Here is a 72,089-nt window from a genome sequence, read left to right as displayed (position 1 = left end):
GATATCAGAGATATAAATTATTGACATCAGGGGCAGCTAAGACACAATTTGGTGTTGCTTTCGAGACCCCATGTTGTGCTGATATCAATGATGGCACTGGGGGTCAGACACCATCTCAAACAGTAAACCGCCAGGGGCCCTGACGCATCCCACTGTATTGGGCACCAAAATTTCTGATGGCGGCCCTGGTGGTATAATTGGTGCTTATATAGTGGTAGCGTACTGTTATCCCTGACTCAAAAATCGACGCCTGTCCCTGAACAAGTGATTAGGTGTTTCTGTGTTCCACTTTTATTTTCCTCCCTGTGTTGATGGTGTAGTTTACATATTTAACCCTTTAACGACTGCCCACCGTCTGTTGACAGTCCTTAGTCTACAGCAACGTATTTTAGAGTCACTGTACAAAAGGCTTTTGAGCACTCCAGTGAGCGCTCATGTTCTAAGCAGGAACTGTTACTAACAGCTCCAGAACTAAGGAACAGAGCCACTCATCTAATAAATGAACAGCGTTATATACAAGTGAGGCTACACTATATTACTGTGTGCTACAAGCTAAATGTGACAGAAAATGTCAGCCAAACTGGAATTTTTATTTATTTTTTGTGAGATATATACTAGTCCTTCTCAATTAATTAGAATATCATAAAAAAGTTAATTTATTTTAGTAATTCAATTCAATAAGTGAAACTCATATATTATATAGATTCATTACACACAGAGTGATCTATTTCCAGCATTTTTTTTTCTTTTAATTTTGAAGATAATGGCTAACAGTTAATGAAAACCCAACATTTAGACTCTCAGAAAATTAGAATATTGGGTAAAAGTTGAAGATTGTCATTTAAATGGTTCAACAGTCTGGTACAGTAGGCTACACAATTATGGGGAAGACTGCTGACTTCACAGTTGTCCAGAAGACAGTCATTGACACCGTCCACAAGGAGGATAAGCCACAAAAGGACATTGCTACAGAAGCTAGCTGTTCACAGAGTGCTGTATTCATGCATATTAATGGAAAGTTTAGAGGAAGGAAAAAGTGTGGTAGAAAAAGGTGCACAACCAACAGGGATAACCGCAGCCTTGAAAGGATTGTTAAGAAAAGGCTATTCAAGAATCAGGGGTAGATTCACAAGGAGTGGACTGTGGCTGGAGTCAGTGCTTCAAGAGCCACCACACACACACACACACACATGTATCCAGGACATGGGCTACAACTGTCGAATTCCTTGAGATAACGTCAGAAGTGTCTTAACAGCGCTAAGGAGAAAAAGGACTGGTCTGTTGCTCAGTGGTCCAAAGTCCTGTTTTCAGATGAAAGTAAATTTTGCATTTCATTTGGAAATCAAGGTCCCAGAGTCTGGAGGAAGAGTGGAGAGGCACTCAATCCAAGTTGCCTGCGGTCCAGTGTGAAGTTTCCACAGTCAGTGATGGTTTGGGGAGCCATGTCATCTGTTGGTGTTGGTCACTGTGTTATATCAAGTCCAGAGTCAACGCAGCCGTATACCAGGAAATTTTAGAGCACTTCATGCTTCCCTCTGCTGACAAACTTTATGAAGATGCCGATTTAATTTTCCAGCAGGAATTGGCACCTGCCCACACTGCCAAATGTACCAATACCTGGTTTAATAACTACAGTATCACTGTGCTTGATTGGCCAGCAAACTCACCTGACCTAAACCCTATTGGATATTGTCAAGAGGAAGATGAGAGACACCAGATGATCGCCTCCATGCCATGCCACATTGATGCAGTAATTCATGCAAAAGGAGCCCCAAACAAGTATTGAGTTCATTAACTGTACATACTTTTCAGTAGGCCAACATTTCGGTTTTAAATATCATTTTTGAAATTGGGCTTATATAATATTCTAATTTTCTGAGACACTAAATTTTGGGTTTACATTAACTGTTAGCCATAATCATCAACATTAAAAGAAAAAATGCTGGAAATAGATCACTCTGTGTGTAATGAATCTATATAATATATGAGTTTCAGTCTTTGAATTAAATTACTGAAATAAATTAACTTTTTGATGATATTCTAATTAATTGAGAAGGACTAGTATGTATGTATATATATATATATATATATATATATATATATATATATATATATATATATACACTACCGTTCAAAAGTTTGGGGTCACCCAGCCAATTTTGTGTTTTCCATGAAAACTCACACTTATATTTATCAAATGAGTTGCAAAATGACTAGAAAATGTAGTCAAGATTAGAAATAATGATTTTTATTTCAAATAATAATTTTCTCCTTCAAACTTTGCTTTCGTCAAAGAATGCTCCATTTGCAGCAATTACAGCATTGCAGACCTTTGGCATTCTAGCTGTTAATTTGCTGAGGTAATCGGGAGAAATTTCACCCCATGCTTCCAGAAGGCCCTCCCACAAGTTGTTTTGGCTTGATGGGCACTTCTTGCGTACCATACGGTCAAGCTGCTCCCACAACAGCTCTATGGGGTTGAGATCTGGTGACTGCGCTGGCCAGTCCATTACAGATAGAATACCAGCTGCCTGCTTCTCCCCTAAATAGTTCCTGCATAATTTGGAGGTGTGCTTTGGGTCATTGTCCTGTTGTAGGATGAAATTGGCTCCAGTCAAGCACTGTCCACAGGGTATGGCATGGCATTGCAAAATGGAGTGATAGCCTTCCTTATTCAAAATCCCTTTTACCTTGTACAAATCTCCCACTTTACCAGCACCAAAGCAACCCCAGACCATCACATTACCTCCACCATGCTTGACAGATGGCGTCTTCCAGCATCTTTTCAGTTGTTCTGCGTCTCACAAAGGTTCTTCTGTGTGATCCAAACACCTCAAACTTCGATTCGTCTGTCCATAACACTTTTTTCCAATCTTCCTCTGTCCAATGTCTGGCCCATATTAATCTTTTCCTTTTATTAGCCAGTCTCAGATATGGCTTTTTCTTTGCCACTCTGCCCTGAAGGCCAGCATCCCGAAGTCGCCTCTTCACTGTAGACGTTGACACTGGCGTTTTGCGGGTACTATTTAATGAAGCTGCCAGTTGAGGACCTGTGAGGCGTCTATTTCTCAAACTAGAGACTCTAATGTACTTGTCTTGTTACTCAGTTGTGCAGCGGGGCCTCCCACTTCTCTTTCTACTCTGGTTAGAGCCTGTTTGTGCTGTCCTCTGAAGGGAGTAGTACACACCGTTGTAGGAAATCTTCAGTTTCTTGTCAATTTCTTGCATGGAATAGCCTTCATTTCTAAGAACAAGAATAGACTGTCGAGTTTCACATGAAAGCTCTCTTTTTCTAGCCATTTTGAGAGTTTAATCGAACCCACAAATGTAATGCTCCAGATTCTCAACTAGCTCAAAGGAAGGTCAGTTTTATAGCTCCTCTAAACAGCAAAACTGTTTACAGCGGTGCTAACATAAATGCACAAGGGTTTTCAAGTGTTTTCTAATCATCCATTATCCTTCTAACACAGTTAGCAAACACAATGTACCATTAGAACACTGGAGTGATGGTTGCTGGAAATGGGCCTCTATACACCTATGTAGATATTGCATTAAAAAACAGACGTTTGCAGCTAGAATAGTCATTTAGCACATTAACAATGTATAGAGTGTATTTCTGATTAATTTAATGTTATCTTCATTGAAAAAAACTGTGCTTTTATTTCAAAAATAAGGACATTTCTAAGTGACCCTAAACTTTTGAACGGTAGTGTATATATATATATATATATATATATATATATATAGATAGATAGATAGATAGATAGATAGATAGATCCATATATGTGGGGTTAGTTTTTGTTCTTGCACTCCTCCCATTCTGCCCTGGGTGATTTTAATTAGTTCAATGCTGGATCCTACCATCCCCAGCAGTGGCGGATTAAGTAGACCATGGGCCCTGGGCTGTTACCCAAACTTGGGCCCCCCTTCCTCACCGCCGCCCTGCCGCGCCGTAACTATTTTTAACACTACCTTTCTGGGCAAGCATTAACAGTGTTACGATTTCCCTTGTCACAGGGCTGTGTCCATACATACTGAGAGTATCACACTGTGCAGGGACACATCCTCCTGACAAGGGGAATTGTCTATCAGTCCTGGACTACAGAAATACTTTTTGTGAAATACAAGGATTTCCTATAATAAACATGTCAGGAGAGGTGACAGATTCTCTATAAATCTAGTGACTCACAGGTGACGACGTCTCAGATTCTAGTAGTTTTCTTCCTCTTTTCTTCTCCATCCGATCCAGCGCTCATGACGACTTCTCCCGGCCATGACTCATTTCTGCAGAATTTGCCACTCAGACGTCTCCTCACTTTTCCAACATTTCCACACCTATAAACGAAAATAAAGTTATTATGGTGCCACATACTGTGCCCCTAAATATAATAGCTAAACACTGCGTGCCTGAATATAATACCACACACTGTAAAACGCCACATACACACACAGCCCCCTGTACATAGTGCCACACACAGCCCCCTGTACATAGTGCCACACACAGCCCCTGTAGATATTACACACCCCCATAGATATCGCCATACACAGCCCCCTCTATATATCACACATTCCCCCCGTAGAGAGCGTTACACACAGCCCCATATAGATAGTGCCATACAGCCCCCTGTAGAGAGCGCCACACAGCCCTCCCCCTCTTGTAAATAGCACCAAAAAGCCCCCCCCCTATAAAGAGCGCCACACACATACCACTGTGGATAGCACTACACAGCCCCCCCTTGTATATAGTGCTACACAGCGCTCCCCCTTGTATATAGTGCCACACAGCGCCCCCCCTTGTATATAGTGCCACACAGCACTCCCCTTGTATATAGTGGCACACAGCGCTCCCCCTTGTATATAGTGGCACACAGCGCTCCCCCTTGTATATAGTGCCTCACAGCGCTCCCCCTTGTATATAGTGCCTCACAGCGCTCCCCCTTGTATATAGTGCCACAATGTTATGTACACATTTAAAAACTTTATATCATAATTTTATATATATATATGTATATATATATATATATATATATATATATATATATTAGTATGTGTGTGATTGATTGATTTTATTAAAAAATATTTTTACTTTTTGAGATACAGCTGCTTTGTATCCTGTATCCGTCAGGTCAGCAGGACTGACAGGATCAGTGACACGCAGGATCCACCTCAAATCTATCACATCTAAGATTATAATTTAGCGCAGGGCCCGTGTCACTGATCCCGTCAGTCCTGCTGACCTGACGGATACAGGATACAAAGCAGCTGTATCTCAAAAAGTGAAAATATTTTTTAATAAAACGTAATTACAAAGTTGCACCAAACACACATTTTTATAAAAAATAAATTAAAACGACGTGATTTTTGCGACGTTTTTTCCGTAGACAATGCAGGTTTCGTTTTTTATCGTTTTTATACACACCTTTTTTGCTATTTTAGAATTTTTGTTCATAAAGTTTGAAAATAATAGTAAAAAAAATAAGCTTTTTTACGTTTCAGCTATTTTTTTTGGTAATAACATAGTTTTACCCTAAAATAGACCTTTTATTTGTGATCGCCATTGTCTACCGTAAATTTTAATATATTACATGTCTATATTAGGGTAATTGGGTCAGCGCTAGCGTTACAACAATGATTGGCGGGGGGAATGTTTTTTTTGGGGGTGGGTATTTTATGTGTATTTATTATTTAATTTTTTTTTGCACTTTACTTTATTATTTTTTTATTACTGTGGTCTGATCCTCAAAGGTCAAAAAAGACCTTTGGGGAACTTTATATATACTTTTTCTTTCTTTTACACCATGTTTTTCCACTGTAACTGGAGCTGCACAGCAGCCCCAGTTACAGGGAAAATCAGCCCTCTCATAGTGACGATTGTCACTAATAGGGCTGTGCTGGGTCTAGTTAGACCCAGCAACAGTCTGCCACTAACGGCACCCGGCGATCATGTGACCAGTCACATGATCACCGGGAGGAATAGAGACAGCGCCGCTGCTGCTGTCTCTATTCCTATACACAGCGTTCATTGAACGCTGTGTAAGACATCGGAGAAGACAGAAGCAGAATAGCTGCTTCTGTCTTCTCCTCAGGGTCCCCGGCAGTCACTGACAGCCGGAGACCCGACATTCAGCTGCCCGATCGCGCGGGCAGCATGTTAAAACCCGAGCCGTAGAAAGTCTATGGCTCGGGTTTTAAGGACCCGTCCCTGACCGCTGGCCGTAAAAATACAGCCAGCGGTCGGGAACCAGTTGGGCAGGAGGATAAGCCTGTACTGACCTCAGCGCCGGTGACCGCCCGCCCGGCTCTTCTTGCAGCTTTGGAGTAACAGAACAGCCGTCCGTCGCTGTTCTGTTACTCAATGGCGGCGCCCGCACTTGTCAGGGAGGCGTGTCCTACCCCTGGATCCCGGCCAATTCTCTGCTCCTCCCCTCCTCATCTTCGGCTTGTAGCAGCGCTAGCGCGCTGAATAGGTTTGCAAAATGATGTGCGGTTCGGGCTGCCATGGGCCCCCTGGGAGCCTCGGGCCCCGGGCGGCCACCCGAATCGCCCATATGATAATCCGCCACTGATCCCCAGGTATATATGTAGGCTTAGTCCGAGTTCTGGGAGTATGTGCAGCGTAGTTTCCCACCTTACAGAGGTCGCCTTGTCGTGGCAGGTGGGCAAACACTTTTTGATCAAAATGTGCACTAAGAACCTCCCTATTATAAGTAGATTTAGCTTTAGTGCATATTTATTCATATTTAGTGGTTTAGGTGGCATTAGTGTCGCAGTGTGCTGTCGCCATTCTTTTTCTGCTAGATAGATAGATAGATAGATAGATAGATAGATAGATAGATAGATAGATAGATAGATAGATAGATAGATAGATAGATAGATAAAAATAGAGTCAGTACTCCAATCCAGCTCAATGGGATCTTTCTGAAGCTTGAGAAAGATCCCATTGAGTTGGATTGAAACGTTGCTGGGGTGAATAAAACACACTACACTTTTTTCCTTTACTACTTAGAGTGCTGCCTCTATTTTTTTTTATCTGTATCGTTCGACTCGTAGCCTTAGTCTGGCAGGATCAACTTGCACGGTCATGTTGTACATTTTCACGGGCCCTTCACATGGTCCGTTAAAACAATGGCCGTGTGAACAGCCTCATTGAATTGCATGGGTTCGTGTGCTGTCTGCTTTTTAAGAGACAGCACACGGACGTATAATACGTTCGTCTAAATAAGCCCTAAGACTAAGTTCATACAGCATGTGGCATAGGGTTATATTTACATAGTGGTGTCAAATTGCAGTTACGGATGTAGCCATCTTTATCTTGATTCTGATAACTTGCTGCAGCGTCATATCACACAACAAAAGCCATTGAAAGTCAAGATTTAAGATCTTGCCACTGTGTATTTAATGCGTTAAAAGCCAAGACAAAGACGGCCAGAGTCGCTATTAGGACAGTACTAGTGGTACTGCCATCAGGGACCCAGCCACAAAAAAGGCTGAAAAAAGGGGCCCGCCGGACTTGCAGCACCCCTTGCGGGCCACCCCCCAGACCATAGATAGATAGATAGATAGATAGATAGATAGATAGATAGATAGATAGATAGATAGATAGATAGATAGATAGATAGATAGATAGATAGATAGATAGATAGATGATAGATAGATAGATAGATAGATAGATAGATAGATAGATAGATAGATAGATAGATATATAGATAGATAGATAGATAGATAGATAGATAGATAGATAGATAGATAGATAGATAGATAGATAGATAGATAGATAGATAGATAGATAGATAGATAGATAGATAGATAGATAGATAGATAGCAGGAAAACATTCCAAAACAGAAAAATAAAACAAGACCTACATGTAGGTTAGAAGAATAATAGAAGAACAAGTTGCTTTTAAATTGGCACATGGCTAAAACGCTTCGATTTTCGGTACGGATTGCACACTGAAAATTCACTACAAGTTACAATATAACTCATGTGAATGTTAACTTTTTTTGAAGGATGGAATAGCATAGTAGACTTTGCTATTGTATCCTGAGACAGTGGCGTAACTATAGGGGTCGCAGCGGTCGCAATTGCGACCGGGCCCAGAAGCCAGGGGGGCCCGCAGCCCCCCGCACCACATCAATGAAAAGTTACTATAGTAACTGGGGCCTATGTAATAAACGACACGGGCCCCTGTTACTATAGTAACTGACAGTACTTACCCTCCTTTTCCTGGAGCGCATCAGAGGTTCTGACGTCACAGCGCTATACGTAGCGCATAACATCACGATGCTATGCGCTGCGCACAGCGTCTCGACACTTGATGGAGTGAGGATCTGCAGCCGAAGAGGTGGTAAGTTTAATTTTAGTGTCTTTCTGATGGGTTGGGGTCAGACACCCGGGACCCCCGCCAATCAGCTGTTTTGATGGGGTTGCAGCCACTCGTACGAGTGCTACTTCACCTTCATTCCGGTCACTTTCTCACACTGAATCGTCGACACGTACGTGTCAGCGATTCACAATGGGAGCAAGTGAGGGAAATGAAGGGGAAGCAGCACTTGTACAAGCGGCTGCAACCCCTTCAAAACAGCTGATTGGCGGGGGTCCGGGGTGTCTGACCCCAACCCATCAGCTATTGATGGCCTATACTGAAGATAGGCCATCAATGTTTAGGGACTGGACAACCTTTTAAAGCCTACCGTGTGTTAGGCCTAGATGCAGGGTCCCAGCTTATACTGCATAAGAATACTGTCTGCTGCACCCTGTATCTAAGCCTACATTAGGCTTAGATACAGGGTCCAACAAACAGTATCACACATGCACATGGGCCCTGTTCACATCACCGCTGCCCTTCCGTTAAGGGGTTTCGTCTGGTTAACATCTCAACGTAAAGGCAAACGGGTTGTGAGATCAATGGTGAGGGAAACTGAAGCTTAGGTTTCAGTTTGCCTTTCTGTTGAGGGGTTAACCCGACGGAACCCATCAACGGAAGGGCAGCGGTGATGTGTACAGGCCCTTACTAATGTTTTTTTGTGTGTTTTTTTACAGGTTCGGTTGTTGGACTACGTCGGATTCGAGGACTACTTCGATGACAGCTTTTTTATTCTCAATAAAATGGTCAATGAGGGTTGTGTGGGGGTGTTTTATTTCAATAAATCTATTTTTTCTATGTCTTTGTATTTTTTTTTAACTATATCGCTGCCAACTTACTAATGGCCGCTGACAGATTGACAGCGTCAATTACTAAGTCGGGGCTTAGTGTTAGCCGGTGAAAAGGCTAACACTAACCCCATTATTACCCCGGTACCCACCGCCACCAGGGGTGCCAGGAAGAGCTGGGTACGATCCAGTACCCGACCATCTGTAGTGATGGTCGGGCACTGGGGTGACCGCAGACTGGTATTATTAGGCTGGGAAAGGCCAAAAACAGTGGCTCTTCCCACCCTGGTAATGCTAGCCTGCTGCTGATGTGTTCTATCTGGCTGGTTATGAAAAATGGGGGGGACCCCACGTCATTTTTTTTTATAAATAATTGGACAGCACGATGTGGGGTTCCCCCATTTTTATAACCAGCCATATACAACATAGCAGCAGCAGCCTAGCATTACCAGGGTGGGAAGGGTCACACTTTTTGGCCTTTCCCAGCCTTATAATACCAGACTGCGGCCGCACCAGTGCCCCTCTGTCACTACAGATGGTCGGGTACTAGATCATACCCGGCTCTTCCAGGTGGCGCTGGGTACCAGGGTAATAATGGGAATTAGTGTTAACCTCTTCATGTCTAACATTAAGTCTCCCCCTTAGTAATGGGCGTTGTGAATTTGCCAGCCACAATTACTAGGGCGGTAGTTATAAAGTTTAACCCCTTCCCGCAAAATCACGTACAGTTACGTCATGGGAGATGGACTGTTCCCGCATCTCCACGTAACTGTACGTCATGGAGATGAAGCTGGCTCAGGAGCTGAGCCAGCGACATCACCACCGGGTGACAGCTGTATGTTACAGCTGGCACCCTGAGGTATCGGCCAGGACCGGAGCTAGCCTCCGATTCGACCGATTAACCCCTCACATGCTGCGTTGAATAGCGATCGCAGCATGTGAGGAGTTTATAGCCACCGGCGCCCCAGCAACGTGATCGCTGGGTTGCCGGTGGCTGCAAAGGCGATCGGAGGGCTAATGCTTACCTCCCGGTCTGCCAGCAACAGAATCCTCCTATGCCCCGTCGTCGGCGGGGCCCAGGAGGCTTCCGGTACCATCGGCAAGATGGCGCCGGCTCAGCTTCCGGCTCAGAAGCTGAGCCGGAGTCATCAGCAGTGGGTGTCCGCTGTATGTTACAGCGGACACCCCGATCTATCGCCAGGAACCGGAGCTAGCTCCGATTCCTGGCATTAACCCCTTCGATGCAGCGATCAATTGTGATCGCTGCATCCTAGAGGTTTGTAGCAAATCGGCAGCCTTGCCACGCGATGGCAAGGCTGGCGACTGCTACCATGGCAACAGGAGCCCTAACAATGGACTCCTGTCTGCCATTACGTAAGCTGATTAGGCCCCGCCCAGAGGCGGAGCCTGATCGGCTTGCTGTCAGTGAACAACTGACAGTTCTAATACATTGCACTACATAGGTAGTGCAATGTATTAGAACATCAAACAAACTGTTGGACCTTCAAGTCCTCTAGTGGGACTAAAGAAAAGTGTAAAGAAAAGTGTCAAAAAAAGTGTCAAAAAAAGTGTCAAAAAAGTAAAAATAAAAGTTGTAAAAAATACAATAAAAGTTTCAAATAATAACACAAAACACAATCGCCCTTTTTCCCTTATCAAGTCATTTATTATTGAAAAAAATAATAAAGCCATACATATTTGGTATCGCTGCGACCGTAACGACCTGAACTATAAAAATATTATGTTATTTATTCCGCACAGTGAACGCCGTAAAAAAAATAACTAAAAAATACTGACATAATTGCTATTTTTTGGTCACTTTGTCTTCCAAAAATTGAAATAAAAAGTGATCAAAATGTCGCATGTACCTAAAAATGGTACCTATAAAAACTATAACTCATCTCGCTAAAAACAAGCCCTCATACAGCTCCGTCGACGAAAAATGTAAAACCGTTATGGCTCTCACAACTTGGCGACAGAAAAAATCCATTCTCTTTACAAAAGTTATTTTATTGTGCAAAAAGTTGTAAAACATAAAAAGTGCTATAAATTAGGTATCGCCAGAATCAGACTGACCCGCAGAATAAAGGTAACATGTAATTTATAACACATGGCGAACGCTGTATAAAAAGAACTAAAAAAATATGCCATAATTGCTGTTTTTTGGTCACCTTACCTCCCAAAAAAAAAGGATAACAAGTGATCAAAAAGTCACGTGTACCCCAAAATGGTACCAATAAAAACTACAGCTCGTCATACAAAAAAAAAACAGCCCTCATACCACTACGTCTATGAAAAAATAAAATTAGTCAAGGCACCAATAAGCCAGGAAATAAAAATATGCAGTTGTGCCGGCCCGAGGGGAACGTTTCTTCTGTTTCAAGTGGCGAATTATCAAGGCCCCTAAAATTAGGGATCCAGGAAGGGGAGGGCCCAAACATATCTGCTGGAAGTGAGCAAAATTCCCCAAACTTCAAAGGTGCGGAGTGCGGACCAAAAGGGGGATAAGTAAAGACCATTTATTAGTGAGACACCGGCCTGTGCAGAAAGGATTGTGTCACAGCATAACACACATCTATGGATTATTTTATTGTTTTTTTTACCCCACTATACCACCTGACTATGCCCCTTATATACTCCGCCCGCCTTACATGTGCCCCCACATTATAAACGGAAACACCAGTAAGACTCCAAACAAAACTACTACAAGCAAAATCCACGCTCCAAAAGCCAAATGGCGCTACCTCCCTCCCTTCTGAACCCTACAGTGTGCCCAAACAGCAGTTTACTTCCACATATATTGCATCGGCATACCCGGAAGAACCCTTTTAACAATTTTTGGGGTGTTTGTCTCCAGTGGCACAAGCTGGGCGCCACATATTGGCATATCTATTGAAAAAACATTTTCACTCTGCATCATCGCGTGCACACCAATTTCTGCCAATCACCTGTGGGGTTAATATGCTCACTACACCCCTAGGTGAATACCTTGAGGGGTGTAGTTTCCAAAATGGGGTCACTTCTGGGGGGGATCCACTGTTTTGGTCCCACAGGGACTTTGCAAATGCGACATAGCGACCAGAAACCAATCCAGCAAAATCTGTACTCCAAAAGCCAAATGGCACTCCTTCCCTTCTGAGCCCTACTCTGTGCCTAAACAGCAGTTTATGACCACATATGTGGTATTGCCGTACACAGGATAAGTTGCTTTACAAGTGTTGGGGTGCTTTTTTTCATTTATTTGTTGAGAATATGAAACATTTTCAGCTAAAACTACGTCTTATTGAAGAAAAAGGATTTTTTTTATTTTCACTGCCCAATTCTAATGAAATCTATGAAACACCTGTGGGGTCAAAATGCTCACTACACCCCTAGATGAATTCCTCAAGGGGTGTGGTTTCATGAATCGAGTCACTTTTGGGGAGTTTCCACTGTACTGGTACCTTAGGAGCTTTGCAAAGTGACATGGTGTCAAGAAACCAATCCAGCAAAATCTGTGCTCCAAAAGCCAAACGGGACTCCTTCTCTTCTGATCCTTGCCGTATGCCCAAACAGCAGTTTATGACCACAAATGGGGTATTGCCGTACTCCAGAGAAGTTGCTTTACAAATGTTGGGGTTCTTTTATTCCTTTATTTGTTGAGAAAATGAAAAATGTTGAGCTAAAGCTACGTCTTATTGGGAAAAAAGGATTTTTTTTATCTTCACTGCCCAATTCTAATAAAATCTATGAAACCCCTGTGGGTTCAAAATGCTCACTACACCCCTAGATGGATTCTTCAAGGGGTGTAGTTTCCTAAATGGAGTCACTTTTTTGGTGTTTTCACTGTTTTGTCCCCTCAGGGGCTTTGCAAATGCGACGTGGTCTCTGCAAACCATTCCTGCTAAATTTGAGCTCCAAAAGACAAATGGCGCTCTTTCCCTTCTAAGCTCCGCCGTGTGTCCAAACAGCCGTTTATGACCACATGCGGGGTATTGTTTTACTCGGGAAAAATTGCTTTACAAAAATAGTGGTGCATTTTCTCCTTTTAGTCCCTGTGGAAATTAGAAAAAATTAGCTAAACCTACATTTCTTTGAAAGAATGTAGATTTTAATTTTCACGGCCTACTTCCAATAATTTCTGCAAAAAACCTGCGGGGTCAAAATGCTCACTATACCCCTAGATAATTTCCTCAAGGGATATAGTTTCCAAAATGGGGTCACTTTTGGGGGATTTCCACTGTTTTGGTGCCGCAAGAGCCTTTCAAACCCGACAAGGAGCCTAAAATATTTTCTAATAAAAAGGAGGCCCCAAAATCCTCTAGGTGTTCCTTTGTTTCTGAGGCCGGTGCTTCAGTCAATAAGTGCACTAGGGCCACATGTGGGGTATTTCTAAAAACTGCAGAATCTGGGCAATAGATATTGAGTTGCGTTTCTTTGGTAAAACTTTCTGTGTTACAAAAACAAATAGATGAAAAATGAATTTCTGCAAAAAAAAAAGAAATTTGAACATTTCACATCTACTTTTCCTTAATTCCTGTGAAACATCTAAAGGGTTAAGAAACTTTCTAAATGCTGTTTTGAATACTTTGAGGGGTGACGTTTTTAAAATGGGGTGACTTTTTGGAGGTTTCTAATATATAAGGCCCTAAAATCCACTTCACAACTGAACTGGTCCCTGTAAAAATAGCCTTTTGAAATTTTCTTGAAAATGTGAGAAATTGCTGCTAAAGTTCTAAGCCTTGTGATGTCATAGAAAAATAAAAGGAAGTTCAAAAAACGATGCCAATCTAAAGTAGACATATGGGTGATGTTAATTAGCAACAATTTTGTGTGGTATTACTATCTGTCTTACAAGCAGATACATTTAAATTTAGAAAAATGCAAATTTTTGCAATTTTTCGCTACATTTTGGGGTTTTTCACAATTAAATACTTAAAGAGGCTCTGTCACCAGATTTTGCAGCCCCTATCTGCTATTGCAGCAGATCGGCGCTGCAATGTAGATTACAGTAACGTTTTTATTTTTAAAAAACGAGCATTTTTGGCCAAGTTATGACCATTTTCGTATTTATGCAAATGAGGCTTGCAAAAGTACAACTGGGCGTGTTGAAAAGTAAAAGTACAACTGGGCGTGTATTATGTGCGTACATCGGGGCGTGTTTACTACTTTTACTAGCTGGGCGTTGTGTATAGAAGTGTCATCCACTTCTCTTCACAACGCCCAGCTTCTGGCAGTGCAGACACAGCCGTGTTCTCCAGAGATCACGCTGTGACGTCACTCACAGGTCCTGCATCGTGTCGGCACCAGAGGCTACAGATGATTCTGCAGCAGCATCGGCGTTTGCAGGTAAGTCGATGTAGCTACTTACCTGCAAATGCTGATGCTGCTGCAGAATCAACTGTAGCCTCTGGTGCCGACACGATGCAGGACCTGTGAGTGACGTCACAGATCTGCACTGCCAGAAGCTGGGCGTTCTGAAGAGAAGTGGATGATACTTCTCATCAGAAAGCCCAGCTAGTAAAAGTAGTAAACACACCCCGATGTACGCACATAATACACGCCCAGTTGTACTTTTACTTTTCAACACGCCCAGTTGTACTTTTGCAAGCCTCATTTGCATAAATACGAAAATGGTCATAACTTGGCCAAAAATGCTCGTTTTTTAAAAATAAAAACGTTACTGTAATCTACATTGGAGCGCCTATCTGCTGCAATAGCAGATAGGGGCTGCAAAATCTGGTGACAGAGCCTCTTTAATGTATCGAGCAAATTTTGCCAGTAACATAAAGTCCAATGTGTCACGAGAAAACAATCTCAGAATCGCTTGGATAGGTAAAAGCATTCCGACGTTATTACCACATAAATTGAAACATGTCAGATTTGAAAAAATTGGCTGTGTCCTGAAGGCCAAAACAGGCTGTGTCTTGAAGGGGTTAAACAAATACAAAGACATAGATAAAATATTTTATTGAAATAAAAATTCCACAAAACCCTCGTTATCCATTTTATTGAGAATAAAAAAACGCAGTTATCGAAGTCGTCCTCGAATCTGAAGTAGTCCAACAACCGAACTTGTAAAAAAACAGACACACAAAAATAATTAGTATCACATCAAAAAGGAAAATAATTATTATTCTTACCTTTCCTGGGTCCAGCACTGGAGCTGCAATGTCAGCGAGAAGGGCCCTACATCTAATCCAATCATGTGTGATACTGTCTGTTGGGCCCTATATCTAATCCAATCATGTGTGATACTGTCTGCTGAGCCACTGTATCTAATCCTATCATGTGTGATACTGTCTGTTGAGTAACTGTATCTAATCCTATTATGTGTGATACTGTCTGCTGAGCCCTATATCTAATCCTATCATGTGTGATACTGTTTGTTGAGCCACTGTATCTAATCCTATAATGTGTGCTACTGTCTGCTAAGCCAATGTATCTAATCTTATCTATAGCTTTAGGGTCGTAGTGCTATAGATATGCTGTCTCATATATATATATGCACATATTCATACACACACACTTTTTTTTTTGGGGGGGGGCACATATGTATTGGGGCTATTCCCCCTGATGTTTTAAAGAGGCTCTGTCACCAGATTTTGCAACCCCTATCTGCTATTGCAGCAGATAGGCGCTGCAATGTAGATTACAGTAACGTTTTTATTTTTTAAAAACGAGCATTTTTGGCCAAGTTATGACCATTTTTGTATTTATGCAAATGAGGCTTGCAAAAGTACAACTGGGCGTGTTGAAAAGTAAAAGTACAACTGGGCGTGTATTATGTGCGTACATCTGGGCGTGTTTACTACTTTTACTAGCTGGGCGTTCTGATGAGAAGTATCATCCACTTCTCTTCAGAACGCCCAGCTTCTGGCAGTGCAGACACAGCGTGTTCTCGAGAGATCACGCTGTGACGTCACTCACAGGTCCTGCATCGTGTCAGACACATCGGCACCAGAGGCTTCAGTTGATTCTGCAGCAGCATCAGCGTTTGCAGGTAAATCGATGTAGCTACTTACCTGCAAACGCTGATGCTGCTGCAGAATCAACTGTATCCTCTGGTGCCGATGTGGCCGACACGATGCAGGACCTGTGAGTGACGTCACAGATCTGCACTGCCAGAAGCTGGGCGTTCTGAAGAGAAGTGGATGATACTTCTCATCAGAACGCCCAGCTAGTAAAAGTAGTAAACACGCCCCGATGTACGCACATAATACACGCCCACTTGGACTTTTACTTTTAAACACACCCAGTTGTACTTTTGCAAGCCTCATTTGCATAAATACAAAAATAGCCATAACTTGGCCAAAAATGCTCGTTTTTTAAAAATAAAAACGTTACTGTAATCTACATTGCAGCGCCTATCTGCTGCAATAGCAGATAGGGGTTGCAAAATCTGGTGACAGAGCCTCTTTAAGTCCTTAGTGACGCCCAAGGTTGCTAGTGCTGCATTGTTGGATCACTTAGGAGACCCAGCGATGCAGCTGAAAGCTGCAGCCTATCGGCCCTGAGAAGTTTGGGGGGGGGCCCAAGAAGAACCTTTTTGCATCGGGGCCTATGAGCCTTTAGCTACGCCCCTGTCCTGAGAGATCCCGCAAAAAAAACGTATACCGCTCCTGACAACACTATATGGACAGTAATGTCAGGAGCTTCCCAGTGCCGGAGTCCCCAGGCATAGCATCACAATTCCTCTGCCTTTGGACTTTGGCCCTGGGGAAGCTCCTGACATTACTGTCTATACAGGGACATCAGGAACAGCGCCAGAGTCCCTGGGCAGAGCACTAGTAGAAGCTCTGCCTGTGGACTCCAGCCCTGGGATAGCTACTAACGTCACTGGCCATTTATGGAAGGTAACTTCAGAAGTTTCCCCAGGGCCATTCCCTGGGCAACGTATCCCACTGTATGCCATACAGAGGAATACTTTTTGGCTGAATTTAACAAAATCCTGGGCATTAACCGGTCATGTGCCTGATCTATGGTTTTGTTCACTGTAATTGACATCAGTACGAAAATCAGTTAACATGCATAGCGTACAAATGTGAGCGCACCACTTTCCATTGCCCAACCCTCGGTAACGGATGGAGACCCACAGTCCGTGGCTGTATGGGGCCCAGAAATTCCTGATGGCGGCCCTGAAGACGGCAACATCTGCAATTACCACAAAATCGGGATTGAACTTCATCCTATTCACCTATCCTTTTTGTTGCAGATTTTTGGCGGTGACTTTTGCATCAAATATCTGCAGCAAAGTACAGTATAATGCAGGTGAATGTGCTTTTAAAAAATCCTATTCACGTGTTGTGCATTTTTTGCATTTAATAAAGTAAAAGTGTTATGCCGGGTCCACACGTAACACAATTGATGAGGATTTTACCTGCAGATTGTGCAGATAAAATCCACAGCGAATTACAAAAATGGGCAAGTGGATGGCATATTACAAATCTCATTCACATTCTGAAGAATTTTTCCACACGGAAATCGAATTGTGGTGTGGATTTTAAAATCTGCAACATGTCAATTTCTCTTTTAGATTTTTACAGCTTATTTTAAGATTGCAGGGGTGAAATCCGTATTGAATCTGTGAAACTGGCCTTAAAAACTAGTATCTACTCCATAATTTTTATGAAACAATTGTACTAAATAGGGAACAGTCTTTCCGATACAAGACAGTGTGGTTTTTATATGACCTTGAAGTTGTTTAACCAGTTAAAAGTGTTTATAGGTCTGAAGGATTCCATTTCAATATTTAATTTCCCAATAATTTACACCAAGGATCACATTATCACAGTTTTAACATTGACTATTTATGACAGCCGTTGTGGAAAGACAAGTAGCTATGTATTGCCATGCAGACAGTTTATGAAGCACGTCAGTAACATGCTTATTTCCTAGTTAAGCCGTTTTATTCTTGTGGAACTTCATTCAGTAGCTGACAGGGCAATGTTGTATTTTACCAGCTTGTTGATCAGCATTGGACAAGGATGTATTTTACCATTTGCAGTCCTGTCAATCATCTTGAATTAATTTCAGTCCAATTTAACCAAATTAGTAGGCAGATACATACCAGTATATAAATCATTGTGTATATAGATCATTACGTACCAGTACATATTCTACACACAGACACCACAAAAAGGGCGCCATATAATATATTACCAGTGTAGAAAGAAATCCTGCCTATAAATAGTGTTCATTCCGTTAAGGCTAGGCTACCAGAAGGGCTTTGTTGCAGCAACAAGTCTCCATGTCGTCACAACAAGCAAGGGGACACTTTGTCTGTCATAGCTGTAATACAAGGCCATTGCTTTATAATATGAGTCTTCTGGAGCAGCAGCACGGTTGTTGTCCTTGTTGTCCAGAGCAACTAATTAGAACTCTGCTTCCATGCCATAAACTGCTCTGGAAAAAAGAAAGCTGAGCTGTGATTGGTTGCTATGGGCAACAATGACGTTTTACTGTTAGGCAGTTTTGATAAATGAGGCCCAGTTTGTATGTAAGATTTTTTTTTATGCAGTATGTTTGTGAGCCTTTTTTTTAACCCCATTCACTTGCATTGTACTGTACATTGTTGCAGAATATTTGTGTGGGTTTTGTAACGGAAATGCCGCAACACATACACAATGGGATAGATTTAGACAATTTAAACTTAGACAAGACAGTCAGAAAATGTGGCCGTAATTAGCACAGTGGCGCACATACATTAGATACTTTTCTCTTCACTATACCACTTCTTGATTGGCTAAGTTTACACTAGTTTTATGCGCCAAAGTTCAAGCATATAAATGCAAAAAAGCCAAGGTCTGAACATGTAGGACCCCTAGATAATGGTAATGAGGAGTTGATCACAGGGGATCAAGAGAAGGCAGAGTTACTAAATGGGTTCTTTAGCTCTGTATATACAACAGAAGAAAGAGCAGCTGATGTAGCCGGTGCCAGTGCTGTTAATATATCAGTTGATATACTGAATTGGATGAATGTAGAGATGGTCCAAGCTAAATTAAATAAAATAAATGTGCACAAGGCTCCGGGACCAGATGGGTTACACCCTAGAATTCTTAAAGAGCTTAGTTCAGTTATTTCTGTCCCCCTTTTTATAATATTCAGAGAATCTCTAGTGACTGGTATAGTGCCAAGGGACTGGCGCAGGGCAAATGTGGTGCCTATTTTCAAAAAGGGCTCTAGGTTTTCCCCCGGGTAATTATAGACCAGTAAGCTTAACATCCATCGTGGGGAAAATGTTTGAGGGGCTATTGAGGGACTATATACAGGATTATGTGACAATAAATAGCATTATAAGTGACAGCCAGCACGGTTTTACTAAGGACAGAAGTTGTCAAACTAACCTAATCTGTTTTTATGAAGAGGTGAGCAGAAGTCTAGACAGAGGGGCCGCTGTGGATTTAGTGTTTTTGGACTTTGCAAAGGCATTTGACACTGTCCCCCATAGACGCCTAATGGGTAAATTAAGGACTATAGGTTTAGAAAATATAGTTTGTAATTGGATTGAGAATTGGCTCAAGGACCGTATCCAGAGAGTTGTGGTCAATGATTCCTTCTCTGAATGGTCACCGGTTATAAGTGGTGTACCCCAGGGTTCAGTGCTGGGACCACTATTATTCAACTTATTTATTAATGATATAGAGGAAGGGATTAATAGCACTATTTCTATTTTTGCAGATGACACCAAGCTATGTAATATAGTTCAGACTATGGAAGATGTTCATGAATTACAGGCAGATTTAAACAAACTAAGTGTTTGGGCGTCCACTTGGCAAATGAAGTTTAATGTAGATAAATGTAAAGTTATGCATCTTGGTACCAACAACCTGCATGCATCATATGTCCTAGGGGGCGCTACACTGGCGGATTCACTTGTTGAGAAGGATCTGGGTGTACTTGTAAATCATAAACTCAATAACAGCATGCAGTGTCAATCAGCTGCTTCAAAGGCCAGCAGGATATTGTCGTGTATTAAAAGAGGCATGGACTCGCGGGACAGGGATGTAATAATGCCACTTTACAAAGCATTAGTGAGGCCTCATCTAGAATATGCAGTTCAGTTCTGGGCTCCAGTTCATAGAAAGGATGCCCTGGAGTTGGAAAAAATACAAAGAAGAGCAACGAAGCTAATAAGGGGCATGGAGAATTTAAGTTATGAGGAAAGATTGAAAGAATTAAACCTATTTAGCCTTGAAAAAAGACGACTAAGGGGGGACATGATTAACTTATATAAATATATTAATGGCACATACAAAAAATATGGTGAAATCCTGTTCCTTGTAAAACCCCCTCAAAAAACAAGGGGGCACTCCCTCCGTCTGGAGAAAAAAAGGTTCAAGCTGCAGAGGCGACAAGGCTTCTTTACAGTGAGAACTGTGAATTTATGGAATAGCCTACCGCAGGAGCTGGTCACAGCAGGGACAGTAGATGGCTTTAAAAAAGGGTTAGATAATTTCCTAGAACAAAAAAATATTAGCTCCTATGTGTAGAAATTTTTCCTTCCCTTTTCCCTTCCCTTGGTTGAACTTGATGGACATGTGTCTTTTTTCAGCCGTACTAACTATGTAACTATGTAACTATGTAACAGTCACACATTTAGAAGCCTTGCCACTTTCCTGCTAAGCCACGCCCCTTTGTTGAGCATGGCACAAAAAGTGTCTAAAACAGTTAATAAATGTGCACACCAGAATTCTGGCTCAATCTGAGCCCGAATTCTGTGCATTTTGAATAGTAATATTTGCAAATCTGTGTGAACCAAGCCAATCCCAAAAACTTCTCCACACACAAAGGCACACAAATATATTTAGGCCTTAGGTGTCTTTTACACGGCAGTATTTTGGTCCGTATTTTGTATCAGTATTTGGAAGTCAATACCAGGAGTGAGTCTAAAACTTGGAAGAGGTGCAAATCTATCCAGTATACATTTTCTTTGTGAGGTTTCGAAAATACTGCCGTGTGAAAGGGACCTTAGGGTTCATGTACACTAGCATGGAGCCTGTAGGGCAGTGCTTGGAGCCTTTTTGGCTCCTTTGTACAGATCCGACTAGCCTCTGTGTACGCCTCTTTGCATTGCCGTAAAGGCTATGTCGGACTCTATGTGTATGAAGAGATTCAATCCTGGAAGCGATGCTGTTCCAGGGCCGGGCTTAGAGGTGTGCAACCTGTGCCTTTGCACAGGGCGCATCACTCCAGCTGGTGGAAGGGGCGTTGCGCTGGCTCCCTTCCCCTGCTTGTTTCAGAAGTGCTCGGGCCCGGCGACTCAACAGTTGCCTTTCCGCCCGGTCTGATGGTCATTTTAATGTGAGTGGCGGGCTGATGGTTATTTTACTGTGAGTGGCGGGCTGATGGTCATTTTACTGTGAGTGGAGGGCTGATGGCCATTTTACTGTGAATGGGGACTGATGGTCATTTTACTGTGAGTGGGGGGCTGACGGTCATTTTACTGTTAGTGGCGGGCTGATGGTCATTTTACTGTGAATGGGGGCTGATGGTCATTTTACTGTGAATGGGGCTGATGGTCATTTTACTGTGAGTGGGGGGCTGATTGTCATTTTTGTTTTTGTTTGGGGGTACTGTCTACAAGGGGGAGGTGGGGGGGCTGTATGGCACAATCTACAAGGAGGAGGTGGGGGATTATGGCACTGTCTACAGGGAGGCTGTATGGCAAAATCTACAGGGGGCTCTATACTGTGTGGGGGCCACTAAGCGGACTTTATACTGGGTAGGGGTACTACAGGGGGCATAATATTGTGGGCACAATTAGAGGTCAAAATACTTGAAGGGGTTGTAATATATTATATTATTAAATATTATTATTATACTGTATGGGGGCACTAAAGGGGCATTATATTTTTGTAATTTTGTAATTTTTTTTTAATGATTGAGGTTGGGTGCCGAAAGATCATTTCGCACGGGGCGCCATCTATTCTAAGTCCAGCCCTGTGCTGATCAATATGTCACAATGTCTTTATGTAAGATTCGTACTGAATCTGACATAAAAATCCTCTGTATTCTTCCATATGAAATCTGTAGAGGCCTCCAAGGCAACTAAATTATGGCTCCGTTGAAAACTGAGCTGTAGTACAGCCATGTGCATGAGCGTTTAAACATATTCATGATGAGTGGTGCAGTAACCTTTGAATTTCTGATGAAACAGAGCTTTAGGTCCCATTCATATTACTGATCACAAAAGCATTCATGCTATTTCAGAGTGAGGGCTTCTTCACACTTGCGTATGAAAAGTATCGATGAAATAAGTATGTACAATATGAATAATTTTTATACAATTTGTTCTGGTCTTGTTTTTATATTATATCCATTTTTGTTCCATATATTGGGACCCGCACCTATCTCTCGAACGGGGCCCCCTAAACCCCGTTCTAGGTTTTTGTGCTCACACTGCCTCCCGGCCACTTACTGATTACATGGCCAGGAGTTACGGAAACAGCGTAACTCACTGAGCTACGCTATTTCCGTAACTCCCAAAGAACTGAATAGTAGTTGCGGAAACAACGTAGCTCAGCAAGTTACGCTCTTTCCTTAACTCCCAACCATGACATCAGGAGGTGGCCGGGAGTCAGCGTAAGCACAAAAAGCTAGAAAGGGGTTTAGGGGGCCCCCATTCTAGAGATAGGTGCGGGTCCCAGAGGTGGGACACACATCTATCTGACATTTATGACATATTCTGTGGATATGTCATAATTGTGCCTCATGGGAAAGCCCCTTTAAAATCAGTTTCAATTGTCTGAATGGATCTTGTAGAAATCCATACACCTGCTAAAGAAATAACCCCATTCAGATGAATAGAACCGATTTTCAGTTGCAGAAAATTTCCGCAAGGAAATCTGTCGTGTGTGACGGCACCCTAACAGAAATATAGCACTGCACCCATTATACATGGAAAAGTACTGTACCGGGCAATGGGTAACAGAGATGACAAAATGCACGCTGCAGTGGGTGCCTTATTGTAATATAAAGGGGCACATGCAGGGGGGGGGGGTTTAGTTGCCCTAAAACTCCCTGTGATCAAAGAGGGATTATCTTTAGAGCTCTAGCTCCAGGCCCCACTATCCCCTGGCTATGGGGAACTCAGATACGATACAGTGCTGGTGAGGCAAGCGAACAATCAGTTGCCTTCTCTGCCATTTGACGTTTTACTTGTGATGCTGGCGGCACAATGCCATCATCGCGCCACCTGCGTCATTCCACTGGAGCAGGCCTTGGTAGAAGAGACCAGGCCTGCATCACTGGAGGACAGCATGGGAATGGGGACAGGAGAATTCCTGTTGTGGCATGCGGTCATATCTTCAGGGGGACTGTGTGGCAATATCCACAGAGGCAGTGATGGCACCCTCTACATGGGCACTATGGCTCTATCTACATCTCTGGCACAATATACATGAGCACTGCGGCACTATCTACAGGGGCACTATCTACAGGTTCACTGTGCATTATCTACAGGGTGCACTATATGTTCACTGTGGCATTATCTATAGGGGCACTGTGGCATTATCTATAGTGGGCACATTGGCATTATATGCAAGGGCACTGTGTCACTAACTACAAGGGTTAGTGTGGAACTATCTACATCTGTGGCACTATCTACATGGGCACTGTGGCATTATCTACATGGGGCACTATCTTCAGGTTCAATGTGGCATTATCAATAGGGCATTGTGGCATCATCTATAGTGGGCACAGTGGCATTATCTACATGGACACTGTGTCACTATCTACAGGGGCTAGTGTGGCACTATCTATATCTGTGGCACTATCTACATCTATGGCAATATCTACATGGGCATTGTTGTATTGTCTACAGGGGTACTGTGGTACTATCTACAGGAGCACTGTAGCATTATCTGCAGGAGCACTGTGGCATTATCTACAAGGGGCACTGTGGAATTATCTACAGGGGACACTATCTACATGGGTACTGTGGCATTATCTATATGAGCACTGTAACACTATCTACATGGGCAATTTGGCACTATCTTCGGGGGAGTGTGTGACTTTTTTACATGGCCACTGTGGCACAATCTACAGGTGCACTGTGGCACTAATCTACAGGGGCACTGTGGCACTAATCTACATGGAAACTGTGGCACTTTCTAATGGGGGCACTATCTACATAGGGCACTGTGGTACTCTACATGGGTGTTGTGGTAATAGCTACATGGGCAATGGGGTTACATCTACATGGGCACTGTAACACTATCTAGATGGGCACTGTGGCACTATCCACAGGGGGATGTGTATATGACCTTTTTCTACATGGGCACAGTGGCACTATCTACAGGGGCATTGTGGGACTCTCTACAGGGGTTAGTGACATTATCTACTGGGGTTAGTGTGTAGCTATCTACAGGAGGCACTATCTACATCTGTGGCACTATCTACATTGGCACTGTGGCATTATCTACATGGGCACTGAGGCACTATATAAAGGGGTCACTGTGGCACTAGATACAGTGGTCACATCTACATATATGGCACTATCGTCATGGGTACTGTGGCATTATCTTCATAGGCAATGTGGTAATATCTAAAGGGGCACTATTCACAGGTGCAGTGTGGCATTATCTATGAGGGCACCATGGCATTAACTTTCGGGTGCACTGTGTCACTATCAACAGGGGTTAGTGTGGCACTATATACAGGAGGCACTATCTACATTTGTGGCATTATCTACATGGGCACTGTGGCATTAATTACATCTTTGACACTATCCACAGGGGGCACTCTGGCACTATCCACAGGATGCACTGTGTCATCGTCCACAGGGGGCAGTGTGTCACCGTCCACAGGGGGCACTGTGTTACCATCCACAGGGTGCACTGTGTCACTATCTACATCTCTGGCACTATATACCTGAGCACTGTGGCACTATTTACCTGGGTACTATCTACAGGTTCACTGTGGCATTATCTATGGGGACACTGTGGCATAATCTATAGTGGGCACTGTCACTATCTACAGGAGGCACTGTGGGCCTATCTACATCTGTGGCACTATCTACATGGGCACTGGGGCACTATCTACCGGGGCACTGTGGCACTATATATATATATATATATATATATATATATTTGTCACTATCTACATGGGTACTGTGGCATTATCTTCATGGGCAGTGTAGCACTATTTACATCTGGGGCACTGACTTTATGGCCAATATGGCAATATGTGGAACTGAGGCACTATCTACATGGGCACTGTGGCATTATCTACAGGGATTATTGTGGCACTATCTACAGGAGGCATTGTGGCATTATCCACAGGGGGCACTGTGTCACTATCCACAGGCAGCACTGTGTCACTATCCACAGGCGGCACGGTGTCATTATCCACAGGTGGCACTGTGTCACTATCTACAGGGGTCACTGTGGCACTATCTACATGGGCAGTGTTGAGCTGAGCTACACTGTTTCCATAAGTCCCATAGAAATGAATGGTAGTTACGGAAACAGTGTAGCTCGCATGCTGCTTCCGTATATATGTGAACATTCACATATAAATGGGAAGTGGCTGGGAGGCAGCGATAGAGGGCCCCATTCTAGAGATAGGTGCGGGTCCCAGAAGTGGGACACTCATCTATCTGACATTTATGACATATCCTGATAATATCCTCATAAAAAGCATGGTTGAACAGCAGCACACGTCTCCCAAATTTCAATCAATATGTTCTTTTATTGGTCAAATATCCAGCAAAAAATGGCAACGTTTCGACTCGTGACAAATGGAGGGTCTTACTCAAGCCTGAGCCACTTGTCACGGGTCAAAACGTTGCCATTTTTTAATGGATGTTTGACCAATAAAAGAGCATATTGATTGAAATTTGGGAGACGTGTGCTGTAGTTCAACCATGCTTTTTCTGAGGATTACATTACGTCAGACTGGGTTTGTCTGATTTTACAGCGTGACACTGCTCCTGATATCGGGATTTGTGCTGCTTCAAATACTTTATTTTTTTGATTATATCCTGAGGATATGTCATAAATGTCTCTCATGGGAAAACCCCTTTAATATTCTAATGTACTTTATATAAACTGGGTTTTTTCTTTAATTTACAAGAGCATCTTAAATTATTACTTGATATAAAAATGAATACAATTAAACCATATTAAGCATGTATTTAGAAACATTAACTTTTTTTTCTTTGATCATTCTTGTGTCTTTGGGTAAAGAGGGCTAACAAGTGTTACAAGCTAAAGACACATGTCCCACGTGTGCAGAAATAACAAGTGAATGGCTTTGTTATTTCAGCCAGTACAGCTACAGAAAAAAGTTGCTGCTTTCATCTGTTTCATTCTGGTCATTACTTGGAGTCTGCTGGCAGCAAAGGGATATGTGTCATGGAGTGGGGGATGTCCATTCCAGAGAGGTCACCCTGTCACTGTCACTCCCAGGTGCCATATTTAGAACCTAGATAAATCGGCTCTCCCCCCAACTGCTCTGTCAGCCCTCCCCCGGTCTCTGACCCTTTACAGCAAGCCTCTCCATTTCTCTCTTCTCCTGTTTCATCTCCTATGAAACTGCCTATTTTTTATCTTTTTTCCTCCTAATTTTAAAATCCATTCATCTCATCATGGCCCACAGAAATAACAACTCCCAGACAAATAACAATAATGACGTAGCAAAGGACCCTCCAGAAAATTCAGAGGCCACTGAAGAAGAGAACTCCAAGAAGAAAGAACAGGAAGAGTTACCTCCTTTTGAAGTAGTGGAAGGGTAAGTGTACAAGAAATGTCTTGGAAAATAAAACTACTTAATGTCCTACTTCACACACTATTTTTTAGTATCGCTTGTCAAAATCGCCATGAATTTCAGCATTTTTTCATGCTGTTTTTTGTCAAACTTTTCATGACGTTTTTTACTTTGTAACATTTTGAAAATTTTGAGCAATGATGTTTGTATGGTCTTCTCTGTTTTACAAAAAAAAAAAAAGACGTTTTATTCATGATGAGCGGAGAATATTTCACTTTACAAATGAGCCAGAAGTCTATTCCTACTCTGAATATAATGGCTATTCTAAGATTTAGCGACTGGCATATATTTTCAGGCTGCCCAGATGCTTAAAAAAACTGTGCTTCTCAGATAGCAATATGAAATCTATATGTCCACCATGCTGCTTAGTCATCAGTTATAGATGGCATTCTTTTGAAAAAATATCCTGAGTGACAAAGTATTATTTATAGATTTTATGTATCATTTTACTATATAAGTTACATAACAAGGATGACGAGGAAGAGGATTACCACAATGCAACGTATTAGGAAAATAAAATAGAATAAAGTTTATCTGAATTATGTGAAAATAGACACATTTTAAATCAGTTGTTTTATATGTCATGTATAGTAAGTGATAAATAGGGGTGTTACATTCTGTACTGAGTTACTAGGCATATGCGACACACTTTAAAATAAGCCCTCCATCTGATCTCTTTCCTTGTCCTCTGCGAAAGCCCAACAATACAAGAATATACTTACCAAGATAACCTTGTTTCAGGTCTGGAGAGTGATGGCCAACTTACCCCATCTCTACTAGGACTTGGGTGACACGTGCAAATCTCTACAAGTTTCTGCAATTGCTGTCTGCTGGACGTGCCTGTTCTTAATATGCAGTGGCATAAATGTATTCATAACACAGCAAAGGCAGGGTCAAATAATTGCTCATTGAATAATTGTATTTGATCATTGAATAAATGCAATGGGAAACTACAGTTGTTGCTGGAGTTCGTCTTGAAAGCGCAAGTTCATCTGAAGACAAGTTAAGGCCTATAGCTATACTATATAAAATATACCACCTGGTTATATATCTTGCAGGTACTATAAAGCACACACAGCATGCTGTACTGTCTGTACAAACAATGCAGGAAGGAAATGTGTGCCTCCAATAGGGCAGCCCACAGAAAAGGGTTTATAAACTCTTGTTAAAGGGTTATTCCCAGTTTGGAAATGTATGGAATATCCACAGGATATGCTATAAATGTCCAATAGATGCAAGGCCCCTGCCCTTGTTCTACCTTCTGCCGCTGTCATTTGCCTCTGGCCACTGATTTACTAGATGGCCAGGAGTGCAGAAACAGTCAAGCGCGTTTGGCTGCGCTGTTTCCGGAGCCCCCATACAAGTGAATGGGAGTTACAGAAACAGCATAGTACAGCAAGCTATGATGTTTCCCCAGCTCCAGAGTTCCGGAAACTGCGTAGCTCGTTGTGCTATGCTGTCTCCTTAAAGGGGTTGTCCCAAGATGAAATTTTATCCCCTAACCACAGGATAGGTGATAACATGCTGATCGGTTGGACACCCACGGATCACAATACTGGGGGTCTCTTTCCTCTAAATGATTGGAGTGGCAGGTCGCGCATGCGCCCTGCTACACCATTCATTCCCTATGGCACTGCCGAAGATAGCAGAGCAGTGCACTTGATCTATCTCTGGCACTCCCATAGACAGTGAATGGAGTGGCAGGGCACATGCGCGACCTGCCTTGCCATTTATTCAGAAGTTCTTGTGATCGGTGGGGGTTCCAGCTGTCGGACCCCCACTGATCAGCATGTCATCACCTGTCCTGTGGTTAGGGGATAACATTTAATCTTGGGACAACCCCTTTAACTCCCATTCTTTTCTATGTGAATTCCGGAAACAGCATGCTCATCTGTTTCTTTACTTTCGGCGATATGGTAACTGGGCCACCCAGCGACAGAGAGAATGTAGGACAGGGGTCAGGGTGCCCCATTCTAGCGATAGGTGCAGTCCCAGAGGGACCCCATCTATCGGACATTTATAGCATATTCTGGGGATATGCCATAAAGGTCAGAGATGGGAATACTCCTTATATGTTTGTTTGATTTTTGCATATGAAAGTGCCCTTTACCTGCAAAAACAGTACAGACATTAACAATGATTGGAAAACCGCACAGATTTGTGGTAAAGCCACATGTCAGCATTGTTTTTGGCCCCATTTTTTCCACACCTCGGATTTACGTGTGTCTGTACCCTCTCTCAGCTGGGTGCATTTGCCACAGATGTAAAGAATCTTGTGGTTAACCAGTGATGACTACAAACAGTCTCCTCTGTAATAAAGGTTCTATTAGTAGCAGGGCCGCCATCAGGGTTTTCTGGGCCCCATACAGTCAAGGTGTCTGGGGTCCCACCCCCATTACCGGGAGAAGGGATGGAAACAGAAAGTGTCAGGTGGGTGAGCAGGGCTGAGATGCATACTGGCAGTGGCTCTGTGGAGCAGAAGGGTGGAGACAGTAGGTGGGCAGGTGGCTCTGTCAGGGGACAAGGGGGAGAGACTATGTGGCAGGGTTCTGTGGGGGGGGGGTGGAAAAGAGGACTAAGAGTGGAAAGTTGCTTGTGGGGCCAAGGGTGGCTATGCATTCTGACAGGGGCTCTGTGGAGGGCTAAGGTGGAGACAATAGGTGTGCAGAGGGCAACATAAAAAAAATGTATTGCACTGATGCTACTGCTTTCACACATCACAGTCCCTCACCAAGATGCAGTGCTGATTCCTGCAGGCTCTAAGATCTTCCACAGCTGCGGCATGCCTAGATGAAGTCTCTGCCTCCTCACACACGGCATCCATGTCACCTGCGCAGACACCAGACCAGAAATTAAACCCCAACCAGATGCTTACATTTATTTAGATCCTTGACCAGATCCTTAAATAAATTTAGACCCTAGACCAGACCCATAAATTATTTCAAACCACCAATAAGACCCCCAAATTAATTCAGAATCCAAAACAGACACCTAAATTATTTTACACCCCAATCAGACCTCCAAATGAATTCAGACCCCAGACCAGACCCTAAATTAATTTACACCACAGAAAAGATCCCCTAAATAAATTCAGACCCAAGACCAGACCCCTATGGTCTTACCGCTCCTGAATTCTCTTGCCTCTTACCTTCCGGCCGGGCGCCTTTTCACTTCTTGGCGCCTCACACACCTGATGCTGGGAACCCTGCTTCACAAGGTTCTAACGCTGACAAGCATGGGGACATGTGGCGAATACAAGGTTCTGAAGCCCGTTCCCTGTATATGGCACCATACAGCCCCCCCTGTATATAGCACCATACAGCCCCCCCCTGTATATGGCAACATACAGGCCTCCTTGCATATAGCACCATACAGTCCCCCTGTGTATAGCATCATACAGCCCTCCTGTATATAGCACCATACAGCCTCCCCTGTAAATAACGCCATACAGCCCCAACACCCCCCCCCCCCCCCAAAAATGACATGTAGCCTATGGTTTGTCCCACAAAAGACATATATCCCCTATCCACAGGATAGGGGATACATGTGTGATCGCTGGGACGGCCAGCGATACGGAGAACGGGGGACCGAAAGTCCCCCGAAGTTCTCCATGAGAAACCTCGGACTACAGGGGGCTGCGTCCGGCAGGTCAATAAAAATGAAAGGAGGGCTGGTCAGGCATGCGCACAAGTGTGACTGGTGCTCCATTCATTTCTACGGAGCTGCCGACACAGACCCCGTCAGTCTGAGGTTTCTCATGGAGAACTTTAGGGGACTTTCGGTACCCCATTCTCCTTAATGCTGGGGGTCCCAGCGATCACACATTTATCCCTGATCCTGTGGATAGGGGATACATGTGTTTTGTAGGAACAACCACTTAAATGGCAGAACGGGGAGATATCTCCTTGCTCTGTCGTAGTGTTCAGTGGTGTTGCGCTGTAGCAACCAGAGTGGCTGCTAGCAGAGCCTCCAGCCATGGGGGGGCCCATGAGCCGGTGCTGGCAGGTGGCACGGGCCCCCTGATACCGCGGGCCTCGTAGCAGCCGCTATGGCTGCTGCTGCGGTAGTTACGACACTGTGTAAAGAATCATCTCAGCAGCAAGAAGAAAAAGGAGTGTAGTAGAGAAGACCACATACAGCAGTGGGAGGTAAAAATTGTGTAGTATATCCACAGTACAGTTTGCATTGATTAGATAGTGATCATACAGCAGGAGAGAGGGAAGTGTTTGCTGCACAGATCACTAAAAAGGAACATCCAAAGGGTTCTTATTGTCTGTCTATGGCCACTTTCAAATTTTTTTTCTCTGTATTTTACATCAGCAAAGACATAGTTGCCAACATTTGAAATTTTTTTCCAGGGACATTTAGGGTGTGGCGTATCTGGTGGGTGTGTTTTATGGGGCGTGACTTACCTGACGGGCGTGGCTTACCTGATGGGACATGGCTTTCCAGAATTTCCGCATACAAATATATGAACAAGAATTTCTGCACTAGTTTGACTGACAACTATTTTGGTAGCGAGTATCTTTCTCTGGTTTTCCGGTTGTATACAGGCAGGTGATGTCTCACTTTATCACTAAGGCTAGGCAATACATGCTGACCACTACTGGCAGTAAAAAAAACAGCATAGATAGTGCCACACTCAGTGCCCCTTATAGATGGTGCTCCATACTGCCCCCAGTAGATAATGCCACATGGCCCCACTGTAGATATTGCCACACAATGCTCCCTGTAGATATTGCCACACATTGCTCCTTGTAGTTATTGCCATGCACTGCTTCCTGTAGATAATTTCACAGTGCCCCCTGTAGATAGTGCCACAGTGCCGTCTGTAGTTAGGGCACTGTTTTTTAGATAGTGCCACAGTGCCCACTGTAGATAATAGCACAGTACCCTCTGTAGATAGTGCCACACAGCCCCCTGTAGATAGTGCCACACAGTTCCCTGTAGATAGTGCCACACAGCCCCCTTGTAGATAGTGCCACATAGCCCCCTTGTAGATAGTGCCACACAGCCCCCTTGTAGATAGTGCCATAAGGCCCCCTTGTAGATTAGTGCCACACAGCCCCCTGTAGATAGAGCCACACATCCCCTGTAGATAGAGCCACACAGCCCCCTGTAGATAGAGCCACACAGTCCTCCCTGTAGATGATGCCACACAGCACCCCGTAGATGATGCCACACAGCCTCCCTGTAGATGATGCCACACAGTCCCCTGTACTTGATGCCACACAGCCCCCCTGTAGATGACGCCACACAGGCCCCCCCCCCTGTAGATGCCACACTTTGGCCAGGGATTCCTTTGCTGGAGGAGCCCCTGATGCTACTGTCCATAGACAGTGACGTCAGTGGATCCTCCTGGACTGGAATGTGATGTCAGGGGCTTCCCCAGCTGGAGTCTCGGAGCAGAGCGCTACTAGTACTCTAACTGGGACTCCTGCTCTGCTCCTGACATCACTGTCCATATATGGACAGTGATGTCAGGGGCTTCCCCAGCCGTAGTAACAGAGCAGATCCGCTTCTAGCACTCTGTCTAGACTCCTGCTCTGCTGCTGACATCACTGCCCATATATGGACAGTGATGTCAGGGGCTTCCCCAGCCGGAGTCTCGGAGCAGAGCTCTAGTATAGTCTCTGCTCTGGGACTACTTCTCTGGGGAAGACCCCAACGTCACTGCCCATATATGGACAGTGATGTCCGGGGCTTCGCCAGACGGAGTCCTGGAGCAGAGCCGCCTCTAGCACTCTGCCTGGGACTCCTGCTCTGCTCCTGACATACTGTCCATATATGGACAGTGATATCAGGGCTTCCCCAGCCGGAGTCCGAAAGCATATATGGACAGTGAAGTCAGGGGCTCCGTCTATTAGCGGAATACAAGGCAGAGCATCGGCAATGCTCTGGCCGGGGATTCCACTGCAGGAAATTCCCTGCCCTGACGTCACTGCCCTTATATGGACAGTGAAGTCAGGGGCTCCGTCTATGAGCGGAATCCGAGGCAGCGCATCAGCAATGCTCTAGCCGGGGATTCCACTGCAGGAGGTGCCCTGCCCTGACGTCACTGTCCTTATATGGACAGTGAAGTCAGGGGCTCCAACTATGAGAAGAATCTGAGGTCAGAGAATCGGCAATATTTTGGCCGTGCATTCCGCTGCAGGAGGTGTCATGCCCTGACGTCACTACCCTTATATGGTAAGTGAAGTCAGGGGCTCCATCTATGAGCGGAATCCCCGGCCAGGGCATCAGCAACATTTTGGCTGTGAATTCTGGCGCTCGAGGAGGAGTGAATGGCAGAGCACGAAGCTCTGCCTTAATATTCAATTGTATCTGTGTCCTGATGACGCAGATACAATTGAATGTAGCAGTTGCTGGGAGAAGTCCCGGGACTGTTGGCAAGTATGACAAACAAAGTATAATGGAAAGATTTGTACCTCTTCTGTGTTTAGGACCCATTCCTGGTTTTTACTTCCAAATACTGATTCAAAATACTGACCAAAGTACTGCCAAATAAAAATGGCCCAAATATGACAAGCCCTTAATGTGTGACAGCTCCTCCAATGATTAGCTGACCGTGGGGGATCCTGCTACAGGAAGGAGCAGGGGAAATTCAGCATTCCATTGAGCCCATTGAAATCAAGTAGTTTTTATCAGTGGGAAAGCTGCTGTGGCTAATAGGAAGGGCATACGCAGGGGGCTCCTTACTATTAAATCCATATGCCATTATAGGCCACATTGTAAGCAGACAACCCCTATTAAGTAAGGCTCTGGTTTGCTGATACTCTGATTACAATAGGTGATTGCACTTACAGGTGTAAGCGATTTCAATAATACTTCTGCAGGGCAATAAAATCCTGGCGTCTGCCTTGAAGGCACTGCCGGCAGAATACAAGCGCAGTTTGTATTCTGTTAATGGACAGCTTCACAGAGGCTTTTGCAATGTGATGACAGCGATCATGAGCAGTCAATTCACAGAATGCAAACTTTGCAAGTAGTCTATTGATGGTGCAGAATAAGGCATCGTTGTTTTCTGGCGCCAAATATGAGGCGCTGGGCAGTGGGAGGCAATGTTTTGTCACATGATCTTACTGATTTCCCATATATGGTAACAAAAACGTATACGTTTTGCGTATGCAAACATAGGATTTAACCCCTAGCTACACCATTCAGGGTTTCTAGCACATCGGCAGACCCCACTCTGAAATTGCGGCTGGTCCTGATAGGCTTCCTGTCAGAGTGACAGGAAGTCACTATGTCGTTCCCGATGAACACTGACGGTGACAGTGTGCGTTGAGAACCGGGAGGTCAGCTGTCCCCGACAGCTGACACTCCAGTGTTGCCGATCAGCAGCTCATCACTGCTGATTTAGGCAATTAGCCCCTTAATGCAGCGATCGATTGCGATCGCCACATTTAGGGGGGTTTGGAGCACATCGACAGCCCCATGCAGCCTGACAACGGCCTCCGGGTCTGCCATGTATGAAAACCTCTGGCTGGTCCTCATAGGCTTACCATCATAGTGACTGTGACGTCACACTGACAGTTGGAATACATTACACTACCTAGGTAGTATAATGTATTATGTCAGCGATAAGAGCTGCAGGTAAAAAAAGAAAGTGTAAAAAGTAAAAAACAAAAAGTTAATAAAAATGTTTTATAAAAGTGTAAAAATAAAAGATAATTTTTTCCCCTATAATAAGTATTTTATTATAGGAAAAAAATTAAAACTTTAAAAAAAAAAAGTACACATATTTGGTATCACCGTGTTCATAACTATAAAACTATAATGTTGTTTTTCTTGCACAGTGAACACCGCAAAGAAAAATAAACAAAAAACTATGCCAGAATCACTATTTTTTGGTCACCACCCCTCCCAAGATATAGAATTAAAAGTGACCAAAATAGTGCCAATAAAAACTACAATCCATCCCGCAAAAAACAAGCCCTTACACAGCTTTTTTGACTGAAAAATAAAAAAGTTATGGCTCCCAGAATAGGGCAACACAAAAAATAAATAATTTTATAAAAATGTGATTTTATTGTGCAAACGCTGCAAAACATAAAAAAAACTATATACATACGATATACATAATTTATTGCACACAGTAAAGAAATAAAGAATTTAAAACCAAAAAAATCACAAAAATTTTTTTAATAAAGGTAATCAAGAAGTTGTATGCCAAATTGTACCAATAAAAGCTACAGCTCATCCCACCAAAAATAAGCCCTCACACCGCTGAATCGATCAAAAAATAAAAAAAGTTATGGCTTGCAGAATGTGGTGATACAAAACAATTTTTTTTTAACAAATAGTTTTTCTTTGTAAAAGTTTTAAAATAAAAAAAAACGTATATAAATTTGGTATCACCTAAATTGTATTGAGACGCAAAATAAAGTTAAGTTGTAGTTTTTGCAGCACGGTGAAAGACGTAAAAACAAAACAAAAAAACAATGGAGGAATCACAGTTTTTCCCAATTTCAGCCCGCAAACAATTTTTTTTCAGTTTCTCAGTACATTACATGGCAACTTAAATGGTGTCAAAAGAAACTACAACTCTTCCCGCAAAAAATAAACCCTCACACCACTTGAAAGGCAGGGAATGAAAAACGAAAATTAAAAATCGAAAAAGGATCAGTCCTGAAAGGATTAATTAATTTCTAATAAAAAAATATTTATGACCACTTGTGGGGTATTGCCGTACTGGGGAGAAATTGCTTTACATATGTTGGGTGTTTATTTTTTTCTTTTATACTTTGTGAAAATTAAAAAATGCACCATTTTAGTGGACAAAAATGTTGATATTAATTTTCACGGTCTAATTCCACTAAATTCTACAAAAAACCTGTGGGGTCAAAATGCTAACTATACCCCTAGAAAAATTGGTTAGGGGTGTAGATTCCAAAATGTGGGTTTTCCACTGTTTTGGTCACTCCAGGGCGTCGCAAACGAGACATGGCACCGAAAACCATTCCAGCAAAATCTGCGCTCCAAAATCCAAAAGGCGCTCCTTCTCTTCTGAGCACTGCTGTGGCTCCATCAGTTTCTGACCACATATGGGGTACTGCCGTAATCAGGAGAAATTGCTTTACAAATGTTGGGGTGCTTTTTCTCCTTTATTCCTTGTTAAAATGAAAACATTCTATGTTTCAGCTTCAGCAGAAAAATAGTATATTTTCATCATCACATACTAATTCCCTAAATTCTGCAAAAAAACCCCTGTGCGGTCAAAATGCTACTATACCCCTACAAAAACTCCTTGAGGGGTGTAGTTTCCAAAACACGGACACTTTGGGGAAATTTAGACTCTTTAGGCACCACAAGACCTATTCAAACCTGACATAATTCCTAAAAAAAGGAGCCCCCAAAATTCACAAGGTGCTCCTTTGCTTCTGAAGCCTGTGTTTCAGTCCATTAGCACAATAGGGCCACATGTGGGATATTTCGAAAAACTGCAGAATCTGGTCAATAAATATTGAGTTGTGTATTTTTTATACATTGCTTTAATTCATGTGAAACACCTAAAGGGTTAAAATACTTTCTGAATGCTGTTTTGAATACTTTGAGGGGTGCAGTTATCAAAATGGGGTGATTTATAGAGACTTTCTATTATATGAGGCCATCAAAGCCACTTCACAACTGAACTGGTCCCTGAAAAAATAGCCTGTTGAAATTTTCTTGAAAATATGAGAAATCACTTGTAAAGGATCTGCCAGGCACAGCTTCGGGGTTAACTCCCAGAACTAATCAGTCAGCACCTGAGAATACATCCCTGAGACTGACTCCTGCTTCCACCATTCAGTCTGGCAGGCTTAGCAGTGGGAGAGCCTATCGTAACCTGGCCAGACTCAGCTAGCTCCCGCCCTCGGTCTATTTAAGCCTGCACTTCCTGTCCCTCGGTGCTTGTGATTCTTTCCTTGTGGTTTCCTGGCCCAGCTACAGCTCCTGCTATTTTTGATCCTGCTCCATACAGACCCTGGCTTACCGACTACTCTTCTGCTTTTCGTTTTGTACCTCGCACACTCCTGGCTTGACTCGGCTCGTTCACCACTCTGGTTGCTCACGGTGTTGCCGTGGGCAACGGCCCCTTTTCCTTGCTTGTGTTCCTTTGTATGTTTGTCGTGTTTGTCGTGCACTTACTGAGCGCAGGGACCGCCGTCCAGTTGTACCCCATCGCCTAGGGCGGGTCGTTGCAAGTAGGCAGGGACAGAGTGGCGGGTAGATTAGGGCTCACTTGTCCGTCTCCCTACCCCCTGCCATTACATAATCACAAGCCAATACCTAGTCTACCCCTGGTCCCTGACACCACTATGGATCCCCGTGAGACCCTGGCTCAGCAAATGCAGGGTCTCTCCCTACAGGTCCAGGCCCTGGCTCAGAGGGTCAACCAGCCTGATGCTACCCTGGTAGTTCCCCTCACCGCACCACTTGAACCCCACCTCAAGTTGCCCGACCGGTTCTCAGGGGACCGGAGGGCTTTTCTCTCCTTTCGGGAGAGTTGTAGGCTTTACTTTCGTTTAAAGCCTCATTCCTCAGGTTCTGAGAGCCAGCGGGTGGGTATAATTATGTCCCGGCTCCAGGAAGGGCCCCAAGAGTGGGCCTTCTCCTTGGCTCCTGACGCCCCTGAACTTTCCTCCGTTGATTGTTTCTTTTCTGCTCTCGGACTTATTTATGACGAGACTGACAGGACTGCCTTTGCCGAGAGTCAGCTGGTGACCTTAAGTCAGGGTAAGAGACCTGTTGAGGAGTATTGCTCTGACTTTCGGAAGTGGTGCGTAGCTTCTCGGTGGAATGACCCTGCCTTAAGGTGCCAGTTTAGGTTGGGTCTGTCGAATGCCCTGAAAGACCTGCTAGTTATCTATCCCTCTTCTGACTCCCTAGACCAGGTTATGGCTCTAGCGGTACGACTTGACAGACGTCTCAGGGAACGACAACGTGAACGTTTATGTGTTTTCTCCTCCGACTCCCCCATGATGCCTCCCGAAGCTCCGTTGCTTCGTTCCTCCCCGAAAGATTCAGAGATACCTATGCAACTCGGGGCCTCCGTGTCCCCCCAACAACGTAGAGAATTCCGCAGGAAGAATGGTCTCTGCTTCTATTGTAGGGACGACAAGCATCAAGTGAACAAATGTCCTAAGCGTAAGATTGCAGCCAGAGAACTTCCGCGTCTAAGTGATCATCGGGGAGGTCACTTGGGCGCACAGGTATTTCCCGTAAATATGAAACGTACTAAGATCTTGCTTCCCTTTCAGGTCTCTTTTGGTGGAAGGTCTGCTACCGGCAGTGCCTTCGTGGATTCAGGGTCCTCTACTAATATCATGTCTGTGGAATTTGCTATGTCCCTTGCTATGCCTCTGATTGATTTGCCTAAACCTGTCCCGGTAGTGGGTATCGACTCCACTCCTCTTGCTAATGGTTATTTTACACAGCATACCCCTGTTTTTGAACTCCTTGCTGGCTCCATGCATTTGGAGCAATGCTCTGTACAGTTGATGCAGGGATTATCGTATGATTTGGTTCTAGGTCTTCCCTGGTTGCAGTTGCATAATCCTACGTTTGACTGGAATACTGGGGAGCTAACCAAATGGGGTAATGAATGTTGTACGTCATGTTTTTCTGTTAATTCTATTTCTCCCCCTAAGGAGGCGAATACGCTACCCGAGTTTGTTCAGGACTTCGCTGATGTTTTCTCTAGGGAGGCCTCCGAAGTGTTACCTCCTCATAGAGAATACGATTGCGCTATCGAATTGGTACCAGGAGCTAAGCTTCCTAAGGGTAGGATATTTAATCTTTCTTGTCCCGAACGTGAAGCTATGAGAGTGTATATCCAGGAATCCCTGGCCAAGGGTTACATTCGTCCCTCTTCTTCTCCGGTAGGTGCTGGCTTCTTCTTCGTGGGGAAGAAGGATGATGGTCTTAGGCCATGCATTGACTACCGTAGCCTGAATAAGGTCACGGTAAGGAACCAGTATCCCCTTCCTTTGATTCCTGATCTCTTTAATCAGGTTCAGGGGGCCCAATGGTTTTCTAAATTGGATCTACGGGGGGCGTATAACCTTATTCGCATCAAAGAGGGGGATGAGTGGAAGACTGCGTTTAACACGCCCGAAGGCCATTTCGAATACCTCGTCATGCCCTTTGGGTTGTGTAATGCCCCTGCGGTCTTCCAGAATTTCATAAATGAGATTTTGAGAAATTACCTGGGGATTTTTCTGGTAGTGTACCTTGATGACATACTGGTGTTTTCCAAGGACTGGTCCTCCCACATTGAGCATGTCAGGAAGGTGCTCCAGGTCCTTCAGGAAAACAAACTGTTTGCCAAAACCGAAAAATGTGTGTTTGGGGTACAGGAGATTCCATTTTTGGGTCAAATCCTCACTCCTCATGAATTCCGCATGGACCCCGCCAAGGTTCTGGCTGTGGCGGAATGGGTCCAACCTGCCTCCCTGAAGGCGTTACAGTGTTTTTTGGGGTTCGCTAATTATTACAGGAGATTTATTGCTAACTTCTCGGTCATCGCTAAGCCCCTTACGGACCTCACTCGCAAAGGTGCTGATCTCCTCCACTGGCCTCCTGAGGCTGTCCAGGCTTTTGAGGTCCTTAAGAAGTGCTTTGTCTCGGCCCCGGTGCTGGTTCAGCCCAACCAAATGGAGCCATTTATCATGGAAGTTGACGCATCTGAGGTGGGAGTAGGGGCTGTCTTGTCCCAGGGTACCAGGTCCCTCACCCATCTCCGCCCCTGTGCCTACTTCTCCAGGAAGTTTTCGCCAACTGAAAGTAACTATGATATTGGCAACCGCGAACTCTTAGCCATTAAATGGGCATTTGAAGAGTGCCGTCACTTCCTGGAGGGGGCTAGGCGCCAGGTAATGGTCCTTACCGACCACAAGAATCTGGTTTTCCTAGAATCTGCCCGGAGGCTAAACCCGAGACAAGCTCGATGGGCGTTATTTTTTACCAGATTCAATTTTTTGGTTACCTATAGGGCTGGGTCTAAAAATATTAAGGCTGATGCACTGTCGCGTAGCTTCATGGCCAGCCCTCCTTCGGAGGAAGATCCTGCTTGTATTTTGCCTCCAGGTATAATCATTTCCTCGATCGATTCTGATTTAGTCTCTGATATTGCTGCTGATCAAGGTGCAGCTCCCGGGAATCTTCCTGAGAACAAGCTGTTTGTTCCCCTGCAATTCCGGCTAAGGGTACTTAGGGAAAATCATGACTCCGCACTATCTGGCCATCCAGGCATCCTGGGTACGAAACACCTCATTACCAGAAATTATTGGTGGCCTGGGTTGCCTAAAGACGTTAAGGCCTACGTCGCCGCTTGTGAGGTTTGTGCTAGGTCCAAGACTCCCAGGTCCCGACCAGCGGGCTTACTGCGTTCGTTGCCCATTCCCCAGAGACCTTGGACACATATCTCCATGGATTTTATCACCGATTTGCCTCCATCCCAAGGCAAGTCAGTGGTGTGGGTGGTGGTGGACCGCTTCAGTAAGATGTGCCACTTTGTGCCCCTCAAGAAACTACCCAACGCCAAAACGTTGGCTACCTTGTTTGTCAAACACATCCTGCGTCTCCATGGGGTCCCTTTCAATATTGTTACGGACAGAGGGGTACAATTTGTTTCATTGTTTTGGAGAGCCTTCTGTATGAAGTTGGGGATTGATCTGTCCTTCTCCTCTGCCTTCCATCCTGAAACCAATGGCCAAACGGAGAGGACTAATCAATCTCTAGAACAATACTTAAGGTGTTTTGTCTCTGACTGTCAATTTGATTGGATCTCTTTCATTCCCCTCGCCGAATTTTCCCTTAATAACCGGGTCAGTAACTCGTCAGGGGTCTCTCCTTTTTTTTGTAATTTTGGGTTTAATCCACGGTTCTCCTCCGTTTCACCTGGTAGTTCCAACAATCCCGAGGTAGAGGTCGTTCATCGGGAACTGTGCACAGTCTGGGCCCAGGTTCAGAAAAACCTAGAGGTGTCCCAGAGCGTACAAAAAACTCAGGCTGATAAAAAACGTTCTGCTAACCCCCTGTTTATGGTCGGGGATCTGGTGTGGTTGTCGTCTAGGAACTTGCGTCTCAAGGTTCCGTCCAAGAAGTTTGTTCCCCGGTTCATTGGGCCGTATAAGGTCATTGAGGTCCTCAATCCTGTCTCCTTCCGGCTGGAGTTACCCCCGTCTTTTCGGATACACGACGTGTTTCATGCCTCCCTCCTCAAACGCTGCTCCCGGTCCTTGGCTCCCTCGAGGAGACCTCCTGTTCCCATCCTCACCCCGGAGGGGGTGGAATTCGAGGTGGCCAGGATTGTGGACAGCAAGATGGTCCAAGGCTCCCTCCAGTACCTGGTCCATTGGAGAGGATACGGGCCCGAGGAGAGGACTTGGGTACTCGCCCGGGATGTTCACGCTGGGGTATTGGTCAGGAGGTTCCACCTGCGTTTCCCCAGTAAGCCAGGTCCACTTAGAAAGGGTCCGGTGGCCCCTCATAAAAGGGGGGGTACTGTAAAGGATCTGCCAGGCACAGCTTCGGAGTTAACTCCCAGAACTAATCAGTCAGCACCTGAGAATACATCCCTGAGACTGACTCCTGCTTCCACCATTCAGTCTGGCAGGCTTAGGAGTGGGAGAGCCTATCGTAACCTGGCCAGACTCAGCTAGCTCCCGCCCTCGGTCTATTTAAGCCTGCACTTCCTGTCCCTCGGTGCTTGTGATTCTTTCCTTGTGGTTTCCTGGCCCAGCTACAGCTCCTGCTATTTTTGATCCTGCTCCATACAGACCCTGGCTTACCGACTACTCTTCTGCTTTTCGTTTTGTACCTCGCACACTCCTGGCTTGACTCGGCTCGTTCACCACTCTGGTTGCTCACGGTGTTGCCGTGGGCAACGGCCCCTTTTCCTTGCTTGTGTTCCTTTGTATGTTTGTCGTGCACTTACTGAGCGCAGGGACCGCCGTCCAGTTGTACCCCGTCGCCTAGGGCGGGTCGTTGCAAGTAGGCAGGGACAGAGTGGCGGGTAGATTAGGGCTCACTTGTCCGTCTCCCTACCCCCTGCCATTACATCACTGGTAAAGTTCTAAGCCTTGTAACGTCCTAGAAAAATAAAAGGACATGAAAAAAACGATGCAAACACAAAGTACACATATGGAAAATGTTAACTAGTAACTATTTGGTGTAGTATTACTATCTGTTTTACAAGTAGATACATTTAAATTTAGAAAATGCTAATTTTTGCACATTTTCTCTAAAATTTGAAGTTTTCACTAATGAATATTGAATTTATCGACCAAATTTTTTCACTAACACAAAGTACAATATGTCACAAGAAAATAAGACAAACAAAACTGTAGGAGGGATCCTCCAGCTCCCCTTGAATGCAGGTTTTCTGCGCTCTGCGCCCGGATCTCCTTGACGGCTCACGGTATTGAAGACAGGAAAAACGAACAAAAGTAGAGGATCCAGCGCAATCAATTAAAATAGAACATGGTTCCAATTTTATTGGGGTGATTTAAAACAAGATCAATCCCGAGTGTAGTATTTAGAGATAGGTAGATAGGTGCCTACGCGTTTCAGACGCACACCACGTCCTTCCTCATGGCCATGAGAAAGGACGTGGTGTGCGTCTGAAACGCGTAGGCACCTATCTACCTATCTCTAAATACTACACTCGGGATTGATCTTGTTTTAAATCAGCCCAATAAAATTGGAACCATGTTCTATTTTAATTGATTGCCCTGGATCCTCTACTTTTGTTCGTTTTTCCTGACAAGAAAACAATCTCAGAATTGCTTGGATAGGTTAAAGCATTCCAAAGTTAATACCACATAAAGCAATACATGCCAGATTTGAAAAACTCATCTATTTCCACAGAGCCAAAACAGGCTGCGACCTAAAGGGGTTAAGTTGTTTTATGTCATCCATAAGTCGCCATTGACTTCAATACAAATAAAAATGTACTTGTGACATACGTTTTCGAACAATACTGAAAAGCGTACACTTTTTTAGGACTTGGAATAAAAAAGGAACTTCACTATTAGGGCATCTGTCATGACCATAGAAACCATTGTACATGCTGTGCAGTGGCAGATTAAGTAGACAATAGACCCTGGGCTGTTACCAAAACTTGGGACCCCCCTTCTGCCATAACGATTGTTAACACTACCTTTTTGTGCAAGAATTAAGAAATGGGTGTTACGATTCCCCTTTTCAAAGGGCTGTGTCCCTACATATTGACATTATCACACTGTGCAGGGACACATCCTCCTGACAAGGGGAATGGTAACACCAATTTGTCTATCAGTCCTGGACTGCACAAAAACTTTTTGTGAAATACAAGAATTTCCTATAATAAACATGCCAGGAGAGGCAACGGATTCTCTATAAATCCAGTGACTTACAGGTGACGACTTCTCAGATTCTGGTAGTTTCTTTCCTCTTTTCTTATCCATCCGGTCTAAACATCATGACGACTTCTCCCGGCCACGACCCATTTCTGCAGAATTTGCCACTTAGATGTCCTCGGCTCCTCACTTTTCCAACATTTCCACACCTATAAACGAAGATAAAATTATCATGGTGCCACACACGGTGCCCCTAAATATAATAGCGCCATATACTGCACCCGTGAATAAAATAATACCAAACACTGTGCCCCTGAATATAAATGTGTCAAACACTGTAAAGTAAAGCACCACATACACAAGGCCCCTGTAGATAGCGTCACACAGCCCTCCCCTCTTGTAGATAGTGCCACACAGCCCCCCTTGTATATAGTGCCACACAGCTCACCTTGCATTTAATGCCACCCTGCCCCCCTTGTATTTAGTGACACCCGGCCCCCACACTTTTGTATATAGTGCCACACAACCCCCCTCTTTTAAACAGTGCCACACAGCCCCCACCCTCTTGTAAATAGTGCCACACAGTCCCCTTTGTATATAGTGCCACACAGCCCCCCTTGTATAAAGTTCCACACAGCCCCCATTGTATTTAGTGCCACAGAGCCCCCCTTGTATTTAGTGCCATTCAGCCCCCCTTGTATTTAGTGCCACACAGCCCCCCTTGTATTTAGTGCTGCACAGCCCCCTTGTACTTAGTGCCACACAGCCCCTTTGCATATACTGCCACACAGCCAGCCCTTGTATATACTGCTACACGGCCCCCACCCTCTTGTAAATATTGCCACACAGCCCTCCTTGTATATAGTGCCACACTGCCCCCCTTGTATATAGTGCCACAAAGCGCCCCTCCCTTATATATAGGGCTACACAGCCCCCCCTTGTATATATTGCTACACAGCAATCCCCCGTGTATATTGCCGCATAGCCCCCCCCAAACGAAAATATTATACTGACCATGCCCCGTTCCCTCGACGGATGGAGCGCTGCACAGACTCCGGACGGGACGCTTGTGTAGACCAGCGTGATGCAGTCACATCATCACGTCGATCTGCACAGGGAGTCTTCCCAGTGCCTTATAGGCTGCAGGCTAACGTGGCCTGCAGCCTATAGTATTAATTTGTAATTTGTCCTGAGGACACAGATACAAGTAAACGTTGGTGTCGCTAGCACGGGGCCCCCTCCGGTGCTAGTGACGCCACGGGGCATGAGGGGGCCCATGCCGCCTGGCCCACAAATGTTATGGGCCGGGCGGCCATGAGCCCCCTAGGAGCCTAGGGCCCTGAAGGGCCGCCCGAACCGCCCTTATGATGATCCGCCACTGATACTGTGGTTTCAAAACAGTTTTTTCAAAATATGAAATTAGCATAAGCAAATTTTATTTCCCAGCAGCCTTGTAGGCTGACTAATTATTGGAGATGCTACTACTGGTAAAGTAAAGAAGGGTATGTTCACATGGCCTATTTTCAGCCTATTTACAGCTAAAAATATGTAGGCTGCATGCTTTCAAACATCTGCCCATTGATTTCAATGGGAAAAAAGGCGTTTTGTTCCCATGCGGCGTTTTTTTATTTGTAAAAACGGCGCATAAAAAACGCCTCGTAAAGAAGTGCATGTCACTTCTCTAGCCATTTTTGGAGCCATTTTTCATTGACTCAATAGAAAAACAGCTCCAAAAACCGGACGTAAAAAACACAGCAAAAAACGCAAGTTGCTTAAAAAACGGCTGAAAATCAGGGGCTGTTTTCGCTTGAAAACAGCTCGGTATTTTACTGCTGTTTTTGGATTGCCATGTGAACATAGCCTAATAATTACAGTACATTAAATAATTGCTGATAATCGAGTTCTCTGACGTTAAATTGGCTTCAAACTGAAGCATCCCATTCAAGTTTCTTGTCAAGATGAAAATAAAAAATTCACTTTTTTAGAGGTGTATGAACCCTCTACTTTACCTCTGTATCACGAGGCATATGGAGGTTTTTTTTCCATACCAATTCAACAGAAAAAAAATTGTGGTATCTACCATCGGATGCCTTATCTCCATACATACAGCACCTGACGGACCCCGTACTGCTGTATAGCCTCTATACACTGCAGTACAGATGCTGTGTGTATGAGCCCTTAAACTTTTACTAATGTATGACTACTACTGCTTTACACCCCCACCGATCTCTGATACCCCGAACAGCTGGACTGCTGTGTTGGGGAGGAGTTGTGTGGAGCAATGGACGAGAATGCGCACAGCCTCCTTCATACAAGTCTATGGGAGACACAGAAACAGCTGAGTGAGAGCAAAATAAAACAAATGTTATTCATACAAAGTGTTTGCAGCTAGCAGAGAGGGATATCACGTACCTCTAATCAAATATATACTTGTGTGAAAATGACTACATGATAATCTGTAAAAATAGGACAGATGAACTTAATAAAACAAAATCACTTTAAATCATCTTTTCAACTGCTGTCATTTTAGTCCATTAAACCATTCTCTTCAGAAGACAGATACATTTTCATTAAATTTGGTATCTGAAAAGATTGTGCTGTAAGTAAATGAAATCCTTTGTCCCAGTGGAAAGTTTTATACTACTTCTGTTAGTGTTATTTATCCATGGCTATCCCTCCACTAGTGGTTTTACTGTTCCCATATTAGAGACCGCAATATCCCTTCTCCAGTTACGGTGGCAGCTGGTCAGCAAACAATAGATAAACACCTTGTGCCCATATATACTCATGAAAGCATTCACTAGATTAAAACATTGCAGGGACTGTCCTCTACATGCATACATACATACATACATACATACATACATACATACATAGTTACATAGTTACATAGTTAGTACGGCTGAAAAAAGACACATGTCCATCAAGTTCAACCAAGGGACGGGAAAAGGGAAGGAAAAATTTCTATACATAGGAGCTAATACTTTTTTGTTCTAAGAAATGATCTAACCCTTTTTTAAAGCCATCTACTGTCCCTGCTGTGACCAGCTCCTGCGGTAGGCTATTCCATAGATTCACAGTTCTCACAGTAAAGAAGGCTTGTCGCCTCTGCAGGTTGAACCTTTTTTTCTCCAGACGGAGGGAGTGCCCCCTTGTTTTTTGAGGGGGTTTTACATGGAACAGGACTTCACCATATTTTTTGTATGTGCCATTAATATATTTATATAAGTTAATCATGTCCCCCCTTAGTCGTCTTTTTTCAAGACTAAATAGGTTTAATTCTTTTAATCTTTCCTCATAACTTAAATTCTCCATGCCCCTAATTAGCTTCGTTGCTCTTCTTTGTATTTTTTCCAACTGCAGGGCATCCTTTCTATGAACTGGAGCCCAGAACTGAACTGCATATTCTAGATGAGGCCCCACTAATGCTTTGTAAAGTGGCAATATTACATCCCTGTCCCGTGAGTCCATGCCTCTTTTAATACACGACAATATCCTGCTGGCCTTTGAAGCAGCTGATTGACACTGCATGCTGTTATTTAGTTTATGATTTACAAGTACACCGAGATCCTTCTCAACAAGTGAATCCGCCAGTGTAGCTCCCCCTAGGACATATGATGCATGCAGGTTGTTGGTACCCAGATGCATAACTTTACATTTATCTACATTAAACTTCATCTGCCAAGTGGATGCCCAAACACTTAGTTTGTTTAACCCGTTAGTGACCGCCAATATGCCTTTTAACGGCGGCCACTAACGGGCTTTATTCTGATGCATGTGCCTTTTTACGGCACTGCATCAGGATAAAGTAAACAGAGCAGGGAGTGTCAAATCTCCCCGCTCTCAGCTACTAGAGGCAGCTGAGGGCTGGGGGCGTCCCTGCTCTGCCGGGTGAGATCGATATAAGTATCGATCTCACCCGTTTAACCCTTCAGATGCGGTGCGCAATAGCGTGCACCGCATCTGAGTGGTTTTGGAGAGAGGGACGGAGCTCCCTCTCTCCCCCACCGACACCCGGCGATACGATCGCCGAGTGTCTGTGTCTCTAATGGCAGCCGGGGGCCTAATAAAGGCCCCCAGGTCTGCCTGGAGCGACTGCCTGCTAGATCATGCCGGAGGCATGACCTAGCAGATGCCTGGCCGTTTTAAACGGACAGGCAGTAATACACTGCAATACAAAAGTATTGCAGTGTATTACAATAGCGATCGGAGAATCGCATATTATAGTCCCCTAATGGGACTAGTAAAAAAGTAAAAAAAAAGTTTAATAAAGTTAATGAAAAAAAAAATGTGAAAAAAATGAAAAAGACAGCTTTTCCCCTTACACAATGCTTTACTATTAAAAAAACAAAATAAAGTAAAAAAGTTACACATATTTGGTATCGCCGCGTCCGTAACGACCCCGACTTTAAATCTATAACATTATTTAACCCGCACGGTGAACGCCGTAAAAAATGTAATAAAAAACTATGGAAAAATTGCTGTTTTCTGTGAATCCTGACTTTAAATTTTTTTTATAAAAAGTGATCAAAAAGTCACATCTACTCAAAAATGGTACCAATAAAAACTACAAGTCTTCCCGCAAAAAAAAAAGCCCTCATACAACCACATCGGCGAAAAAATGAAACCGTTACGGCTCTTCAAATATGGAGACACAAAAACAAATAATTTTGAAAAAAATGCGTTTTTACTGTGTAAAAGTAGTAAAACATACAAAAACTATACAAATTTGGTATCGTTGCAATCGTAACAACCCGCTGAATAAAGTTATGGTGTTATTTATATCACATGGTAAACGCCGTTGCTTTAAGATGCGAAAAAGTGTGGCGAAATTTCAGGTTTTTTTCTATTCCCCCCAAAAAAAAGTTAATAAAAGTTAATCAATAAATAATATGTCCCCCAAAATGGTGCTATTAAAAAGTACAACTTGTCCAGCAAAAAACAAGACCTTATACAGCTATGTCGACGCAAAAACAAAAGAGTTATAGCTCTTGGAATGCGACGATGGAAAAACGTAAAAAATTGCCTGGTCATTAAGGTCTAAAATAGGCTGGTCATTAAGGGGTTAAATCCGCTTGCAATTCATGAACATCTTCCATAGACTGAACTATATTACATAGCTTGGTGTCATCTGCAAAAATAGAAATAGTGCTATTAATCCCATCCTCTATATCATTAATAAATAAGTTGAATAATAGTGGTCCCAGCACTGAACCCTGGGGTACACCACTTATTACCGGAGACCATTCAGAGTAGGAATCATTGACCACAACTCTCTGGATACGGTCCTTGAGCCAATTCTCAATCCAATTACAAACTATATTTTCTAAACCTATAGTCCTTAATTTACCCATTAGGCGTCTATGGGGGACAGTGTCAAATGCCTTTGCAAAGTCCAAAAACACTAAATCCACAGCGGCCCCTCTGTCTAGGCTTCTGCTCACCTCTTCATAAAAACAGATTAGGTTAGTTTGACAACTTCTGTCCTTAGTAAAACCGTGCTGGCTGTCACTTATAATACTATTTATTGTCACATAATCCTGTATATAGTCCCTCAATAGCCCCTCAAACATTTTCCCCACAATGGATGTTAAGCTTACTGGTCTATAATTACCCGGGGAAGACCTAGAGCCCTTTTTGAAAATAGGCACCACATTTGCCCTGCGCCAGTCCCTTGGCACTATACCAGTCACTAGAGATTCTCTGAATATTATGAAAAGGGGGACAGAAATAACTGAACTAAGCTCTTTAAGAATTCTAGGGTGTAACCCATCAGGTCCCATACATACATACATACATACATACATACATACATACTCTATAAAATGTGTTACCTATTTTTGTGCATCTCCAGACCTTCCCGCTGCAGCCCTTTTTCATATTTTAATTTTCGTTTTTTCACCCCCACCTTCCAAAAGCTATAACTTTTTTATTTTTGCGTCGATATAGGCCTATGAGGGCTTGATTTTTGCGGGACGAGTTGTAGTTTTTCATAGCACCATTTATTGTGCCATATAATGTACTAGCTAAACAGTAGAGGAGAAAAAACAACACAAAACGCACATAGTGCATGAAATGATAAAATAAAAAAGCCACAGATAGGTGATCAGTTCTGCTGACCTGGTTTGTTGTGCTAGGAGCACAACATCCTTGAAAGCGTGTTTTAACCAGTTCAGGACCGGGCTATTTTGCACCTTCAGGACCAGACACCGTTTAGCCATTTTTAGCACGTGTTCGTTAAATGGCTATAACTTTTTTATTTGTTGGGCTAACGATGTGATTTTTGCGACGTTTTTTCCGTAGACAATGCAGGTTTCTTTTTTTATCGTTTTTATACACACCTTTTTTGCTATTTTAGAATTTTTATTCCTAAAGTTTGAAAATAATAGTAAAAAAATAAGCTTTTTTACGTTTCAGCTATTTTTTTGGGGGGTAATAACATAGTTTTACCCTAAAATAGACCTTTTATTTGTGATTGGCATTGCCTACCGTAAATTTTAATATATTACATGTCTATATTAGGGTAATTGGGTCAGCGCTAGCGTTACAACAATGATTGGCGGGGGGGGAAAGTTTTTTTTTGGGGTGGGTATTTTATGTGTATTTATTATTTAATTTTTTTTTTGCACTTTACTTTACAATTTTTTTATTACTATGGTCTGTCCCTCAAAAGTCAAAAAAGACCTTTGGGGAACTTTATATATTTTTTTTCTTTCTTTTACACCATGTTTTTCCATTGTAACTGGGGCTGCACAGCAGCCACAGTTACAGGGAAATCAGCCCTCTCATAGTGACGATTGTCACTAATAGGGCTGTGCTGGGTCTTGTAAGACCCAGCAGCAGTCTGTCAGTAACGGCACCCGGCGATCATGTGACCAGTCACATGATCACCGTGAGGAATAGAGACAGCGCCGCTGATGCTGCATCTATTCCTATACACAGCGTTCATTGAGCGCTGTATAAAAAGACATCGGAGAAGACAGAAGCAGCGAAAGCTGCTTCTATCTTCTCCTCAGGGTCCCCGGCAGTCACTGACAGCCGGACACCCGACATTCAGCTCCCTGATCGCGCGGGCAGCAAGTTAAAACCCGAGCCGTAAAAAGTCTATGGCTCGGGTTTTAAGGACCCTGACCGCTGGCCGTAAAAATACAGCCAGCGGTCGGGAACCAGTTAAAATATTGCTGCAGCCTGGGTTCCGATCCGGATCCAAACGGTCCAGTGGTAAATGGTAATTTGAGAAGTTTGAGGAAAAAACGGATATTCCCTGGCGCTGCTAACTGGTAAAACCCTTCTTGAGTAATGAGGATTTAAAACAAGGAAACAAGGAAAGCATTTGTATTTTACCTGATGAGGAGGCCAGTCCGGCCTTGAAACGCGTAGTAATTAAAACAATATCTGATATTACATTTGCTTGTTTTAAATCCTCATTACTCAAGAAGGGGTTTACCAGTTAGCAGCGCCAGGGTATATCCGTTTTTTCCTCAAACTTCTTAAATTACCATATAATGTACTAGGAAACTGGAAAATTATTTGTTGGGTAGAAAATGAAAAAAACTGCGATTCCTCCATTGTTTTTTGCGCATAGTTTTTACAGAATTCACTGTGCAATTAAAACAACATGTTAACTTTATTCTGTGGGTCAATACGATTACTGCAATACCAAATATATATAGTTTTTTCTATATTTTACTACTTTTACAAGTAAAAACCTAAGTGTAAAAAATAAAATTTATTTTGTGTCGCCAAATTCCAAGAGCCATAACTTTTTTATTTTTCCGTCTATTAAGGCCCCATGCAGACGAACGTGCTTTTTTCCCCGCAATTCTCCCAAAAATCCACAGGAAAATTGCGGCCCCATTCATTCTTATGGGGCTATGTACACGACCATAGTTTTCATGCATGGCCCGGGAGCCTGGACCGCAGAAAGAATGGGCATGTCTTATTACGGCCGTGTTCTGCGGTCCAGGCTCATTGAAAATAATGGCCGCGGCCATGTGCACGGCCCGTGATTTGCGGGCGGCTCGTGGCTGACAGTCCGCTGCCGGCCGACCCGAAAATCTCGGCCGTGCACATGGCTACGGTCGTGTGCATGAGGCCTTAGTGGTATGAGGGCTTATTTTTTTGTGGGATAAGCTGTAGTTTTTAATGATACCATTTTCAGGTACATGTGACATTTTGATCACTTTTCATTTAATTTTTTGTGGGAGATAGAATTTGAAAATAGAGGTTCTGGCGTTTACAATTTTTTGTTTTTTACGGCGTTCACCGTGCGGGTTAAATAATGATACATGGTAATACTTTAGACTTTTACGGACGCGGCGATACCAATTATGTTTATTTATTTATTTTTTTACTATGCTCTAGGGGGAAAATGGGAAAAAGTTTTTTTTTTTACTTTTAATGAAAAAAAAATTTTTACATTAAAAAAACAACTTTATTCTACAAATTTTTACCTTTTTTATTAGTCCCCCTAGGGGACTTCAACCAGCGATCGTTAGATCGCTTGCACGATATACTGCAATACTAATGTATTTCAGCATATCGTGATTCTGACAGGCTTCTATTAAGCCCTGGCGGAGGCACAAGGTGGCGGACCTGGGGGCCTTTATTAGGCCCCCAGGCAGCCATAGCAACCATCACCACCCCGCAATTGCATTGCGGGGGGCACGATGAGCTGTTGGAGTGGGTCGCCCCCTCTTTCTAACAATTTAAATGCTGCGGTCGCTATTGACCGCTGCATTTAACGGGTTAAATGAGCAGGATCGCGCTCGAGCACAATCCCGCTCATTACTCTGAAGTGTCAGCTGTAACATACAGCCAAAACCAGCATCGTATGGAGCGGGTTCACTCCGTGAGCCCGTTCCATACTTCCCCTACCCTACTTTGGCGTATGTATACGTCAAATGTCGGGAAGGGGTTAAAAGGTTTTTCTCATTGTGATTATTTATCATCTATCCACAGAATAGGTGATAAATGTCTGATTGATGGGGGTCTGACCGCTAGGACCCCACTCATCCCAAGAACGGGGTTCCCAGAGAGACCTATGTGAATGGAGCAGGAATGCGCATTCCTGGCTACCACTCCAGTCACGTTCTATGGGTCTGCCATAGATAGTGCTCCATTCACAGTGGGCACTCCGGGACCTGCGTTCTCCAGATCTGTGGGAATCCCAGCAGTCGGACCACCACCGATCAGACATTTATCCCCTATCCTGTGGATAGGGGATAAATGATCATAATGAGAAAACCCCTTTGACCTTTATCAAAGATACATAGAAGCTGTAGAAGTTTTTTTAAAATAAAAAAAACAATGAAAATGTTGTTTAAAATCACATAATACATTGCTTTATTTTTTAAAACTAGTGTCCAAAGGTTTACGTAGCCTATAACTCTTTTGTTTTTCCGTCTACATAAATATTTTTGGGGAGGGAATTGAAAAAAAAACCTCCAATTCCAGCATTATTTTTCGAGTTTTAATATTTACGCCGTTCAGTGTGCAGTGTAAATAACACGTTACCTTTATTCTATGGGTTGTTACAATTACGGCGACACCAGATATGTATACGTTTTTATGTTTGACTACTTTTGCTGAATAAAAACATTTGTTGTTTTTGGATTACCGCATTCCAAGAGCCATAACTTTAGAATTGTTCTGTCTATGTAGCCATATGTGGGCTTGTTTTTTTGCGAGACGAGGTGTAGTTTTGATTAGTATCATTTTGGGGTACATGGGACTTATTGATTCACTTTTATTATATTTTGTTTTTGAGTCTGGGGTGAAAAAAAAAAGCAATTATGATCTTTGTGTCTTTTTGTATGGCATTCACCATGCGGTTTGAATAACATGTTAACTTAATTGTTCTTGTCGTTACGATAACAGTGATACCATATATGTGTATTTTTTTATTTTTGCACTTTTACAAAACAAAGCCATTTCTGGAAAAAAAAACATTTAAAATCATTTATGGAAAAATGGATTAATAAAATTTTTAATGTGTACTTTATTTTTTAATAAACTTTATTTAACTGTATTTAATTATTATTATTATTATTATTTTTTTTTAGTCTAACTACGGGACTTCACAATGCAATCTTCTGATCACTGATATAGTGATGTAAAGTTGACAGGTAGTCTATTAGTCTATCTATTAGTCTATATCTGGCTGATATAATTATGTAAAACTGACAGGCATGTCGTCATGGCAGGCCTAGGCGCCTCTGTTAGGACCATGGCTGCCATGACAGACCAATAGGGGCCGGTGATCGCGTGCCGCCAATGTGTGACAGAGGGAGCCCCATCCCTGTGTCAAGCCACTTAAATGTTGCGGTCACTATTGAACGCGGGATTTAAGGGGTCAAATAACCAAGATCAGAGCTTTCTCCGATCCCTGCCGTTGCAGCGGAAGCCTGGCTGTCCGTCACAGCCGGCCGGGCTCCCGCAGTGGTCGCGCAGGCACAGCGCCTGCGATCAACATTACACACATTCGGGTTGGAATGTGGGAAGGGAACAAACTAGAAAAATCTGCAGGGCCTGAATGAGCTGAGCATGACTTCCATCTTTGCTGTGTTTTAAAAGTCATGCATCGCCCCCTCAGACTGCTCTAGGCATAATGCAGTGGGGCAGATTTATTCATTCTGTCCTAAATTTAGTCAGGATAAAACTAGGCCAGACAGGCAGAAGCAAATTTATCACAATGGCTCATGCTTTATGATAAATTTGGCGGAATAAGCTAGACATGTTAGACACTTCTCTTTCTTGAACCGCGTCTTTTCTGTGGCACTTTACACCGGTATTTTGGTGCACGCTGTTAACCCCTTAGCGCCATTTCACATACAGTTACGTGATGGTAGATGGCCTTTTCGCGCATCTCCACGTAACTGTACGTGAAGGAGATGAAGCTGGCTCAGGAGCTGAGCCAGCGACATCACCGCCGGGTGACAGCTGTATGTTACAGCTGGCACCCTGAGGTATCGGCCAGGACCGGAGCTAGCCTCCGATCCGACCGATTAACTCCTCACATGCTGCGTTCAATAGAGATCGCAGCATGTGAGGAGTTTATAGCCACCGGCGCCCCAGCAACGAGATCGCTGGGTTGCCGGTGGCTGCAAAGGCGATCGGAGGGCTAATGCTTACCTCCCGATCAGCCTGTATCGGAATCCTCCTATGCCCCGTCGTCGGTGGGGCACAGGAGGCTTCCGGTACCATCGGCAAGATGGCGCCGGCTCAGCTTCCGCCTCAGAAGCTGAGCCGGCGTTATCAGCAGTGGGTGTCCGCTGTATGTTACAGCGGACACCCCGATCTATCGGCAGGAACTGGAGCTAGCTCCGATTCCTGCCATTAACCCCTTCAATGCAGCGATTCAATGCAATCGCTGCATCAAAGTGGTTTGTATGCAATCGGCAGCCTTGCCATGCGATGGCAAGGCTGGCGACTGCTACTATGGCAACAGGATGCCTAACAATCGCTTCCTATCTGCCATTACGTTAGCCGATTAGGCCCCGCCTGGAGGCGGAGCCTGATCGGCTTGCTGTCAGTGAACAACTGACAGTTCTAATACATTGCACTACATAGGTAGTGCAATGTATTAGAACATCAAACAAACAGTTGGACCTTCAAGTCCCCTAGTGGGACTAAAGAAAAGTGTAAAAAAAGTGTAAAAAAACTCAAAATAAAAGTTGTAAAAAATACAATAAAAGTTTCAAATAATAACACAAAACACAATCGCCCTTTTTCCCTTATCAAGTCATTTATTATTGAAAAAAATAATAAAGACATACATATTTGGTATCGCTGCGACCGTAACGACCTGAACTATAAAAATATTATGTTATTTATTCCGCACAGTGAACGCCGTAAAAAAAAACTAAAAAATACTGACATAATTGCTATTTTTTGGTCACTTTGTCTTCCAAAAATTGAAATAAAAAGTGATCAAAAAGTCGCATGTACCTAAAAATGGTACCTATAAAAACTGTAACTCGTCTTGCTATAAACAAGCCCTCATACAGCTCCGTCGACGAAAAATTTAAAACCGTTATGGCTCTCACAAAAGTTATTTTATTGTGCAAAAAGTTATAAAACATAAAAAGTGCTATAAATTAGGTATTACCGGAATCGGACTGACCCGCAGAATAAAGCTAACATGTAATTTATAATGCGTGGTGAACGCTGTATAAAAAAAACTAAAAAAATATGCGAGAATTGCTGTTTTTTGGTCACCTTGCCTCCCAAAAAAAAAAGGATAACAAGTGATCAAAAAGTCGCATGTACCCCAAAATGGTACCAATAAAAACTACAGCTCGTCCCACAACAAACCAGCCGTCATACCACTACGTCTATGAAAAAATAAAATTAGTCAAGGCACCAATAAGCCAGGAAATAAAAATATGCAGTTGTGCCGGCCCGAGGGGAACGTTTCTTCTGTTTTAAGTGGCGAATTATCAAGGCCCCTAAAATTAGGGAACCAGGAAGGGGAGGGCCCAAACATATCTGCTGGAAGTGAGGGCACCCGTATTATACCAGGACAACACTTTCCCAGCAAAATTCCCCAAACTTCAAAGGTGCCGAGTGTGGACCAAAAGGGGAATAAGTAAAGACCATTTATTAGTGCGACACCGGCCTGTGCAGAAAGGATTGTGTCACAGCGTAACACACATCTATGGATCATTTTATTGTTTTTTTTTACCCCACTATACCACCTGACTATGCCCCTTATATACTCTGCCCGCCTTACATGTACCCCCACATTATAAACGGAAACACCAGTAAGACTCAAAACAAAACTACTACAAGCAAAATCCACGCTCCAAAAGCCAAATGGCGCTACCTCCCTTCTGAACCCTACAGTGTGCCCAAACAGCAGTTTACTTCCACATATATGGCATCGCCATACCCGGGAGAACCCTTTTAACAATTTTTGGGGTGTGTGTCTCCAGTGGCACAAGCTGGGCGCCACATATTGGCATATCTATTGAAAAAACATTTTCACTCTGCAACATCGAGTGCACACCAATTTCTGCCAATCACCTGTGGGGTTAATATGCTCACTACACCCCTAGGTGAATACCTTGAGGGATGTAGTTTCCAAAATGGGGTCACTTATGGGGGGGATCCACTGTTTTGGTCCCACAGGGACTTTGCAAATGCGACATAGCGCCCAGAAACCAATCCAGCAAAATCTGTACTCCAAAAGCCAAATGGCAGTCCTTCCCTTCTGAGCCCTACTCTGTGCCCAAACAGCAGTTTATGACCACATATGTGGTATTGCCGTACACAGGAGAAGTTGCTTTACAAGTGTTGGGGTGCTTTTTTTCATTTATTTGTTGAGAATATGAAACATTTTCAGCTAAAACTACGTCTTATTGAAGAAAAAGGATTTTTTTTTTATTTTCACTGTCCAATTCTAATAAAATCTATGAAACACCTGTGGGGTCAAAATGCTCACTACAGCCCTAGATGAATTCCTCAAGGGGTGTAGTTTCATGAATCGAGTCACTTTTGGGGAGTTTCCACTGTACTGGCACCTTAGGAGCTTTGCAAAAGTGACATGGTGTCAAGAAACCAATCCAGCAAAATCTGTGCTCCAAAAGCCAAATTGCACTCCTTCTCTTCTGATTCTTGCCGTATGCCCAAACAGCCGTTTATGACCACAAATTGGGTATTGCCGTACTCCAGAGAAGTTGCTTTACAAATGTTGGGGTTCTTTTATTCCTTTATTTGTTGAGAAAATGAAAAATGTTGAGCTAAAGCTACGTCTTATTGGAAAAAAATGATTTTTTTTATCTTCACTGCCCAATTCGAATAAAATCTATGAAACCCCTGTGGGTTCAAAATGCTCACTACACCCCTAGATGGATTCTTCAAGGGGTGTAGTTTCCTAAATGGAGTCACTTTTTTGGTGTTTTCACTGTTTTGGTCCCTTAGGGGCTTTGCAAATGCGACGTGGTCTCCGCAAACCATTCCTGCTAAATTTGAGCTCCAAAAGACAAATGGCGCTCTTTCCGTTCTAAGCTCCGCCGTGTGTCCAAACAGCCGTTTATTACCACATGCGGGGTATTGTTTTACTTGGGAGAAATTGCTTTACAAAAGTAGTGGTGCATTTTCTCCTTTTAGTCCTTGTGGAAATTAGAAAAAATTAGCTAAACCTACATTTTCTTTGAAAGAATGTAGATTTTCATTTTCACGGCCTACTTCCAATAATTTCTGCAAAAAACCTGCGGGGTCAAAATGCTAACTATACCCCTAGATAATTTCCTCAAGGGGTATAGTTTCCAAAATGGGGTCACTTTTGGGGGATTTCCACTGTTTTGGCACCGCAAGAGCCTTTCAGACCCGACATGGTGCCTAAAATATTTTCTAATAAAAAGGAGGCCCCAAAATCCTCTAGGTGCTCCTTTGTTTCTGAGGCCTGTGCTTCAGTCAATAAGTGCACTAGGGCCACATGTGGGGTATTTCTAAAACCTGCAGAATCTGGGCAATAGATATTGAGTTGCGTCTCTCTGGTAAAACTTTCTGTGATACAAAAAAAATAGATAAAATATGAATTTCTGCAAAAAAAAAAAGAAATTTGAACATTTCACATCTACTTTGCCTTAATTCGTGTGAAACATCTAAAGGATTAAGAAACTTTCTAAATGCTGTTTTGAATACTTTGAGGGGTGAAGTTTTTAAAATGGGGTGACTTATCGAGGGTTTCTAATATATAAGGCCCTAAAATCCACTTCACAACTAAACTGGCCCCTGTAAAAATAGCCTTTTGACATTTTCTTGAAAATGTGAGAAATTGCTGCTAAAGTTCTAAGCCTTGTGATGTCATAGAAAAATAAAAGAATGTTCAAAAAACGATGCCAATCTAAAGTAGACATATGGGGGATGTTAATTAGCAACAATTTTGTGTGGTATTACTATCTGTCTTACAAGCAGATACATATAAATTTAGAAAAATGCAAATTTTTGCAATTTTTCGCTAAATTTTGGTGTTTTTCACAATTAAATACTTAGTCCAATGTGTCACGAGAAAACAATCTCAGAATCGCTTGGATAGGTAAAAGCATTCCGGAGTTATTACCACATAAAGTGAAACATGTCAGATTTGAAAAAATAGGCTCAGTCCTTAAGGGGTTAATAAATATGGCACATTTTACAACACATTTTAGCCATGCCACTTTTTCCAGCCACTTTTCAAAAAGTGTTTAAAACACTTAAAAAATTAAGCGCACTGCATTTACGCCATTTTTCCAAAACAAAAGAAAAAAAAAACATTTCAAAATTTACTCTTCTTCTTTCCTTTGGTTTTATGTGAAATGAGTGAAAATAACATATTTGGGGAAATGGCCATATTTTTAGATTATTATTATTATTATTTGATAGCCTCTACCATTTCTACATGCTGCCTTTTCATGACTTCTATTCTAACCCTCAATTTATGCGGTGGTCTTTGCTGAAATAACCCATAGTATGCTTGGATGAGTCTTATTTTTGCCGTGGGATATTAGAGATTAGCAAAGTGACAGATGATAAGAGAAGCCTACAGCGCAGCTAAAAATATCTTCCAAATTTCTGTGACACATGGAGGTTAAAGTGACAGATGCTCCTTCCAGGGCAGCACAATCGCACAGACAGAAAACATTTCGTTATCTTAAACATGATGGCAATGGCAGAGACGACTGAACTGAGTACATGTGGAATGCATTCATCTGTCTACCCAATGACAAGAATACAGGCAAGATAGGTATTTGTACAAACAAAGACATAAGATAACCTAACAAGAGAGAGGGAGAGGAATTCTGTCATAGATTACAGCAAATCGAACACTTCTGACAGCCACTAGAATATATTGCCCCAGGACATGGAATTTGCCCTTACTAAATATAGACTTACAGTGATGGGCAGAATGTATTGTGATATTCTAAACCGGAGTCATGCTGCTGGTACATTATCCGCTATAATTCTACATAATTCCAGTATACTATATTTAAACTCCTATTAAAATTGTTTTCTGTTTTGATATTCCTAGGAGCCGCATCCCTGCTTCTTCTTTTATGTTCCAGTTCAAGAATGTGGAATATAGTTCTGGGCGGAATAAGACTTTATTATGCTACACTATAGAACGTGGAGAAGGCCAGGTGTTTCGTGGATACCTGGAAGATGAGCATGTCTCGGCCCATGCAGAGGATGCTTTTTTCTCCAATGTCCTGCCACAGTTTCTCAGTTCTGGTGCTGTAAGTGTCACCTGTTACGTGTCATCCAGCCCTTGCGTAAATTGTGCAGCCTGCATTGCTCGATGTCTGCGAAAGAATAAGACAATAAACCTACGGTTGGTAGTTGCTCGGATTTTCCAATGGGAAGAATCTGAAATCCGTAGTGCCCTACGGGGCATATGCTCTTCTGGCTGCAAACTCCGAATGATGAAGAGTGCTGATTATTTGCATGTATGGAAAAATTTTGTAGAGCCAGACGTGGTCCTGAATGAAGAGGGGGAAAGTGAGCAAACGAGTGAACAAGGAGCCTTTATTCCCTGGGAGGATTTAGAAGAAAACGCAAGATATTATGAGGAGAAGTTGGCAGAAATTATAAGATAAATGAACAACAATGTCATCATATGGCTAAAAGGCAAATACTTGGGAGGGCAGGGCAGCGATACTTTTTTTTTGAGAGAGAGATATTGTTATATGGCCTGCTACAATCAATGGACAGATTTAATGTTTTCTGACTAAAAGTGTTTTTAATTGCAAGAGTCACTAAATATGTATAGGGGTATAATTCATGTTTTAAGAGATAAATAATGTCAGTAGGTAAATGAGAGGAGTCTATGGTTGCATTAGGCCATTAAACATTTTTGAATGATCTACAATAAAATCATAATTTTGTATTCTTTCTCGAAAATGAACGTGTATGTTTATAAACCCTACAAGCCATTTCTCTAATTCACTTTTACATTTTTCTGCATTAAATTTTTTTTTTTCATTTACAATTTATTTCTTATTTTAATACATAGTTATCTCTCTTTAGTAGCTTAGATATCCCAATCCACCCTCCTAATGCATCAAACTCAAATGAATCCTCCTTAAAGTGTAGCTAAACGTTCAAGATACTTCTGACATGTCATAGTGACATGTCAGAAGTTTGTATTGGTGGGGGTCCGAGCACGGAGACCCCCACCAATCGCTAGAATGAAGCAGCTGAAGAGTTCGTGTGAGCGCTCAGCTGCTTAGTTTCTGTTCGGCTTTTTCCGGAAATAAATGTATCGGTGTAAAAACTCAATAGAAAGTCTATGGGCCCGTACTCCGATAAATCGGCTTTCCGGAAAAAGACCAACAGAAACGAAGCAGCTGAGCGCTCACACGAACGCTTCAGCTGCTTTGTTCTAGCGATTGGTGGGGGTCTCCGTGCTCGTAAGTCTACACAAGATCACAGCTGGGTTAGGGCCTGTTCACATCAGCGTTGGCTTTCTGTTCCGGGGCTCCGTCGGAGGTTTCTATCGGGTTAGCCCCGCAACGGAAACTCAAACTGAAACCACAGCTTCCGTTTCCGTCACCATTGATATGAATGGTGACGGAAACATTGCTAATGGTAACGGAAGCTGTGGTTTCAGTTTGATTTTCCGTTGCGGGGTTCACCCAATGGAAACCTCAGACGGAACCCCGGAACGGAAAGCCAACGCTGATGTGAACAGGCCCTTAGATTTGACTTTCCGGCACACAGACGGCCAGAGATGAGCCTTATTTTTTTTAAGAGGGGTGCGCCACTTAACAATATCAGGTGCATTTTACTCCAGTGCTGTTTAGATTAAGACTGACATCTAAATAAATTCCCCCATAGCATTTTGTTTTTTGGGCGATTTTGTAGAATTTTTGGGATTTGTTGTGTTGTAATCAAAATGTTGCTTGTTCTAGGCATGGTGTTTTTTCTGGCATTTTTCTCAATAGGCAACTACAAAACACTAAAAAAAATTACTTTATAAAAATATGTGAAGAAGGTCTAAAGATTCAATACATCCTCCTTTAAGTTTTAAACCATATATTTCTTGAAATAACTGGGTGGAGTTTTAATTACTGACCAAAGTAACCATTTTTAATCCAGTTTAAAAAACAAACAAAAAAAAACTGATTCCAAAATCATTTGCTTCATCATTATTGGCTATGGAAAAATATGGACCATCCAGGACTGCCATCAACAAGAATAGCATGCTTCATTTTTACACCAGAAAAGCAGACCAGAATGGAAAAAGATGAAAAGTGATGAAACTTAAAGGGGTTGTCCTCTGTAATAAAATATCCTCAGGATAGCCCATCAATATCTGATTGTTTTCGGTCCGACTCCCGGTACTCCCTGTCGATCAGCTGTTTGAAGGGGCTGCAATGCCCTGGCAAGCGCTGCTTCCCCTGGATCGCTTAGGCTCTTCAATACTGTAAACCCCTGTCACACTCTTAGCGATGATCCACAATATTACAGCTTTCAAACAGCTGATCGGCTGGGGGTGCTGAGAGTCTGATACCCACCGATTAGATATTGATGGCCTATTTGGAGGATAGGCCATCAATTTAATCTCACCAGACAACCACTTTAATTATATACCCCATATGACTGACTAGATAAATTTACAGACACGTAAATCCACCAGAGGAATGACTAGATCAGTTTACAGACAGATCCAGACATGACATTCTCCTGAAAAATACCCTGTATCAAAAGCAAAAAAAAATAAAGTAAGGGCCCTTATCACCATTTAGGACATGTTCACACATCGTGTATTTGTTGCAGAATTTCAGTTGCGCAATCGACACCAAAATTTTGCAACAAAGTACAGTACAATGTGCGTGAAAATAGTTTTACCAAACACCATTCATTTACAGCGTAAAAAACCTGCTGCAAATCCTAGATAAGCTGTGCATTTTCAATTCCTATCTGTTGTGGAAATGCAGCAAATTTGCTGTTTCATTCATTGCCGTGCAATAAGTGAAATCAACGGCTATTTTCGCTCCAAAATCCACAACGAAGTCTGCATGTAACACATGCAGATATCTTGGCGGATTTGATGGTGGATTTGTACGCCAGTTCAACAGCTTAAAGGCTATGTAAACCTTTGAAAGTGATTTGTTGTTTTATTAAAAATATCAGTCAGTGTGTTTGGTGTAACATTGAAATTAGTTTTTAGTAAAAAAAAAATTTTGCTTTTTGAGATACAGCAGCTTTGTATCCTTTATACAGAGCAGCTGTATCATTCGCTGAATCCTGAACCCTCGGGACTGATGGGTTCAGTGACAGCGGGTTCTGCTGTCACTGAACACGTCAGGTCCGCGGGACTGATGGATTCATGCCTAAGCGAAAGATACAGCTGCTCTGTATACAGGATACAGAGCAGCTGTATCTCAAAAAGTAATTTATTTATTTTTACTTAAAAACTAATTTGAACTTTACACCAAACACACTGACTGATATTTAGAATATTCTAAGGTTTACATAGCCTAAAATATTTAAACAATGTCTGAACCCGGCCTTGAGGTATAAAATATGCCTCTTGCATAAAATTTGTCTTTCGACATCTAGTGGAACTGTATTTTGCAATGCTGCTTTTTCTTGCATTGTATAATATAGCTATTTTTTGTTATTCTCTGCTCTATTGTACTGTTGGTAATTTGAGAAATAAATGGCTGTAGTGGATTTGTTTTTATTTTACTAAAATAAAAATGTGTTAAGTTTTTAATTTTTTTGTAGTTTCTTTAATGGATGAAAATAGTATACTCTATGATGCGCACAAAATTACTTAGAGTTCAAATATACTGTTATATGCTGTTTGTTACTAAATGCTATACTTATGTCATAAAAGCTGCTGTATTCAGGTGTATTTACAAGTTAAATGTTCTACCAACATTAAAGAAAATCTGTCACGTTTACTAATTCCCTATCTCCCAACTAATCTAATAGGCGCTGTGATGCTGATAACTACAGTGTGATTTTTTTTTGCCCAAAAACGTTTATTAGTTGCAAAGTTGTGAAAATTTTTCTAAATATGCTAATTTGACTATAATAGCCAAATAGCAGGTGACTTTCTCTTTTCCCTCTGGGCGGTGTAATGTTCTGTATGACGCTGTCCAATCATCATACAGTTCTCCTCTTCCCAGCCCAACTGTATTTTAAACTGGTGATACCTCCGGTTGTTTCACAGCTAGAACTGTGATCCTGGTGCCATATTAAAGATTAGAATTTCCTCTTTCATATGCCACCAGATCTGTTCTAGGTGGTCCACAGCCGGAGATATGGCTATTTGATTAACCCCCCCCCCTCCCCTCCAGCCTCAGTCTCTCACACTGTGTGAAGCAGCTTCATGCTGATAGGACAGCGTCAGAGGATGTGAGGTAGCTCCACCTCAGAACAATCGCTGCTGTTGACACCCACATGTCTAGTTTAGCCTCATTTACATATTTGGAAAAATTATACTTTTAAAATAATAAACTTTTTGGGACACAATTTTCACTAGTATTATCATTGTGACAGCGCCTATTAGATTATCTAGGAGATTGGCCATTACTAAACTAGTGACAGATCCTCTTTAAAATAATACATATTTTTTTAGCAATGGGCAGCTGACCAGAATGAGAAAGTTAGTCATAAATTTGCCATGTCATGTAATCAGTGATCTTTCTATTATATTTATTTTTTATTGGAAAAGAGCTAATATTTAATTTAACCAACCACACATGTTTATCCTAACAATAAAAGTTCAATTGTTTTTTATATATTGGTCAAGTTAATCACATATGAAAGAAATACATTCAATTAACAAAAGTAAATATAAACTGTTTGTTTTCTAATTAGCAACATGTCAATTTATTAGTAATGAATTAACAGATGTCCCTTCTGAGTGTGGGCACACATTTGATATTTTCACATGCTTTCTTTAAATATTGTGAAAGATTACATAATACATTAATGTAACACCCAACATAACAAGTGGGAAGTGACAATAGCAAGGCCCTGTTCGCATCTGCGTTCAGGTTTCCACTGTTCTGCTCTGTCAAAGTAGCAGTACAACGAAAATGCTGGAAGCACAGGCTCCATTGAACAGTGGAGACAACTGGCACCCTACGGAACTCATTGACTTTATTGGGTTCTGACAGGTTTTCATCAGGGTGTCTGTGAATTTACCAGGAATAATAGCCCCGTGTGCTACACTATTGTTTCCGGTATTTTTTGCGGAATCTGCGACGGAGGCCCCTAACATAGCCTACAACTTAGATGTGAACAGGCCCTAAATTTGATTGTAGCAGTGCAGACTCTAAACCGCATGTTTATTTACCAAAATTGAATAAATATTTCAAAGCAACCAGAGAGTTTGTGTGTCAGGGAAGAGTTTATTACCGATTTTTTGAAAAGACCTGTTAAAGGGCCTGGTTGCTACAATGGGGAGAAAAGGGTAGGCCCTCACTCCATCTATCCTTAAAGACAGTGCACGGCTTGGCCGTCAAATGAGCCTATGAGACACCTGTGTTAGCCCTTTCAGAAGGGTATAATTCCCTTCCGGCTTCTGCAGAAGAAGTAAAGGTCCTCTTATTCTGGCCAATTTTGGCCGGTGCAACGAGCAACGATCAACGAGACTGCTCGTTGATCAGCGCTTGTTTTCTTCAGTCACAAGGAGCTATGTATGGGGACGAGCGCTAGTTACTCCGATCGTGCGTCCCCATACATTATTATCATGTCGGCAGCGCGTCTCCCGGTTTACACAGAAAGATGTGCTGCCGACAACAATGATTTTTTTGTTTTTGAAGACGATACGATCAGCAGATGAACGAGTGTTTGCTCGTTCATCTGCTGATCTCTACCCTGTTTACACAGGGCAATTATCGGCAACGAACGTTCTATGAATGTTCTTTTGCGGGATAATTGGCCCGTGTAAAAGGGCCTTTAGTGGAGTGATCATGTGGGATTTCTTGATGATCCATGCTGGTACAGACATAGTAGGTTTTGAGCGGCGCTCAAAATTTGGACTTCACCTTTTCAGCTATGGCCACTGTTGTTCAGTTAGAGGCTAAATGGTTAAGTATTTATGTTTATGATTTCTCTTCTACATATTTTTGCTTTTATGAAAAGAAAAGAAATGGTCCATTCACATCAGCGTTGTCTTTCCATTCAACTTTTCCGTCAAAGGAACATATGAACGGAAAGCCAAACAGAAAATATCGCTTCCGTTTTCATTACTATTAATTTCATTGGTATTTCTTTTGTTTCCGTTGGTTTCAGTTTGTCTATCTTCCACTAGGTTTCAATTTTTTTTTTCATGGAAGCAATAGAGTAGTTGATTACGCTATTGTTTCCGTGAAAAAAACCGTAAACCTAGCGTAACAGAGGCAAACTGAAACCAACTGAAAGAAAAAAAAATACCCTTGAAAATCAATTGTAATATAAACGGAAGCGATAGTTTCCATTTGTCTTTCCGTTCATATGTTCCTCTGACGGAAAGGTTGAACGGAACAGATGAACGAAAAGACAACGCTGATGTGAATGGGTCCTTTAAAAATAAAACTTTTGATTTTTGACCGAATTTCTTGTGTGCCCACTCTTCTGTGTCTGTCTACCCCAGGAGATGGCAATCCCATTACCCAATCTTGCCACCGTGCTAGGGGTTTCCTCCTTACATTCTTTACAGTCAACAGCATAGAGGAAATGCAAGTGCTTGTCGTGATGCATTTTAGCTAAGGACACGACAAATAGGTAATTTTATCCAGTATTAGAAACTTGGGTTTGTTTTTTCACAATCATGGTACAGCTGGCTATATCAAGGTAAGTGTTCACTACGCTATGGCCTCCCACCACAGACTGCACAAATGCTTATTCCCTAACACCCATATATGTCCTGTTACATAATCTAAAATAATTTAAGAGCCAGGCTGATTGACTAATAGTGAAGGAATGTAAGACAATTATACATTCCATACTGGTCATATCAAAATCTCCAGCTGCATTACAGGTGAAGCAAACCCTTGGGTTATGCAAATTCTGTGTCTAGGGTAGAACATGTGAATATTAATATATTTATGACTTTTAAGTCTTTTACTGGTGTCAGTTTACTGTTTTCACAGCGAGAATTGAATTGCATTCTGCGCTATTCTTGCTGTAAAAAGTGACGTAACTCCTGAAGGAATGCACAAGCACAGCCTTTGGCCATGTTCAGACGTGGTGGAATTTTTCAGCTGAAAATGTTTCTGCAGATTCTTTGCAAATTTGCAGCAACATTTGCAAATTTGACAGGTAATTCAGACGTTGTGGATAGCAGACTTGCTGTAGATTTCAGCCTTTGCAATGCAAAATCTGAAATCCGCAGTAAAATTCCGCTGCTTCTACGCAACATAATAAACATGCTGTGGAGGGAAAATTCTGAACCGCAGCCTAAAGTCCACACAGTTATTTTCCACAACGTCTGAATTAAGTTTCCTAAAAATATATAGAAACAAATGTAAAAAACGGCTGCTGCAGAATTCCACTGTGGACTGTCCGCAGCGGAATTCAACAGCAATTCCGCCACATCTGAATGTGCCCTAGTCTTCTGTGGCCAAATTGTAATTGTGAACATTGGGAAGTCTAAGGCTGGGTTCACACGACCTATTTTCAGGCGTAAACGAGGCGTATTATGCCTCGTTTTACGTCTGAAAATAGGGCTGCAATACGTCGGCAAACATCTGCCCATTCATTTGAATGGGTTTGCCGATGTATTGTGCAGACGACCTGTAATTTACGCGTCGTCGTTTGACAGCTGTCAAACGACGACGCATAAATTGACTGCCTCGGCAAAAAAGTGCAGGGCACTTCTTTGCAACGTAATTTGAGCTGTTCTTCATTGAACTCAATGAAGAGCAGCTCAAGATATACGAGCGTCACAGACGCCTCGTATATTACGAGAAGCTGTATTTACGGCTGAAACGACGCAGCTGTTTTCTTCTGAAAACAGTCTGTCATTTCAGCCGTAAATGACAGCTAGCGTGTGAACATACCCTAAGGCCTTTTTTGTATTTGGTTTGTAGTAGAATATTTAGGGCAATTTTTCAACATTCCTGTAATGATAGGGGGTAGGGAAACGGACAAGTGAGCCCTAATCTACCCGCCACTCTGTCCCTGCCTACTTGCAACGACCCGCCATAGGCGACGGGGTACAACTGGGCGGCGGTCCCTACGCTCAGTAAGTGCACGAGACAAGCAGACAAGGGTACACAAAGCTAAGGGAAATGAGGCAGTTGCCCACGGCAACACCGTGAGCAAAAAGAGTGGTGAACGAGCCGAGTCAAACCAGGAGTGAACGCGGTACCAAACGCAGAGCAGGAGAGTAGTCAGTAAGCCAGGGTCAGTATGGAGCAGGATCAAATAGTAGAAGCTGTAGCTGGGCCAGGAAACCACACGAAAAGAATCACAAGCAAAGGAGGAACAGGAAAGGCAGGTATAAATAGACAGAGGGCGGGAGCTATCTCCGTCTGGCCAGGCTGCGATAGGCTCTCCCACTCCTAAGCCTGCCATCCTGACTGGTGGAAGATGGAGTCAGTCTCAGAGACATAGACTCAGGTGCAGACTGATTACCTATGGGCGTATACACAGAAGTTGTGCCTGGCAGATCCTTTACAGTACCCCCCCTTTTATGAGGGGCCACCGGACCCTTTCTAAGTGGACCTGGTTTATTGGGGAAAAGAAGGTGGAACTTCCTGACCAATACCCCAGCGTGAACATCCCGGGCAGGTACCCAAGTCCTCTCCTCAGGCCCGTATCCTCTCCAATGGACCAGGTACTGGAGGGAGCCTTGGACCATCTTGCTGTCCACAATCTTGGCCACCGCGAATTCCACCCCCTCAGGGGTGAGAACGGGAACAGGAGGTTTCCTCGAGGGAGCCAAGGACGGGGAGCAGCGTTTAAGGAGGGAGGCATGAAACACGTCGTGTATTCGAAAAGATGGGGGCAACTCCAGTCGGAAGGAGACAGGATTGAGGACTTCAATGACCTTATACGGCCCAATAAACCGGGGAGCAAACTTCTTGGACGGGACCTTAAGGCGCAAGTTCCTAGACGATAACCACACCAGATCCCCGACCATAAACAAGGGGTTAGCAGAACGTCTTTTATCAGCCTGAGTTTTTTGTCCACTCTGGGACGCCTCTAGGTTCTTCTGAACCTGGGCCCAGACTGTGCACAGTTCCCGATGAACGACCTCTACCTCGGTATTGTTGGAACTACCAGGTGAAACGGAGGAGAACCGTGGATTAAACCCAAAATTACAGAAAAAGGGGGAGACCCCTGACGAGTTACTGACCCGGTTATTAAGGGAAAATTCGGCAAGGGGAATGAATGAGACCCAATCATATTGACAGTCAGAGATAAAACACCTTAAATATTGTTCTAGAGACTGATTAGTCCTCTCAGTTTGGCCATTAGTTTCAGGATGGAAGGCAGAGGAGAAGGACAGATCAATCTCCAACTTTTTACAGAAGGCTCTCCAAAACAAAGAAACAAATTGGCATCTTGGCATTGGGTAGTTTCTTGAGGGGCACAAAGTGTCACATCTTACTGAAGCGGTCTACTACAACCCACACCACCAACTTGCCTTGAGATGGAGGCAAATCGGTGATAAAATCCATGCAGATATGGGTCCAAGGTCTCTGGGGAATGGGCAAAGAACGTAGTAAGCCCGCTGGTCGGGACCTGGGAGTCTTGGACCTAGCACAAACTTCACAAGCGGCGACGTAGGCCTTAACGTCTTTAGGCAACCCAGGCCACCAATAGTTTCTGGCAATGAGGTGTTTGGTACCCAGGACGCCTGGATGACCAGATAGTGCGGAGTCATGATTTTCCCTAAGTACCCTTAGCCGGAATTGCAGGGGAACAAACAGCTTGTTCTCAGGAAGGTTCCCGGGAGCTGAACCTTGATCAGCCGCAATTTCAGAGACTAAATCAGAATCAATAGAAGAAATGATAATACCAGGAGGCAAAATACAAGCAGGATCTTCCTCCGAAGGAGGGCTGGCCATGAAGCTACGTGACAGTGCATCGGCCTTAATATTTTTAGACCCAGCCCTATAGGTAACCAAAAAGTTGAATCTGGTAAAAAATAGCGCCCATCGAGCTTGTCTCGGGTTTAGCCTCCGGGCAGATTCTAGGAAAACCAGATTCTTGTGGTCGGTAAGGACCGTTACCTGGTGCCTAGCCCCCTCCAGGAAGTGGCGCCACTCTTCAAAATGCCCATTTAATGGCTAAGAGTTCGCGGTTGCCAATATCATAGTTACTCTCAGTGGGCGAAAACTTCCTGGAGAAGTAGGCACAGGGGCGGAGATGGGTGAGGGACCTGGTACCCTGGGACAAGACAGCCCCTACTCCCACCTCGGATGCGTCAACTTCCACGATAAATGGCTCCATTTGGTTGGGCTGAACCAGCACCGGGGCCGAGATAAAACACTTCTTAAAGGGAACCTGTCACCAGCATTTCACCTATTAAACCAGCAATACCTGGTGGTAGTGGGTGAAAAATCATTTCTATATAACCTATAATTGTCTTCTTAGTCACTTGTGTAGCTTTAGTATTCAGCTTTTTAGTGTTCCCACACCGTATGCTAATGAGCATAAAAGAGTCAGATCTTCATTTGAAAAGAGTCAAATCTTCGTTTGAAAAGAGTCATATCTTCATTCCTCAAGCCTTTCCGAGTTAATCCCGCCTCCTTACTTTTGATTGGCAGCTCCTCGCCTTCCCCCAGCACACAAAATCCTGCGCTTGTGCATTGATGTCCTCTTCTGGTGTGTGTGCACAAAGGGACACCAGATTATTACGATAAAAGGCGCAAAATGTTTGCGGACCGTTATTTACAGTCGGAGGAGGAATTTAGGAGAGGGGATAACGGCAATGAACTTATTATAGCAACGGCCAGTGAGGGATAAGTAAAGTTCAATAGGTGAAATGCTGGTGACAGGTTCCCTTTAAGGACCTCAAAAGCCTGGACAGCCTCAGGAGGCCAGTGGAGGAGATCAGCACCTTTGCGAGTGAGGTCCGTAAGAGGCTTAGCGATGACCGAGAAGTTAGCAATAAATCTCCTGTAATAATTAGCGAACCCCAAGAAACACTGTAGCGCCTTCAGGGAGGCAGGTTGGACCCATTCCGCCACAGCCTGGACCTTGGCGGGGTCCATGCGGAATTCATAAGGAGTGAGGATTTGACCCAAAAATGGTATCTCCTGTACCCCAAACACACATTTTTCGGTTTTAGCAAATAGTTTGTTATCCCGAAGGACCTGGAGCACCTTCCTGACATGCTCAATGTGGGAGGACAAGTCCTTGGAAAACACCAGTATGTCATCAAGGTACACTACAAGAAATACCCCCAGGTAATCTCTTAAAATCTCATTTATGAAATTCTGGAAGACCGCAGGAGCATTACACAACCCAAAGGGCATGACGAGGTATTCGAAATGACCTTCGGGCGTGTTAAACGCAGTCTTCCACTCATCCCCCTCTTTGATGCGGATAAGGTTATACGCCCCCCGTAGATCAAACTTAGAGAACCATTGGGCCCCCTGAACCTGATTAAAGAGATCAGGAATCAAAGGAAGGGGATACTGGTTCCTTACAGTGACCTTATTCAAGTTACGGTAATCAATGCATGGCCTGAGACCACCATCCTTCTTCCCTACGAAGAAGAAGCCAGCACCTACCGGAGAAGTAGAGGGGCGAATGTAACCCTTGGCCAGGCATTCCTGGATATACTCTCTCATGGCTTCACGTTCGGGACAAGAAAGATTAAATATCCTACCCTTAGGGAGCTTAGCTCCTGGTACCAATTCGATAGCGCAATCGTATTCTCTATGAGGAGGTAACACTTCGGAGGCCTCCTTAGAGAAAACATCAGCGAAGTCCTGAACAAACTCAGGTAGCGTGTTCACCTCCTCAGGGCGAGAAATAGAATTAACAGAAAAACATGACGTCAAGCATTCATTACCCCATTTGGTAAGCTCCCCAGTATTCCAGTCAAACGTGGGATTATGCAACTGCAACCAGGGAAGGCCTAAAACCAAATTGGACGATAATCCCTGCATCAACAGTACAGAGCACTGCTCCAAATGCATGGAGCCAACAAGGAGTTCAAAAACAGGGGTATGCTGTGTAAAATAACCATTAGCAAGAGGAGTGGAGTCGATACCCACTACCGGGACAGGTTTAGGCAAATCAATCAAAGGCATGGCTAGAGACATAGCAAATTCCACAGACATGATATTAGCAGAAGACCCTGAATCCACGAAGGCACTGCCGGTAGCAGACCTACCACCAAAAGAGACCTGAAAGGGAAGCAAGATTTTATTACGTTTCATATTTACGGGAAATACCTGTGCGCCCAAGTGACCTCCCCGATGATCACTTAGGCGCGGAAGTTTTCCGGCTGCTTATTCTTACGCCTAGGACAGGTGTTCACTTGATGCTTGTCATCCCCACAATAGAAGCAGAGACCATTCTTCCTGCGGAACTCTCGACGTTGTCGGGGGACACACGGAGGCCCCGAGTTGCATAGGTACCTCCCAGTCTTCCGTGGAAGAGCAAAGCAACGGAACCTCGGGAGGCATCATGGGGGAGTCAGAGGGGAAACCACAAAAACGTTCAAGTTGTTGTTCCCTGAGACGTCGGTCAAGTCGTACCGCTAAAGCCATAACCTGGTCAAGGGAGTCAGAAGAGGGATAGCTAACTAGCAGGTCTTTCAGGGCGTTTGACAGACCCAACCTAAACTGGCACCTTAAGGCAGGGTCATTCCACCGAGAAGCTACGCACCACTTCCTAAAGTCAGAACAATACTCCTCAACAGGTCTCTTACCCTGACGTAAGGTCACCAGCTGACTCTCGGCAAAGGCAGT

General features: G+C 43.2%; 1 protein-coding gene across 2 annotated transcripts; it reads left to right on the top strand.

Annotated features, from left to right (window-relative positions):
* The first annotated feature begins 26,566 nt into the window (after positions 1–26,566).
* On the top strand, positions 26,567–60,119 carry APOBEC2 (apolipoprotein B mRNA editing enzyme catalytic subunit 2). 2 transcript variants are annotated; one of them, XM_075850606.1, is made up of 2 exons: positions 26,567–26,866; positions 59,243–60,119. In XM_075850606.1, the coding sequence occupies exons 1-2, from the start codon at positions 26,724–26,726 to the stop codon at positions 59,805–59,807; spliced, it is 708 nt and encodes a 235-aa protein (XP_075706721.1). In that variant the 5' UTR covers positions 26,567–26,723; the 3' UTR covers positions 59,808–60,119. The 2 variants fall into 2 exon arrangements, 1 of the variants encoding a protein (XP_075706721.1); XR_012881036.1 differs by lacking the exon at positions 59,243–60,119 and adding an exon at positions 27,644–27,714 and having other exon boundaries at positions 26,804–26,866.
* The last annotated feature ends 11,970 nt before the right edge of the window (positions 60,120–72,089 follow it).

This window comes from Rhinoderma darwinii, chromosome 2 (assembly GCF_050947455.1).
Source record: "Rhinoderma darwinii isolate aRhiDar2 chromosome 2, aRhiDar2.hap1, whole genome shotgun sequence".
NCBI lineage: Eukaryota > Metazoa > Chordata > Amphibia > Anura > Rhinodermatidae > Rhinoderma > Rhinoderma darwinii.
Note: the sequence above shows the minus strand (reverse complement) of the source record. Positions and strands in the feature narration are given on the sequence as shown.

Bases quoted from the DNA above. Each gene is read 5' to 3' on its own strand.
- APOBEC2 (XM_075850606.1), top strand. From the start codon at position 26,724: ATGGCCCACAGAAATAACAACTCCCAGACAAATAACAATAATGACGTA. The intron at 26,867-59,242 runs GTAAGTGTACAA...TGATATTCCTAG, and splicing joins CCTTTTGAAGTAGTGGAAGG to GAGCCGCATCCCTGCTTCTT.